Source organism: Galeopterus variegatus, unplaced genomic scaffold (assembly GCF_000696425.1).
Source record: "Galeopterus variegatus unplaced genomic scaffold, G_variegatus-3.0.2 Scaffold10106, whole genome shotgun sequence".
NCBI classification, from domain to species: domain Eukaryota; kingdom Metazoa; phylum Chordata; class Mammalia; order Dermoptera; family Cynocephalidae; genus Galeopterus; species Galeopterus variegatus.
Window position 1 is genome coordinate 11,870 of NW_007736217.1, and position 55,444 is coordinate 67,313.

Here is a 55,444-nt window from a genome sequence, read left to right on the forward strand (position 1 = left end):
GAAGTGTCAGCAAGGCAATTTTGGAAATAGCAACAGAAATGACTTTATGAAACCTGTTCACTATTTGTTTAAAAATTATAAATTTTTACATGTAACATTTGACTTCTCCAATCCTTTTATCATATATGTAAAGAGAGAATAATAAATGTCCTGTCTTTCTGTGTTATGAGCTTTAATATTGAGAAAATACAAATTTCTTTAATTATAGCACTTACTGAACAGCACTGTAATTATTTCTTCTCTTATTTGTCTACCTAATCTAAGTGAGTTTCTTGGGGACAAGGGACTACGGTTCTCTTTAGCTCTCTAATTCTACCATCTAACATAGCGTCTGCCATATACATAGTGTGAGCTTAATAAATATTCATTGAATACAAGAAGGCAGGAGAAAGGGAGGGAGAGAGGGAAGAAGAGAGGAAGGGAGCAGGAAAGGAAAGAGAAAGAAGGGAGAGGAGGAAGCAGGAAAGGAGAGAGAACGAGAGGGAGAGGGAACAAAAGAGCAAGGAAGAAGAGAAGGGACAGAGGAAGGGAGAAAGGATTGATGGAGGAAAGAAGGAAAGCTGGCTTTAATGATCTGAGTAAGAAAGAGGAAGAGGAAGAAAATTCATCGGTATCTTAAAGTCCTAGTCAAAATCCTGTGTCTGGAAGTGATAGGGGACTGTGGTTGAAAGGAGCAAGCATATATAATCGATTATATAAATAAATAAAGCAGAAGAAAAGGGGGCCTTCGAGTGGGTACAGATAACGAGTTGTATTCATGGTGCTTGGTAAGCACGTGTACTTATTTGCCTTAATACTTTTTGGTTCATTTAGCCCATTGTCTTTCAGGTTTTCAGGACAATAGATGGTAACATCCTGTATTCCTATAAAAAGATATAAGCAAATATTTATGTGATTCTCTATTCCAGTAGTTTTTACACCTAATAATGTCATTCTCTGAGCATTATATTTTTAAATAGCATTGTCAAAAAGCATCTTGATTGAATATATTTCTAGCTAAGAATAGCGGTTTAACAGAGGATGAAGCTGACGAAAATCTCTCACCCACGCACACATACACCTTTTCAAATTGTTTATCAAAATAACTAAATTTCTCCAATAGATGATCCTCTGCACACCAAATTTTAGTCTACTCTGTTAGCTACTGATAGTTTATTTATCCAGGTCAGCACCTGCCCTATTATTTTTAACAAAAATCAATATATTATGAGTCTTACACAACTCTATGTTCTTTTCACTCCTGTTGAAATATTTGAATTTTTTCTTATCTTTTTTGCAGATTCTAAAGTTTTATTTGTTTTGCTTTTACTCTGCACTTTCTTTCTTTATGCCCTATTTCTTTTCTCATTTTATTTCTTGCATCCTCCCCTATTCCCTTTCGGAAGGAAGATGATCATCCCCTACTCAAGCACTCCTGACCTACTGGCCCCAACAGCTACAACTGATGTAAGTAGGGCCCCCGCAGCAATGTCACCTCTTTCAGGAGACACAGAGACCCAAGCTACAGCTTAGACCATGAGAGGAATATAAAAATTGAACTGGGGCAACCTGGACTGCTCTCTTCTCTACCCTGATGCAATTCATCACTGCCAGCCTGATTTCAGCAAGGGCAGCAAGAGAGATATGCCTTGGAGTATCCCCTGCTCCAACTGTCTTTATGCTTTTATTTTCAAATACTATAGAAGCCCCTGGCTACATTATAGTTTCTCTGGATCCTTATAAATTTTTTAAAATGGCCTTTTTCCCTTATAAAATGTCTTCGACGAGAAGGTTATGCTTTGTTTATTTTCATTTCTGAAGACTCCTGCTGCCAGCATCAGTGAGTTAGAAGTAAATGTGCCCATACAAAATATCTTATTGGAAGAGCTTTCTAGATTCATGTTCCGTTCCTGTGATAGTGCTGACCTCTAGAGTTCAGAACACTGATATTTTCTTTGACTTTATTCTTATTTATTATTTTCAAATTTTCTTCACGGGGTTGGCTCTTCTATTAGTGGAATCTGTTTTGTTTTTTAAAGTCTCCACTCAGCAGCAAATAAATAATTGCATTTTAACTTAAGAACTGAATATGAGAATTAAGGTTTGGGGACTTTTGAAAATGTGAGTTTTTTAAAGAGGTATAAACATTTTCAATTGTCATCACTGGCATTCCCTATGAAGCATCTCAAACTGAATATAGTCCAAAACCTAAACCCATACTCTGTTTACAGTGGCCAGTCTTCCATTTGTTCAGTCTGACAGTCTTGGCGTTAACCTTGACTTCTCTCACTCTACAAATCCATGAGAAAACCTGTGGGTTCTACTACTAACATGTCAAAATCCACGTTGTTACCGAAACCCCAAAGGTCCATTTGCTCGCTGCTCTATAGCCAATATTCAGGAGAAATGTGTTGGTGTAAGGAAAGGTAGCCTTTCATCAGGAAGCTGGCAGCCTGGGGAAATGGTGGACTTAACGTCTGAAAGACCATCTCCACCTTTCCTAGATTTGCCAGGGTGTTTTATAGGGACAGACAGGAGGAGGCTGATTTATGGTGACCTAAGCAGGGACATGCAGGCATAATCATAAAGTTGCAGATAAACATCAAAGAACTTGGGTGTGAGCTGATTCATGGAGTCACATGAAGTCACATCACAGATTCAGTTCCTGTTAACCTCAAAAAGATCTAGTTAGTAAGCTAGTAAAGAATAGCCATCTGGGTTAATAATTTCTTCTACAATTATTCTGTGTACAATGTGAGCAAAAGTCATTATGTTCTAGCAATCATGTGAACAAGAATTATTGTATTCTAACATCCAGCTGCAAGCTATGTGGTTCAGGTTATAAGAGTAAGAAAAACAAACTTTTTAATTTAGAACTTTAACAAAATGGAGTCACTTCTGTTCAGGCTGTCATGACATGTGTGCCACTTCTCAGCCCCTGTCACCACCACCTTGATCCAAGACACATGTTCTGCCACCAGGATTATGGTGATAGTCTAGCTGGTCTCCCTGAGGCTCCAGCTCTCCACCTACATGGAGTCTATTAGCTTCAGCAGCCACTACAGTCCTTTAGAAAGGGAAAGCAAATTGTGGCATTCTTCTGCTGGGAACCTTCAAATGACCTCCCACAGCCCTCAGAGAAAAGGCTGAAGTCTGGAGATGGCCTACAAATCCCTGTTTGATCTTGCCTCCACATCCCAGCTCTCTAACCTCATCTTTTACAAAAATCCCTCTCTTTCTTTCTAAACAAAAACACTCACCTAGATGGTCTTAAAGTTCCCCACAGCTTGACTAAACGAGATAGATTTCGTCTTCCCCCTGGGCCCCTGACTTCACTTTTCTTAGAGCATTTGCCTTAGAACACTTGTCTTCCTAAATTCTTTCTCTGCCCTTTTGAGATGTAAAATATTTTTATAAGCTTTTGTTGGTTTTAGAATCCAGGAATATCTTTCTTAAGAACCTGGGATTGGTCCCTTTGAAATGTAATCTCCAAGGAAAACAGCCCTTATCTCTCAGCTTTAACTTCTTTCTTGTTCCCCATTGTAACACAACCTCCTGTCCTGAGGATCAAGAGAGTTTACTTCCTTTTGGGTAAGGCCAGTTAACAGACACAGGTGGCCTATGATTTCCCCTTCATCCTAGTTCTTCAAAATCTCCATCCCTTTGTAAATAGCCCTTTATAAATCTCCCTTATTACAATAGTCTAAAATAAAATCTCCTTGCCTCATTTAACTCTGGTGCAGTATTTCTTTGACAATGCCAGGTACACTAATTCCTCAGGGCCTGGGTATTTGCTGTTTCCTCGCTCTTGGGATGTGCTGACCCCCAGGTATGTCTAGGTACCGTACACTAGTAGGTATATCTGCGTGACTTACTCCCTCACTTTCTTCACAGGCCTTTGTTCAACATGTCAGCCTGTCGGTGAGCTCCCCTGCCCTACCTAAAACAGCAAACTTCAAGCCTCTCCTTACCCACTGTCCCCCTTAACCTGCTTCATCCTTCCCTACTGAATTTATCACTGTCTAAACTTATTGTATATTCTATATTCATTGTCTGTCTGTATCCCCCTAACTACAATGGTAACTCCATGGGTGCAGAAAACTTTTTTCTTTTTTGCTATTTTGTTCACTGCTATATCCCTGTCATCTTATTTATTTTTTTAATTGACAAATGAAACATATACATTTATGGAATACAGTGTGATGTTTTGATATATGTATACATTGTGGAATAATCAAATCAAGCTAATTAATATATTTATCACCTCACATCTTTAGCATTTTTGTGATGAGAATACTTAAAATCTATTCTCTTAGCAATTTTCAAGTGTACAATATATTATTATTAACTATAGTCATCATGCTGTACAGTAGATCTTCAGAACTTATTCCTCCTGTCTAACTGAAACTTTGAGCCCTTTAACCAACATCTCCCCATTCCTTGCACCCCACACTCCCTGTCCTAGTAACCACAATATGACTCTCTGCTTCTATGAGTTCAGTATTTTTGGATTCCACATGTAAGTGAGGTTATGCAGTATTTGTCTTTCTACGCTTGGCTTATTTCACTTAGCATAATGTCCTCCAGATCTATCTATGTTGACACAAATCACAGGGCTTCCTTACTTTTAAAGGCTGAATAGTATTCCATTGCATATACAGACCATATATTCTTTATTCATTTATCCACTGATAAACATTTAGGTTGATTCCTTATCTTGGCTATTGTTAATAATGCTGCAATAAACATGGGAGTGCAGATATCTCTTTGACATACTGATTGTATTTGTCTTGAATATATACCCAGAAGAAGAAATACTAGATCATATGGTGTTTTTATTTTTAATTTTTTGAGGGTCCTCCATACTGTTTTACATAGTGGCTATACTGATTTACATTCCCATCAGCAGTCTATGAGAGTTCCCTTTTCTTCACATTCTCATCAATGCTTGTTACCTTTTGTCTTTTTTATAAAATCCATTCTTACTAGTGTGTAGTGATATTTCATTGTGGTTTTAATTCACATTTCCATGATATTAGTGATGTCAAGCACATTTTCAAAGCAGTCTATGAGAGTTCCCTTTTCTTCACATTCTCATCAATGCTTGTTACCTTTTGTCTTTTTTATAAAATCCATTCTTACTAGTGGGTAGCGATATTTCATTGTGGTTTTAATTCACATTTCCATGATATTAGTGATGTCAAGCACATTTTCATATACCTATTGACTTTTTGTATGTCTTCTTTTGAAAAATGTCTACTCAGGTACTTTTCTCCTTTTTAAATTAGGGTACATGTTTTCTTGCTATTGAGTTGTTTGAGCTCCTTATATATTATAGAAATTAGCCCTTTATCAGATGTATGGTTTGCAAATATTTCCTCCCATTCCATAGGTGGTCTCTTAAGTCTGTTGGCTGTTTCCTTTGTTGAACAGAAGCTTTTTAGTTTAATGCGATCCTATTTGTCTGTTTTTGCTTTTGTTGTCTGTGCTTTTGGGGACATATCTAAGAAATCTTCGTTAAGAAATTTTGTCCTTATGTTTTCTTCTAGCATTTTACAGTTTCAGGTCTTATGTTTAAGTCTCTAATCCATTTTGAGTTGATTTTTGTGTACAGGGTGGCATAATGGTGCAATTTTGTTCATCTGCATGGATATTCAGTTTTCCCAACACCACTTATTGAAAAGACCAGCTCTATTAGTCATTTTCTGTTGCTTATAACTAAATACCCAAAATTAGGTAATTTATAAAAAAAAGAAATGTACTCCTTACAGTTTTGGAGGTTGGGAAGTGAAAAGTCCAGGGAACACATCTGGTGAGTGTCTCGGCAGTGGCTGTGTAGTGATGCAGGGTATCACATGACAAAATGGTTCAATTGCTCTCCTTTTAAAGCCATGAGAACCATGCCCATTACTCCATGATTGGATCAATCCGTTCATGAGGACACAGTACTTACAATCTAATCACTTCTTTAAGGCTCACCATAATAGGATATCCTACCATCTTAACACTTTCACAGTGGGGATTATGTTTCAATGAATTTTGGGGGGACATTGAATCCACATCACTATCCTTTCCCCATTTTGTGATCTTCGCACCTTTGTCAAAGATAAGTTGACTGTAAATGTGTGAATTTATTTCTGGGTTCTCTATTTCAGACCAATGGTCTATGTGTCCATTTTTGTGTCAGTACCATACTGTTTTGATTACCAGAGGTTTGCACTACATTTTGGGACCAGATAGTGTGATGCCTTCACCTTTGTTCTCTTTTGCTCAAGATCACTTTGTTTATTTGGGGTCTTTTGTGGTTCCATACAAATTTTGGGGTTTTTTTTCCTATTTCTGTGAAAAATGTGATTGGAATTTTGATAAGGATTGTATTAAATTTGTAGATCACCTTGGGTAGTATGGTCATTTTTACAATATTAATTCTTCCAGTCCATCTACACAGAATATATTTCTATTTTTTTGTGTCTTCAGTTTCTTTTATCAGGCTTTTACAGTTTTAGTGACCAGATCTTTTCCTTCCTCGTTTATTTCTAAGTATTTTATTCCTATCATTTTGATAAAGGTAGAATGTACTCAAATATTTGTTGCATGAAAGAACAAAAATGAATTAAGAAATAAATGGTAATACAGAACCTTTTTGTCTCCATAGAAGCAGAGATTGATTAATAATTGAGTTATCCAAATCTGGATAAGTGCTGACTTAAACAGGCTGAGCACCTTCACTGGTATAATCTATAACATATGTATGTGAATGCATTCCAAATAGGATTTTACCTAGGACTTAGAGAGATATGAGGTAAAACAAGAAAAATCAAAGCTAATAATAAAAAGTATATTCCATTAGAAAAAAACATACACTTGGGTTTATCACTTTTCTTTGCTTCCTCTGAATTTCTGATTCAGCAACTCTGTTGAAGAATCTACTACATGACATTTTAGAGGACATAGCAATGAATAACATGCAGTTCCTATTATAAAAGATGATGTTCAAATAGAAAGAAAATAATTTCAAAATGAAAATTAGGAAGAGAGCTAACTGCTAATAGTAATTGAAAGGAATAGCTGAAGGATTAATGGAGGTGCATTTTATTTTATTTTATTCTATTTTATATTTTATTGGTGGGGGAGTATTTTAAAAGAACTTGTGAACTGCTCGCTAATGGGAAGATTTGGGAGAAGATGTAATTTTGAGGGGAGAAGATGTAATTTTGAGGAGAAAATATTTACTGTGCCTTGTTACAAAGATTATCTCTTTCACCAAACATTAGTAAGGCTCCTCTGGATCCTCTTCCCAACTAGACCTTGACTTTTGGACTTTCATGTCCTTCTTTGCAACCACCAAATTTCAACAAAAACTTGTCAAATCGGTTTAGCTGAATTCACCATCCTTGATATCTGATCACCCCCTTATCTGATTGGGTTCCTCATCCTCCACTATCCCCAAGAAGTCTGATCACCCTGGGCTGTCTTTAGCAAGAATCTTGTTAGGCCAGTTTAGCCAAAATTCTCCCATACTCCTGATGTTTCCTCTTAGTAATTTTTCATCCACTGACTTTCACCCTACTCCTTGGCTATAAATTCCCACTTTTTCTTGCTGTATTTGGAGTTGAGCTCAATCTCTCTTTTCTACTGTGAAGCCCCACCACAGTAGTTCCTATACCTATCCTGATAGTCCTGAATAAAGTCTGCCATATTGTTTTAACAAGTCTCAGAAAAGTTTTTTCTTTCACACTTGACCTACACCCCTACCCCACACCCTATAAAATAATACTATACTTCAGAACAAAATACCATGGTCAGCAACTTGGTAACCAACCTATATAATACTGAAAAATTACTCTCCCTTAACTTAGGTTGCTCCAATATTATTAAAAACAAAAATAATAAAAGCTGGCTTATATAGAGTACTTACCACGTGCTACTTACTATTTAAAACATTTTACATGGATAATCCTATTTACTCTTTTTAATTCTATGAGGCTGTGTTATTAATATCTCTATTTACTTGCCAAAGGTCATGTGGCCACTAAGTGACAGAATCAGAATAGTTCTAGGAATCAGGTTAAGTTATTGGATAAATTATCACTAAAAATTGTATAGGTACTAAATAATAGAATAAGCAATAGTTAACATTAAAACAAATGGATAATTACACTATTTTCTATCATAAGACTCCAAAATAACTGTCTAAAGAGAATTATATCGTTAATATCTCCTCACAGCTTGTCAGTGGATTCCTGAGACCCTCAGGAATGAAGATGGTTCATGACTCCCTCCTTTTAAAACTGAGAGTCAACTCATTCAAAGCCTGTGGACAACTTGCAGCACTTTGTAGAGATCCTGTTGTCAATGGTAGAGTATGCTTTACTTTGAAAAATAATCCTAATTTCTGATCTCACATTTGCACATTGCAAAGCATCTAAATGAAAATGTGAACTTTCCAGGACTTGAAACAATAAAAAGGAGAATTAGTGTTTAGAACACCAACTGAGCTTAAGAACATAAATCCTAGAATAGAAAGACTTAGGTTCAAAATGGAGCCTGGCAATTATCAGCTGTTGACTTGAGCAAGTTACTGAACAATTTGGCCCTGCAGTTTTCTCAGTTATAAAATGAAGAGGTAAAAATAGTCCATATTTAAAAGAATATTATGAGAGTTAAATTCAGTATTACATGTAATTAACTTAGCATATTTCTGTCATGGGGCAAGAACTCCATAAATGTTTGCTATTACTGTTGGTGTTATTGCTGTTCTCTGCAGAATCTCAATCAATGTATAACATATCAACAAAATATAACTTTTGCTGGAGATACAAATTATTATTAATTATAGGATTGTGGAATTTATTACAGTTTAATTTTCAATTTTAGAAAAATACTAAGGCTTGTTAATTATAATATGCTGTAGTTTGTTTCCTTAAAAACTATTTTGTTTAATTTTCTAATAGACTGTAAGCTTGTTGAAGTTTGAGTCTCCAACATATGATTCAACAAATTTTTATTCATTGCCTGCTATGTTTCAGCCATCATTCTAGGTTCAGAGAAATCAATAATGAACTATAAAGAGTTTTTACCTTCATGGGAATATTACTCTTAAAGGTAAAAACTGACAATAAACAAATATACAATATGTATAAGATATATATATATATAGTTGGAGGGATATGCCCAATATCTTGAATAGAAGCTTGTTCATAAAAGGCACTCAATTAATATGAATTAGATTTAGTTTGATCTCTTTAAAGTATGTCATTATAACATGGGGAATATGCAGAGATGTGTTGGAGTAAGCTCTTCCCAATTCAAGTGAGCCGATTGTGTGCATTTCTTCCTAATTTTGAAATCAGTGACTTCATTTTAGTAGCTTTAAATAACCTGCTTTGGGAGTTTTTGCACTGTGGAAATCAGCAAAGCTACAAACAGGGGCTTTTTTTGTTTGCTTTTTGAGAATCAGCTGTTAAGCATTTACTAGCACACCACTGAATAAAGTCTGACAAAGAGTAAAACCTGAATTTTACACACTTCTAAAAATAAATAACCCATAACACCTCATATTAATATATTAACATATATTAATATAATAGTGCAATAAAATACTACATTAATATATTTCAAGGAGCCAAATTTACAAATTATTTAGCACAATGTTAGTCTGAAGATGATTCACAAATACACACATATGTAGATAGAATTATTCTCTTCCAATGATCAACAACCATCTCTTCATTATTTAGGCCCACGGAAGAAGCATAACATGGACAACCCAGACCATCAACCAACTAATAAATGCTTTCTATTTAATTTAAAATATGCCTTTTTGATAAAATAATTTATGTTTCTATTAGAATTTATTCAGTATAATGTTAAGCAATTGTATATGTTTTAAACATAATAACCCACTAGCTATGAAGAGAAAGAGAAATTTCTGAGTTAAAAGGAAGCACATTTGAAATTATTTCCCCATGGAAAAACCACATAAAAATCATTTAGTTGACTATATGCAGAGCTACAATGCCCTGGGCTAGAAATTTCCCAGAACTGAATGTGTGGGGAGTACAAATTATTAAGTCAGAATTTTAAAAAGAGAAATGAAAACACATTTGAAATTCTGCCACAACATGCGTTTTATTGCTTAATTTTTAGTGGTGTAATGTATCAATTTTATATTGTTCTTATGTTTTAAAAATATATTCTCATTCAAATATTAGATATAGATTTGTTTCTGAATCAAAAATGTAAGAAAGGGAAATATTCATGCATCCTGTCTCCAGGGGATCTCATGGACAAGGAGCCAGTGAATGTGAGAATTACATATCTGTTCTCAAAAACATCTTCAAACTGTATTTCTAACCCATGCCACAGCAGAAACATCCAGATTTTATATTTAGTTGCTGTTTAATACCGTGTAAATTAAATACCAGATTAAGTCCTAAGATTGTGGTCACATTATTTCTATTATGTTGATCAGTAAGTGGTGATAACTTGTCAGACATTTTTCAATGACAATAAATGAGCACCGTTTATCAAAAACCACCCCTATCCCAGGCACAACCCTTGACACTTCATATATTATCTCTAATGCTCATAACAACCCTGTCAGGAAGTTATTACTGCAAATGAGGAAATTCATGTTCAGAGAGATTAAGTATTTCCTCCAAGGTCAAACTAATAAATGGCAAATCCAGGAGCCTAAGAAATCTCCTTCTGGCACCAAAGCTCATGTGAGTTTATTGAATTTATTGGCAATTATCCAACATTTCTCCTAATCGCCTTTAATTTGTCCTAAGGCAGTCTTTCCCCTAAGGGAAAAGAATATAAACAACATCCTGGCAATAGAGGCGACTATCTCCACAAACTCAGTGAAGACAACTCAAAGCAGATTGAACCAGAACCCAAAGTTCTCCGTCTCTTACTGTGGATGATCTGTTTTGATTAACTTGCAAACAGTGCAAATTATCCTTTTGAGCTTATGCTGGGAGATAAGTAGAAGTTGTGGTTTTTATTTTTGCTGGGCAGTTTAGACTTCAATTCGTGACAAATAATTATAAGTTAAAAATAAACTCTTTCATTTCCAGGTTAAATGGCAGCCTCTGGTAAAATGACCTAAGAACATTTTCAAAGAAAAGGCTGTCTATAGTAAACTTGCTTAAAGATAATACAGCCATATTCTAAGACTAGAGTTGAAAACAAGCTAGTTGGATTCCTCAAGTTAACCTTAGAGAAGAGAATTAAGGTAAAAATTTATAATAGTTGTATTGTGTAATAGGTTACTTACAACCAGGAGTAACAAATTAAGAAGGGAAATATGAAAACAGCCCCATTAGTGATAAATGCAAGAGGACTAGTGCCTAATTTCTAATAAATATGCCTTTGTTTATTTGGAAAGTTTATTTAAAGGGTTCTATGTGACTAGGAGTTGGACTTGGTGGCCTGCGTCTCTGCCTGCTTTCCTTCCTTCACCCAAATGTTGGCAAGTGTAACAATAAATTAAGGCTTAAACTTTTCATTCACTGGTACATTTCTAAATTGGCTGTGACTCATACATACGTTCACCAAATAGGTCTTGTAAATTTTAAAGTTTTGCCTGTGATATTTAACTCTTCAATTCATCTGAAATTTATATTTTGTGTGAAATTAGGAATTTATTTTTTCCATAATGAATACCCTATTTCATCGACACATTTATTTAATCGTCTCCCTTCCTCAATTTGGCAGCAATATAGTTTCCCTTTTCTTGCAGTTATCCTAGAAATTTTAACATGCATAATTAATTTAACAATGTCTCAGATAATATCGTATTTTATCCCTTCAGGTTTTCTGTGTACATCTGCACAGTAGAGCACTGCGTTCAGGTTATGAACTGCACCCTCTTAGATGTGTACAACACATGCTATGCACCTTACCTGCCTGACAATACAAGGAACTCAAGTTGCCTTAACTCTGGTCACCTATTGTTACAAATTATATGCAATTGTGGTCAAAGATTTTAGTTCTATCTTGATTTTTTTTTAAGCTTACAAATTAGAAAGTGTTGCTATTGCTCTTATATAGTCATTGTTTTCTTAAATTAAACCATGTGTTCATCATGCTCTTTGACAACCATTCTTCATGCCCCTCAGATTATTTTTGTAAATCACTTTCCTTTTTCGAAGAATATTATTCTGAAATAACCAGTAATTTTGGCAAAGATCTCAGTTTTGATTTGTCTAAGAGGTTTTTATTTCTCTAAAACTCTTGAAAAATAACTGGATATTTTTTCTAGATTGATAATTATTTTCTTTCAGTGCATTGATTACTCCATCGTCATCTGGTCTGTTGCTCTTTAGAGTTCAAATACCAACATGATATTTCTTCCTTTGTAGGCAAACAAAACTGTATTTTCTCTCTGACTGCTTTAAGATGATATTTTTGATGTAGTGCAGTTTAATGATAAAAGGTACAAATGTGGAGGATTTTTTGGTCCAGTTTTGGGGTTTTGTTTGTTTGTTTTGTTTTGTTTTTTGTTTGTTGGTTGGTGGTATTGTGTTGTTCTTGATCTAATGGGCTTCCTGAATCTGAGGGTGGTGTTTTTCAACAATTGGAAAATTTCCATCCATTCTCTTTATTATCTCTACCATTTGTGGTTGGTACCCTTGAGGGAAAGTTTGGAATGTCTTAGGGAATGGTTATGGTGGCGAGCAGAATGCTGATAGAAATATGGAGTGTAAAGACCATTCTGAGGAGGTCTCAGATAGAAATAAGGAGTTTATTGGAAACTGAGGCAAAGATCAGCCTTGATGTGAACTGGCATGGAACCTGGCTGCATTGTGTCCACGCTCTAGGACATTGTGGAAGATGGAACTTAAGAGTTGTGAACCAGAGTATTTGGCAGAAGAAATTTCTAGGCAGCAAAGCATTAAGGAAGCTCCATGGCTACTTGTAACAGCCTAAGCTGAGTTATGGCAGCAAAGGAATGACATAAAGTCAGAATTTAAAAGGGAAGCAGAGCATAAAGATTTGGAAAATTTCCAGCCTGGCCATGTGATAGAGAAGAATCATCAGAAGAAAAATTCAATGGTACTAAAAAGGTTAATACAAAAGAACGGGATTATCAAGACAAGGGAAAAAAGGCCCTGAAGGCATTGAAGAAGCCTCTGGGGCCAACCCTTCCATTTCAGGCCCAAAGACCTAGGAAAACAATATGGTCTTTGGGAACAGGCCTGAGGCACCTTCCATGGGTTCACTGTCCAGGGCCACCTTGGGATGCTGCTCCTCACACCAGCACTGTGGCTGCTTTGGCTGCTCCAGCTGTGGCTAAATTGGCCCCAAGTGTGGCTGTACATCAGCTTTGGAAAATACAAACTGGAAGCCCTGGCAGCATCCATGTGGTGTTAGGTCTGTAGGTATGCAGAATACCAGAGCTGTGGAGGCTTGAGAGCCTCCACCCCTATTTCAAAGGATGTATGGAAGAGTCTGGGGGCCCAGGAAGAGATCAGTCACCCCAGACAGCCACGACTAGAGCAATGCCAAGCAGAAATGCCTAGTGGAGCCATGTGAGCAGAACCACCATGGAGACCCCAGACTTGTGGAGCTACCAGAGTGCAACACCAACCTGCGAGAGCTAAAGCGTCACCTGAGACCAGGAAAGTCATAGGAGCGGAGCTGCCAGAGGACTTGGGGACCCAAACCCCATGACAGCATGCAGAGGATGCTAAACACGGAGTCAAAGTACCTGACTCACCAGCTTTGAGATTTAATGCCTGCCCTGCTGGGTTTCAGATTTGTTTGGGACTTGTTACCCCTTTCTTTTGGCCTGGTTCTCCCTTTTGGAATGGGAATATGTACCCTATGCTTGTCCCTCCGTTGTATCTTGGAAGTAGATAACTTGTATTGATTTCACAGATGGGACTCTGAACTTTGGACTCTTGAGTTGAAATAAGTTAAGACTTTGGGGATGAAATGAATGTATCTGCATGTGAAAAGACATGAGTTTTGGGGCACCAGGGGTGGAATGTTGTGGACTGAATTATGACCCTCCAAAACTAATTGAAGCTTGCTTGTGTCCTCCATGTTTTATGTATTAGAAACTTAGCCCCCACTGTGACTGTTAAGAGGGTGGGAAATCCTAGAGCTTGCTTGTGTCCTCCATGTTTTATGTATTAGAAACTTAGCCCCCAAAGAGGGTGGGAAATCCTATTATGGTAATTGAAAGGTGGAGCCTCAAAAAGGTTGGATTGTAGAACCGTGCAGTACTGAATGGACTAAAAAATGTGGTCAGGGGTGTGATTCTGAGGGCTTTGAAAGAAGAGGAAAGTCTGTCTTTCTCTCTCTCTCTTGCTCTCTTTGCTTCCACCAACTTGCAGTGTGAGACCCTGGGTCACTGTCGCCACCACCAGATGGACTTTGGATTTCCCAGCCTCAGAAACTGTAAGCAATAAATTTTTTCTTTATAAATCATCCAATTCCATGTACTTTGTTATAAACAACACAAACGGACTAATACAGTACCCTTACTCTATCCTCCATCTCTCTTTACCTTTCTTTATATTTTCCATGTTTCAATTTCTTTGTGATACACTATGGACAATTTATTCAAATATATCTTTTAGTATGTACTGTCTCCAGCAGTTTCTAATCTTTCTTTGTCCTATCCTTTATTAGACCACCTATATTATTCCAACTATTTTATTTTCACTTTCATATGTTCTATATGGTTCCTTTTCAAATATTTCTGGTCAACATCAATAGCTTCTTATCAATTCTTCATATTTTCAATGTATTCTTTATGCTTTAAGTATTTTTTGCTTGTCTGATTCTGTCATTTATTGCTACTGTTGACTCAATGGCTGTTTCCATTTAATTTTCTATATTATTATTAAAAATCCACTTTAACAATAAATTATTATTTAATAATTATTAACTATTTAAATAGTTATTAAATAATAATTTATTATTATTAAAATGGAATTTTATCTTTGGTTATTCTTCCAGGTCTGCATTTAGAGACCATACACCAGAATGATTTACCTGTGCCTCACCCAGTTGCCTGGGGTCACTACCAATTAGAGAATACTTTATACTAAATTTTTGGCTTAAAGTTTGTTGGAACATTTTAACAATGTGGATTCAAGCCTAAATTCACCTGAAAAAATAACTTTAGAAATTCTAAGAGAAGATATATTTTAACACTATTTCTATCTGCAACGTAAAGTTTCTCTTTCTAGCTTCCTCCTTTTTAGTTCACCCTTAAGGGGTCCTAAATTTTTATAGTTTTCACTCCTACGATGGATGCACCCTGTTTATGACCCAGACTTTGTCTCTTATTCCCCCATTTATGGGCCACCAAAGCTCAAACAAGGCAGGGCTTTGCTTATATCTCAGGGCAGATGCCAGCTCTAATGCTTCCTTGCTTTTCTGGACTCTCTGTCATTTTGGCCTCTGAGGAAATCCCATTATTCCCCATCTGTTCAAACATGTATTAAAATAGATGCTTTCATTTTATATTGTTTTGTTTCTAAACATGGCATATTCCAGGAAGTATTTCTCTAAATATATAGTTTACCATACTGCTGGAAGCTGAAGCCTCATATTTTCACTCTTTACAACCAATTGTTTTCTTCACAGAAGCTTCAATTTATTGGGTAGTTACTATGTGCCAGGCACTAAGTTCTGTCTATCTATCTGTCTGTCTGTCTATCACCTTATTATTAAAACAAATAGTAACGTTACACTGGAGGAAAGTAGCACGGAAATATTTGAGGGAAAAAAAGACCAGTTAAGAGATTCTATTACTGTCCCTAGAAATATACTACAAATATATTCTAGATCTTAGTTTTATTTTGCTTTAGATTTTTTGTATTAGAGATTAGAGGACAGACTAAACACGTTTGACTGACTTGCTTAAATCACTCTTTGGTTAATAGCAATGAACAATGGCATGCATTAGTTTTCAAGGAAGAGTGCACAGACCTATTAATTTTGCCCAAGACTTCCTTAACAACCACATCAGTTCCATATTACAATAATCCTCTAAATTACCGAGGCAGTGTAGTATAAAGGAATGGGAAATTACATAGATATTATACTTTCGTCTGGACCATTCTCCATCAGAAATATTCTATAAATGTAATTAACACTGCTCCTTCCAGTCAGCCTATCCCCTTTATTGTGATGACAAATCCTTGACAAAAGTCCAGACTCCTGTTAAAGCTGGTATCGTCCTTGTTCTGTTCAGTTTGCATAATAAAAGAAACCCCAAAAAAATCTGTGTTAAGATCCCAAGTATTACAGAATTGACAGGAAAAATGAGAACTGGGGAGAAAGTGTTGCTCTTTTGCTTCTGTGTGCTAAATGGACTAGAATCATCCCAAATATTTGCAGAGCCCAGGGCAAGAGTAGAAATGAAGACTTACACACCATATATCTAAATATTTAAAAGTTATAAATCAAGCTGACAAATATACCTGTGAGTTTATATAATGAATATACCTCATACAAAATAACATAAAACACCAGGTTTGTATTTAGAATTCTGGGACAACTCAGAAGCATGAAAACACTCAGGCTCCTGAAATGAAGTGTATCCTGCTTCTCTTCCTATTCCCTGTCATGTCCTAAGGCTCATGAGATACTATGCACATGTATAGACAGGACAGCCCACGTTCTCCACCTTCATCAACATCTTGCAGCTTCCCCATCACCACCTTTCTGATAGCAAGATGCACCCTTTGGAAGATTATCCTGGGGGAGAGGTGCATACAGCCCTGGAAATAGCCTCAGGGTGATTTCAACAGCAAAATTTAGCACCCCAGATCCTAGAGCATGCTCCAGGGCCTAGCATGCACTAGCCTTGTGAAGTCCTTGCCCAGGGCAAATCTCTCAAAACACAAGGTTTGCTGCAATAGTCTTGCATTGCTGGTCTGAGAGTTGTACTGATTGATTCAAGGAAAAGAAAGCTCAGAGATTGGCATTAGACCATTCAACAAATATTAAGTACCAAGTGCAAGGGATATAAGGAAGGAAAGACATTATTGCTTTTTGCTTGAAAACACTCATAACCTAATAGGAGAAGAAATAAGCTAATCATTATGCATAATATAATTGCGTGACAGAATGCTGGTGGGTGTCCAAGTAAAAAAGTTCACTCTAAAACTAGTATTCTCAGTGACACCTCTCTGGGAAACACATGAGCACAATTTTTCTGTTCTGAAGCAGAAGGAAACTGCTCCTCAACATTGAACAATTCATCTTTCATTCCACAGTGGTGCCAGTGTGGGTGCTAGCCACATGCAGTGCTCCGGATTGGCTCTCCTGCTCATAAGGAGGAATGCTAGCAGTAACAAAATGTTTAAGAAATCTTGTGACCACTCAGTGCCAAGCTAGAATGTCAGTTGAAGCATCTGTGAGGGACACAATAGAGGAACGCAATTCAAGCTTCAGTGAGTTTTGGGGGGACATAATTCAATCCACTACAGTCATCTCCTATCTTTTCTTATTTGGGGGTTTGCTCTCCCTCCTCAATTAGTAGTTTACCCCCATTTAAACCAATTGCCTTTTCCCTAAATCACAAATATGAAAACAGGATGAGCTAATGCCATTGTTTACTTAGTCCTTTAAACAAAGCTCATTACCATAAGAAATTTTCATTTATTCAGGAACAACATGTGTACAGTCGCACTCAGGTTTTCCTTCAGATTTTTCTCAATCCTCATTGATTCTTCAGCATTTAACATGCAATAAAGATGCACACTAAGAATCTGTACTTCAAGGAAGATATCTTGGATTGCCTTCTTGGAACCCTTCACTCTTCATCACTAGTTGAATGTTATAAGGACACAGATCTGTTTGTTAAATTAAATTTATATGATGTCTCCTTATCAGCTTCCATTTAGACAGAGCCCAACTCACCTATTTTCTTACTTCCCTCTCAAATCTATCTCACCAAGATATTTTTCTAGCACAGTTTTCATTTTTATCTGCTCTGCTTGTAAAAACAAAATGACTGTATCCCTATGCTCTTAAAAGGGGTGCACAGAGCACCATTAGAAGCCAGAAACTAGAGTTTATTACTCCCAAAATTGGAATCTCATCTTATAAAATATTTTAAAATAAAGTATTCCTAAGAACCCTGATTCCTTCCTCTTCAATAAATATTGAACAAAAGTCTATCAATGACCACAAGATGCATGGAAATATAAATGAGCGTGTCCCAAAGTCTTAGTGAAGTTCAAAGCATTAGTAAACTCAGAAGTATAAATGCCACAAACTTCAAAAACAGCATTTGAAAGGTCACTTATATTGCTTTCATACTTGTATTTAAGTTTGAAGCATAAATTTTTAGCTTTTTGTTTCACTCTGCAGATGGTTAATTTTGACTGAAATCTTAAAAATTAAAAATGTATGATTTAAAATACACAACTCTGAACAAATACAAAGGAGATGGAAATAAGTTTTCAAGCGACGTCTCTCTTACATTTGTCAGCATTTACTTATACTTCTGGAGCTACTAACACCTTAAAACTTCACTAAGATTTTTAGGACACCATTGTATTAATTTACTATTTTCTTAAACATGTCTTTTTCTCGAATATGATCGTAAAATTTTTTATTTTCATGGTAAGAAAATGTCTGTTTTTCAGTTTTGAATGTAGCACGTCTCAGCAGATAGATTTTGGAGTTGCCAATTAAAAGATATTCTTTAGTAACTGCCCTGCATAATAAACCAATCTTTGTCTTTTTCAACCACACATCAAAGTATATTGGGATTTCTCATCATCAAACTGTAACCTTGGGACTTTACTGAATTTGTTTACACTTTATGTGTTATCATTGCTGAGGGCCCAGCTTAAAATCCAGGTGAAGAAAGAAAAAGTGAGGTTTCTTCCATAAAGAATATTGCAAAACAGAGATCAAAGGCACAATTCTACTCCTCAATCTGTGCAATCTAACTTGGTTTACAATTAAAGAACGATTTTAATCGTTAAAGTTTTAAATTTTATTAAATGTTTGTGGTAATGCACCAAATGAATTACAGACCTATATAAATACACAGGCAGCTGTTTGTAATTTGCATTTTTATCAGTTTTGAAAGAGCACAATGTACTTCCTGCATCCTATTTTCAGAATTTGCACTTTTATCATCTTGACTATCCAGTATGTAGTATGGAGGACTTGAATATCTCTTTCTTTGAATTTTCATTTTTGATTGTAAATCAGATGATGTCTGGCACTTTTCTCTTTTCTAATTTTTCTCTTCTCTCAACTCCCATTTCTTTACTTACTCCCATTTCTTCTCGGCTCTAATAATAAAATATACAAAATATTTCAATTATTTTCTATTTCAGACTTCTTTGGCCACCAGAATTTTGTTTTTCTTTTGCTAATTACTTGCCACAAATCTAAAGGCAATACAAAAACGAAGTTTATCATTTAAATTCATATATTTTCAAAATGCCAAACTTAATCCACTTCTTTCTGATGTTTACTGTGTTTTGCATTTGGATGGAGGATTGGAAAGGAATGGAAATGATACTATATATAATGCTGCACTGCAGGACACCCAGAACGAACAAAATGAGCATTTCACTAGATGGGGACAGGCACCTCCATTCACACCAGCTACATCTCTATCAGAAAGGACATGCGGCCTCAAGGGAAAGCCAACAATGAGAATGACCCCTCTAGTCCCTTTAGCGCCTGCCCTCTATTCCCACGGATGCTCGCACTTTCCTCTCCTATTACATTATCTTCAGAGCATCCAACATTTTCCCAAAAGGCTCCTCTCTCCCATTAACACTTCTGTGGCCTTGACTGCCAGAGCCCTCGAGGAACAGACTAGCTGCAGCTCGTGCTTTGGGCCTCCAGCCCTCCAGCAGTCCATTTGCCCACTGGGAAATGGTGAAACTGCTGTTCTGTGCCCGAGCAGAAATATGTGGGCGAGAAAACATGAGCTAATCTTCCTCTTCCTATTCTGGTGATGACAACAACAATTAGGAAGGACAAGAGTTTCGCTTTGGTGTTACAAAGTTTTCAATCAAAAGCTCAGCAAATAAGAAAACACTTTGTTTTATTATAAAATCGATTTAATTTCTTCACTCTAAGTTTCCATTCTTCCTGGCATAGAAAACTCATTTAGTCCTTTGCACATAAATTCAATCCAATTCAGTGATTTCTTAGTCCCTTCACTTTATATTTCAGTCACATTCAGATTTAAAATTCTTTCTCAGTGTTTTCTCCCTACCTTACCTCCCTACTACTGATCCTAAATTTCTAAGGTTGGGACAGGAGAATGGTTGCTGCTGAGTGACAGCTAGGAAGAGAATATAATTACAAGTCTTAACATGTCTGGATCCTGTGTGGGTTTGTATTTCCCTTGAGTGGTGGCCCAGATCACCTAGTCTGTGGTTTCTCAAACTTTAATGTGCATCCTATTCACCAGGGTATGTTGTTAAAATGCAATCTGACTCAGCAGGTCTGAGATGGAGACTCCACATTTCTAACAAGCTCCCAAGTGATGTCATTGCAGCTGGTCCTCAGACCATTCTTTAATTAAAAAAGTTTGGTCAGTGGTTTCAACCTGTCTCTCTGGCAGAGGCAATCTATTGAGATTACAGTTAAGTATCCCCTGATACACAACAGGTATCAACAACAAGAGCATCTTTCTGATGCTTATCCCTTCAGTCCCAACCCGAAGACCCTGTGTCTACCCACTGGTCCTCTCTCCAAGGAACTCTATCCCACTTGAGGTTCACAGGAATGTGTGATACCCACCCATGCAACTTGGCACTTGGAAATCTTAAGAAGCCGTTTCCAGCCCTCCCCTAATAGATATGGCTTGCCTTCTCCCCAACAAAGCTAACACTGACAAATGCTCTCCAAAGTTTCATTGCATCTGGGAAGTGCATTACAGCCATACATGGATGGTACATGCTTTGTGTTCTGGAGTGACCCTTCCTTCCCCAAATCCTTCTGTGATTCATGTTTAGCTATCTGGCACAGAAGAGGAGAAGGCTACTGGAATACAAGAGCAGTCACTGGCACAGGGATGGGGGAAGAACACATCCTTTAATACTCCAAATGTTATCCTGCCCGTAAGGAAACCATAGGAGTAGAAGCTGTAGCTCAACAATTTCTCGTTTCATCCAGGCTTTTTATAAACTCCTTACCTCCTTCTCCCCTAAAGTTAAGTACACATAAAGTTAAGAGGAAATATAGCTGTTGGGAAAATAGAATAATTTAATCAGGCTCTCTCACCTTAGGTCAGGTTGGGGGTGGTTCAGTAAACAAATTGTTTGTGTGTGGGTGGAGTTGGTGCACATGCCCAGTGTCACCACCTTGGCTGGCGTCTATCTTGGGCATCAGCTCCATGCAGCCATGCTTTCCAACTTATGGCTTCCAAGGACCTGTTTGCCAGTTACTTAGCTCATAGACCTGCATGTAAGGGGTCTGGTGACCCAGCCCGGTGTGTGAGGGGTCTGGTGACCCAGCCTGGCATGTGAAGGGTTTGTGACCCAGTCTGTGAATGGGTTTGAGAGGTCTGTGAAAACCAGACCCAGCCCTAGCTTGACAACTGGCCCAGCCATCAGGATTACAGGCAGGTAAAAGTAGCCAGACAACTGGCATGGTTGTGCAGCTTTACAATTGACAATGTCGACAGGATTAAGAGCTCTACAATTGGTGTCACGAACCGGATAAAGTAGTATGACAATAGTCAATTAAATAGTACTGCATCAGAGTTCTCTTGCAGTACAATATGATTTGGGAAAACATGGGGGAAAAAGAAAAACAGTTGTCTCCACTGGGTTCATTCTGGGAAGCTCTGGTTTAAGAGTTCATGGATTTCAGATTATTCTGAAAGTTCTAGGCTACTTATTTAGGTAGGACATTCCTATCTGGAACTTTTTCTGAAAGGTTTAGTTCTCTGAGAAGTAACTGAAACCATTTTATCTTGTGTGGTTTTCCAAACCTACTGAGACAGCCCAGGACACGCAAGGAGAAGACACCAAGCTGTTTAGCAAAAGAACAACTTGAGATCAGGGTTACTGCAAACCTCTTCCCTGAGGAGGTCCCCAGGATCTCCATGCCCTTCCAGAGCACACGGTATAACAGTCACTAGGAACCGCCTGCCTGAGAAACTTCATCTTGGATGCCATGTCAGCCTGCTCCAGCCAATATTTGTCTATGGTAGACATAGTAAGGCTTTAATATTTATGTCAAAATACAGTTTTACATATTTGCATTGTAGTGCAGCAAAGAATGCATCTTAATATATTATACAATGGCTGCAATTACTATGCTTGTTGCTGAGGAGAGAACAATACCAAGAGGTTTTTTGGTAACATAAAAATAGACAAAAAGGAACATAATAAAACAAAGTAAAATTAAATTGCTTGTAGACAGGTATCTACTAAACTCTAATTCAGCGTGCATATATACCTTGAAATTTTTATTTATTTTAATGTTTTCTAAAATATGTTCCTTGAACTAAAAAACTTGTCATTCATTCATTTTCAGAATTGCATGATATATAAAATCACCAGTAAATATTTACCTGTATATATCTTTTCAGTTTTTGAATATGTTTTTGAAAAAGGAATTCTTTTTCGCCAGGCTGAAGGATTATATGATGGGGATGTATATTTGTCTGAGAAAAAAAGAAGACTGGAATTAAATATTTTATAACTTAAAATCATATTCCAAGGGTGTTTCAAAGTTATAAACCTCTCAGGGGTGAAGCTATTCTTTAAGTAATTCATTTTACCATTTCAAAGCTAAGGCATCAAGGATACAAGTGAGTTTATTAAGCCGTTTAACTTATCAGTGAACATGGTTACAGATCTCTTAATTGGCCATCGCATTCCTCAAATAAGGCTCACTCCCATGAGGCCAAGACAGAGGACAGTATGATATCTGAACATAATAAAAATATTTCACTGCCTTGCTTTACTAGGATTTTACGTAGAATTCTGCTAGTATTTGTAGAGCTTTAAAAAGAAAGAAAAAATCCTATGAAGTACAGCCCTAGTCCATTTCCTTCCATAAAGTGACTTTCATGATTACTCTGAAACAGTGAACTCACTGCCCCACGTAACCAAAGCATTTATGTACTGACCTGGTTCTTAAATACTTTTCTCTGACTCCTCTACATTTCAACTATTATCGAACAATATTATACTTGTGTTTTCAATTATTACTATGCAGCTGTGGTTCTCAAGGCATGGTTCATAACAATACCAAGAATTTGCTTTTTTTCCCTGTGTTGACATTTGCACTAAAGTTGTAAAAGCAACATAGGGTATAACTACTGGCACCTTCACACAAATACAGACTTCAGCAAAAACTGTTCTAATACTCATTGTATTCTTCACAGCAATCTACTTGCAGTAAAATAAAAACGTTAACAATAATAAATAAAAGTAATGGTAAGATATAAAATTAAAAGCCTGTTTCACTAAGAATATCTTTATTTACATACATGATACCTATATATCATTCTATTCTAGAACAAATAGAAAAATAATGTAAATAAAGCTAACTTCTATTTAAATCATAAAAGAAAGAAACTAGGAAAGACATAGAGTCTTTACTTATATTTCCCAAAGTACACAACTGGGAAAATACAAACACACTGTGAACTGGGAAGATACAAACACAGAATTATACAGAATTGAGTAGCATTTTGTTAAGTTGAGAGAACTGAAACCCAACTCCGAAAGAGCTAAATTCTGAGAAGGGAAGAAAAAGAGATTTGGTTTCCTTCTCCCCTGTGGCCTTGTATTTCCTGACAATATACTATGACTTTGCCTATTACATGATGAAATGATTTAAGAGCAATCTGTGCATGGTGGGAGAAATGAGAGGTTGACAAAAATATTGCCATTAACCCCCAAACTAACCCTTTCAGACAGTAATCACAAAGGCCTAAAGAAAAGCCACGGCACTAGACTGACAATAATAATTGAACAATGCAGTTCATGGAACAAGAAAATGTCAACCATTTAAAAACAATCCTCCAGAATGAAATAAAGCTATCTGGGGGGAACAGAGTGCAATGCTCTGAGACAGAACCCTGGGGAGGTACAATGTCAAGTCATCTGCACCCGAGTTTTCTTACACATCCTTTAAATCATGTGCACTTCTGTACACAGAAGAAATCCTCTCCCTAGCCTCTAAGATGCTATGGTGGTGATGTCCTAGGAAAAGAAGAAGGGAGTGGATAGCAGTGAAGATTAGTCCAAGCCATTGGGAAACTCCATGGGAATGCAAATCACAGACAGGAGTAAACCACATCAGTAAAGAGCCTCACCTGGACAGAGGTTGAGTTTGGGTTCCTTGTTTACAACAGCTTTATTATAGAATCCATTTGTGGGTCTGCTGCGGGGAGGTGCATTCAATGAGACAGTCCTGACAGCATTTCTCTGAACATGGATATAGGATGCATTTTCAGCATTTCGGTTTTTATTATTGCGATGGTAACTCACTTTATTTTGGGGATTTGAAGACTGTACTGCTGCAAAAGAAAGTGGGGAGAGAGGGAGGGATAAGACAAACGAGTTTCACACCCATAAATAACATATTGCAGTTTAAGTATTTGATAGCACAATGGAAGATAATGTAAGCTAAAAATTAAGTTTGGAGGAGCTGGGTTGACATCTAAAATAACATTTATGCTGCATGACAATGATTTATTTTTCAGGTAAAAAATATTTGCTATTTAATCTCTTTTCAAATTATAATTTAGAAATGTCAAATACAGGGATGCTTTACCTCTCCGCATTCCAGGACCAGGAAAGTTCTTTGGTTCATCATAAATCCATTTTCTTTTCTTCACACCTTTAAAATGAGGCTTCCTCACTGGCTGGACATTGTTCACTTAGAGAAGATATAAATTTTTACAGTTTTTGAAGAAATGCATTCATCTGAAAATTACTGTAGGTGATAATTACATATCTGTGCATTCACATGTCAAACAAGAGAAGAAACTAAATGTACCACTCTGATACTTTATTTTCTAGAACAAAGGGTGATTTATTTTTAAGTGCCAGAAAAAAATCAATCTTGGAAATAGATTGATGAGAAAACCTTCAATAAGTAGCTTTCCTCAGAGAAAAATTCTTTTCTCCAAAGGAATGTGTGGATTCTTTTAAAAGAACATAAAATTGCATTCTAAATATAATTATAAATCTCATTATAATGTTATTATTAAGTAGTTTCAGAATTGTTATCTTCAACATAAATCTTTTTGTACTTATTTTAGGCAAAACTCCTTTTCTTAAGATATTGGATAAAGGTAAAATAGTGAATTTTACTTTATATTTTTAAGGTCTTAGGAAGGTGAGCATACAGATAGTTGGGTCAAACAAGACACAACAATGAGAATTTGTAAGTACTAAGATCATTAAATTTTTTGCTTTTTACTTGCAAATTTTTACATCAAAAATTTTATATGCATTCTCAATTTTCCAGGAATTCTAAGGTACATTTCTCCAGAGAATCTTAAAACAATTTGGTAGAGAAGGGCATTCTGTTATTTATCCATGTGGGGCTCCTGAACATTCACAGTGACTACTGCACAGAGAAAATAAACACCAAGTGCACATTAGCTCTCTACAATGGACTAAGAAATCTGTTTTTACCCTTGCTCCAACCTCAGCTTAAGCTTTAAGCCCTCGATGAAGTGCTAATAATTCACCTCCTCCTCAAACATCATGTGCCACCTCCATTTCCAAGCTCCAAGTTCCAGGATTTGGAAACCGTATTTTTAATAAGCACCACAAAACTGAACTACTTGGGGGCTAGCTGTCATGGTTCCCTTCAGTGCATGGCTGAGATCCAAGAATATTACAGGTGTTCAATAAGTGAATAAGGACTGAAGAAAGGAGGGAAGGAATCAGGAAGATGCACAAGTCTTAATTGTATCGAGAAGTAGCTCAGAATGTCAAGGACAAGCCAAATCAAGAAAAATAATCCAAAACTAATAAAAAGCTGTCAATATGTTCCTCTATGGGTGAAATTTAAAATATTATACTAGTGAACTTTCCAAGAAGGAAGAATATTATTAATTTTAATAACTAAATTAAACTAGTGGGAAAGCATATAATTTACTAGGACCTACATCTCAATTCATTATCAGAGTTAGTAGAAAAATACTGTCTTTAATTCTTAACTCTGAATAATTTTCAAATCATTCTTTTTCCTTTTCTTTTTAAAATTCTATTTTTAATAAGCAAAAGAGATCCATTGATAAGATGAATATACGTAAGGCCAAAAAGTGATAGAGCTAGTGTCTCACTTGAAAAGGAGTCCCCTCTGCACTTCATACTGATATTCTCAGTAGCATTTAATACATGTGTTGCAGATACTAGTCGGGTAGTTAGGGAACACTTTGGATGAGGACTGTCCTTGTTATCTTTTAAAGCAAATTAAGAAAATAAAATGTCAATATTAGAAAAAGAAGCATTTCAGTTGGTATTTCACTATTCAAACATTACATAATGGGCACACCTCTTTAAAATATATATATGCATATTATCTTTTTAAAATCATCATTAAAATTCCCTAGTTGCCACATTGATCCCCAAATTCATCACTAACAAAACTTAAAAATTTAGAACTACAGCCTTTATCTTCAATATGCAAATGATTTAGTCACAGAAATATTTTTAATATCTCTGTACAAAAGAATTAAAAGGTTATCAATTTTATAACAAATGGATCCATGTAAATTGGGGTTCCAAAAATATTTTAAATATATTAACTTTCATTTGTTCTATGCTTTGTAGCAGGAGTATTCAACAAGGGCTTTCCACAATGATGGAAATGTTCTAACTCTGTGCTGTCCAATATGGTAGCCACTGAGCACTTGGAATGTGGCTAGTGCAACTGAACAATGGAATTTTTAATTTTATTTAATTTTAATTAACTTGAATTTAAACAGTCACACATGGCTGGTGGCTACCATCTTAGTATAGCTTTAGAATTTCTCCGATGGAGTAGGCAAAAGTTTTCCATCCCTGAGTGGCAGAGAGAGAGAAAGAGAGATTTATATAGTATTTTACATAAAAATACTTTAATTTGATCATGAGTGCCTTGTCCTATGCTTGAGAATATTTAACAGTGGGGAAAACGATAAAGGAAATGCATGTGTACTTTGATGGAGAGTATGTGAGACCCTCTAATTACAGAACAGCTATACTTTTTTTTTTTTTTGTCTTTTTCCGTGTCCGGCAACGGATCGCAACCCTTAGTGTTGCCCCCGTACCAGACCGGGGACTGGCAACGAGATCGCAACCCTCGGCGTTGCTCCCGCGCCTCGCTCAGCCAGTGAGCGGGAACCGGTCAGAACAGCTATACTTTTAATCTGTGACCGAGATAGGTGCCCACAGAGAGGTACCAGCTGAAGTATTCTCAGCACAGTAAGGGCGTAAGACTATAGAGGAAGGATTTCATCATATCTAGCTCTTGATTATTCATAGATTATATTTAGCAATAATTATAAAATAGGGAAGTCATCACAAGATTAATACTGTTCAATGTGTTCACAATGTTTCTAACAAAATGTAGTCATACTGATATTATTAGTAGAAAATGAGACTGAAAAAGACTTGGTATTACCGTGCAAGAGAGCCAATGACTTTAGAGCTAGAAATACTCCTAGAAATTATGTAGTGCAACAGGATAATTTTCAGATAAGAAAACTAAGGCTAAAAAGATGAAATCCCATGGTCAAACAATAAGGGACAGAGCCAGGACTGGAACCTTAGGGCTCTTAACTCCTTTTCAGCGTATACTCATGTTTTGATTTATCACTGTTCTTCTTATATTGGATTTTACAAGACCTAGCTTCATGTTTAACTTATCTGTCCAAATTAAAAATCGATCAAAACTATAGAAAAATTATTTACCTTTAGTATTCGAACATTTTGACTCGGTGATTTCTTTCTCTTCTTTTAAAGCTTCACTTTCATCTACTCTAAGAAATATGATCCTTCGTGGAATGTAACAGTCACCTCCTATGAAAAAAACCTTACTGTCAGTGGCGGCAATGGCAAAAAGTGCTACAAAACTGCCTTTCAATACAGGAAGATTCTCTACAATATTTCTTTTGTCCCCTTCTGTTTAAACACTTCTCAGTAATACCATTCCCATCTCTCTACATATCATATGTGCTTAGATTAATAAATGTGTATTAATATACATGTATGTCAATACCTAGTATGTAAACTAATTGCAAAAATGTTCACATATTCAGCAAAATTAATTTTCTTTTAACTTCCAACAATCTTCAGTTCCACTCTTTAGAGATACTCAAGGGTAAATGTAACTTATCTGTCATATAACATCTTCAGATTTCTGAAAGTAGTTTTCTTTTTCCTTAAAGATCTTTTTCTCAGGAAAAATCTTCATAGCTGCTTTAAATATTACTTATGTACAAACTCTCCAGATCCTTCATTATACAAGTTACCCTTTTTTAACATAAAATATTTGTTTCAAATAACCTTCTTTAATAATGTGAACTAACTTGTGGAGGAATCAGCGGATCTAGTCTAGTAACAGTTGACATTTATGCAGTATTTTTATATGTGCCAACCCCCTACTGAGTATTTTAATTTTGTTGTTGCTATTGCTGTTGTTGTTTGTTTTTGGTAGCTGGCCAGTAAGGGGATCCAAACCCTTGACGTCGATGTTATTAGCACCACCCTCTAAGTGAGCTAACCAGCCAGCCCTCTACTGAGTATTTTAAATGGCTTATCACTTTTAATTGTCTTCCTATACAACTTATAATTCAATATGAGTTTACCTTAGCTATTTGGTAGTGAAAACGCATTACCGAACTGTTTTGAAACACAGTAGCCAACAAAAAAAACCACTTTTTTTCCTTCACAAACTATATCATGTCAGGCTTTTTCCAGCTTGAAGAAAAGCCACCATTACTGTCTTGAACCTAAATGAAAACTTTATGTTTATCACTGTTTGGCTTTGCCTTGTTATATTTGGCTAGTTGTTCTAGCAAATTAATTCCAGACGTCTGTAAATTTTATAAACGTGTCTCTATTCACCCATTCAACAGATTTAGACATGTAATCATTTATTCTACAGTATTTACTGAGTGCACATCATGTGTCAGACATTTTACTACAGAGAGTTACTTATAGTAATTGATTATATATGGTTCCTGGCCTCAAGGAGCATCCACAAAACCAATGATTAAAATGTCAGAATGAGTTTTGGTTTCAGCCATGACCAAATGGTTTATGTCAGAATAACTTTCCTGCCAAAAACAATTATAAAATACCAAAACAAACTAATAGGAAAATAACCCAATGCATGCATGGTACTGTAATGCTGAGAGCAATGGAGGCACACAAAGTAACTTCCACATTCACATTCACCCTGGCTTTTTCCCTGACTGATTTACACACACTCACTGCAGATTTTTTTCATGAAACATTTCTAATTCATTGTTCAGGGAAATACGTGCATCCCAAGCAGAAAGGGACCAACCAACTAGGCTAAAAGCAACAGCCCAAAGTTTGGGTTGCTTCAGTGGCTTGAACTTGAGGGAAAAATCTGAAAGAGGAAGAAAAAACAAGAAAGTTCTCCTGAGATATGTATAAAATTCCCTTTAAATTGTTGCCTGACTCCCACACTTTTCATGCACAAAGTGGGGCCCTCAGAAACTGGCAAAAAGAGCCTGTCGACACTAAATAACTGATCAGAGATTTCAGCAGCAGCATACTGCTGGGGAGTCAAAATTTGGAGTTCAAGCTTCACCAGGGTAAGGAGATCTTAGCAAAAACATCCCAGGCTTTCAGTTGATAATCTGAAAAGGCAAAGTTTTAGGAGTAAGGGCCTTGTCCTAGAAATACGAAATAGACCTGCAATGAAAGGGCAAAAAGCACATCGTCTACTACATCATCCCTTATAAAGCCTAAAATCAGGCCTTGACAGAAATAAGGTGGCCTGCTGATAGTCTAGCTGCCTGCCAAAATTAAAAGTTTCTTTGTAGGAAAACAACGGCTTTCATACACTATATAATTTTTTATTCATAATGTCCAGCATCTAATAAAAAATTAGAAGGCATACTAGGAAACAGAATAACTGATCAAAAACCAGAGGAAAATGAAAGAGATCCAAGGATTATCAAACATGAATTTAGAAAAAATAATGTGACTAATATCAAAATAAAATACTAATGGGGAATTTAAGAAGGAAATCCATTAAAAGGTCAAATAGAAATTAAGAATTTAATATATGGATTTAAGAGCAGAGAGGAAGAGAATTAGTGAATAGGACAGAGAGTTGGCAGAAAATGTACAGATTTATCCAAACTAACTAACAAAAAGACTATTACAAATGGGCTAGAGACTTAAAAACACACTTGACAAAAATGAAAATATCAAAATAGCCAATAAGTTTATGAAAAGGTGCTCAACATTATCAGTCATCAGGAAAATATAAATTAAATTACAGTGAGATACCACCAACCACCAACCGGAATGGCTAAAAATTTAAAGGACTGAAAATACTAAGTGTTGGTAAAGATACAGAGCAAGCTTACCACAAATAAAATGAATGCATATGCCCTTTAGAAGGCATGTACAAGAATGTTAATTATAGCCCCAAACTGGAAACAACGTCCATCCAACCCCATATCAATGCTCATGGTGTTCACAGTCTTTTGCAAACATATGCAGAGTGGTAAAAAACTTGGGTCACTGGACCCACACATTCCTAGCTGGGGTACAAAAATGTAATATGCTGGGCATTCTTGTTTCAGTTTTCATACAGAGATGACCAGAGAATGGAGACAGTAGGGGAAAGCACAGGATAGTACAGAAACTCTGGCTCTGGGGCCAGGTGGATGAAGTTTGAATCCCAGCTCTGACACCTATAAGTGGAACAGCCACAGGAGAGCCACTTAACACTTCTGAAATTTGTTTTCTCTTTTGTAAAATAAATAAAACCATCAGGATGAGTAATTTCTAGGATTTAAAATTATAATCTATGTGTGATAAGTATGTGTATTACGTGTGTGTGTTTGCGTACATATTTCCCCTAGGAGCAATAGTTCAGTATTTACTAATTCAGTGTTCATGTCAACTTTACAGAACATAACTACTGGGAAAAATGAGAATCAACTGTGTGTAGATGTGTGTGCATCAACTGTGTGCGTGTATATATTTTTTTACATATATAGAAAGAGATGTGTGATATACACACATATACACCATATATCTCTATGTCTCAACATAAAATTATACAGCAGTGTAAAAGAGCTACTGCTACAATCAACAGCATGGATCAGTCTAATGCGGTTAAGTAAAAGAATCCAAACTAAAACAGTTCAAACTGTAAATTTCCACCTATATAAAGGTCAAGAAATGCAAAATTAACCTATGATAACAGATATCAGAGTAGTGTTTACCATTAGGAAGGGTCTATTCACTTGGAGAGGAGGAGCCCTCTGTATTACTATAAGTATGGTTATATTGATGCATATGCATGTAAAATTTTATCGAGCTATATACTTCAGATTTGTGTACTTTATTAAAAGCAAAGCTCAATAAAACATTGAAATATTATTAAGACTAAAAACAATGCCTCAAGTGTTTTCCTTCAAGTTGAATATTGAGTCATTAATTATAATTTTAATTTTTGATCGTCTTCCTTTCAAAAATGTCTTATTAATATAGGGATCTAAATATGTTTATGTTGCTCTCATACACATATATAGGAGATTCTTCTATCCAGTGACTTACAGAATATTACAGTGCCTGGAAAATCAACAAGCCTGACTATGCCAGAAACACAGTATCCCAGATGATGGAAAATTTTAACATTCTTTTGCTATGGTTCTTCAACCAGCTTATTACTCTAACAAAATTATTTAAGTGTAATAACATTCTTACTTTTTCTAAGTCGCAATAAAGTAGGAAATACATTATTGATGTCACAACATGAAGGAAAGTTTGTTTTTTATACAATAGCATCGGTTATTAGTGGTTGAAATAGCCTTTTACTAAACAGAAAAGCAATATGATTTAATGATATTTCACCAAAATGTACAATTAGAACTGACCAAGTGAAGTGTATCACAGTTTTGTTCTCTTCTAGGCTGTACAGACAGTATAAACTCCATTGGGAGAATCTGCCAATGTTTCTGATTTATAGCTCAAACTTACTGCTTCAAGGCAACCAAACAATGACAGCTAGTCTAAAACTGCTGCCGATTTAAGAAAGGAGAGGAAAGAATCAAATTACTTTAGCACCAGAAAAAAAAGAGAAAAGAAAAAAGGTAGACAGAAGAAAATGGCTGAAACTGAATGAAACGGGGATGGCAGAAAGCATCACCGATGAGCCTCAGGCATATTGGAACTTACTGGGACCTGCTGTCAACCTCCTTCTCACACACATTCTTCACATCAGCCACACCCTTTTCCTTCCTCACAAAAATATATTTTTTAAAACAAAGGCTTAGAATCTTCTGTAAAAGGATGAATTTTCCGAAATGCTTATGCCAAAAAGCAGTTTCAAAATGTTTAAGCTATAATACATAATTAGGATGCAATGCCTTGGCATCACTGATACATGTATTTGAACACAACTGCCTTAACGTAGACTTACTCAAAGGATTTACTAAGTGCCTCCTCTGTTTATAGCTCTATAGTATATAACAGCACATTCCTGATACCTGATTTCATTATAGACTGGAATTGAGCCTAAACATACACACACACATACACACACACATCAGATTTCTCATAAAACTATGGGAAATGGAATGTCTCGCACACTGAAAACAATTTTCCACAAGGTGTTTAGTAGAGATACTAGCCTCTGAAAGCATCTGATTTTGTGATGTACCTCCAACCCCCTGAATTAAACATGAAATAGATAAAAAATAATAATGGAACAAAATTAGTTATGAGAGAAAAAATTCAGACTCATTTACTGTATGGTGATATATTCAGGATCAACCTGTAATAAATTAACTCACCTCCATTTTCAAAAGCAGCAATGTCAGTTCTCGGTTTCTTATCCAATGACGTTTTTATCTCACCTTGTCTTTCAAATAGGCTTAATTTTGTTGGAACTGTAAGACCATCCCCTAAAAATGAGAAGAAATAAAAGTCATCCCAGGAATCATTAGATGCATAAATAAGACATTTATGATAGAATTCATGATGAAAGTAAACAACTTAAAAAAAATTAAGGAAAATATTTTTTACACAGTGATCTGAAGAATAATACATTTATAAGTACATGAGGTTTAAGCAAATTTTATAATTTTCAACAAAGCATCAAGCAAGTATGTCATTCTATTTGGATTATTTATCAAATGACAGTTTTTAAAAAATTAAGCAATCTAAAACTATTGTCAGTTCATAACACATTCAGCTTATTTGATGTTTTTCATGTATTGAATTTTATATTTCTTTCGTTTTTATCTATTCAACATGACGAACTTAATAAAAAGTGTTAAGAGTCACCAATGACTAAAAAATGCTGCTTATACTGTGATAATTAAATTATTCTCTCGGTTTTCCTTATACATCTCTGGATAATTTTCTTTTACAACAAACCATTCAAAGCAGAATAAAAAAGTCATAACAGGGAGTTTCCCAATATGGGCAACTAAAGAGGTCTGGCACTAGTCCCCTCCCTATATAAAGAGACCAAAACAACAGATAAATATATTTTTACTGGAACGACTGAGAAAACATGTTGCATAACACCAGGAGAGTGAAGACATCCATGTGAAGTATGGAGGAAGGGAACAGCACCTTAGAGAGCAGAACAGAGCATCCAGGCTTTGCACCAACACAGGGACTGGTCCAGAACCAGGCAGAGAGAAGAATACTTTTACAAGAAAGTCTCCACCTTCAAAAGCCACTCCTAGAATTAAAAGAAGTTACTGAACCACCAAATGCTCAGACATCAAAGCAGAGATATGAGAAGCATGAAAAAAAACAGGGAAACATGGCTCCCCCCGCCAAAAGACTACAGTTTTCTAATACCAGACCCCAAACAATAGGAAACTGATGAATCACCCAAACAGGAATCCCAAATGGCAATACTAAGGAAATTCAAAATGATGGATGAAAAAATAGCTAGAAATCACAATGAAGTCAAAAAGAAATTTTTTTTTTTTTTTTTGTCTTTTTGTCTTTTTCCGTGTCCGGCAACGGATCGCAACCCTCAGTGTTGCCCCCATACCAGACCGAGGACCGGCAACGGGATCGCAACCCTCGGTGTTGCTCCCGCGCCTCGCTCAGCCAGTGAGCGGGAACCAGTCTGTATGTGGGATCCGAACCCTTGGGCGGGAGCGCCGCCACGCTTCCCAAGCGGCGCACTATCCAGTGCGCCACCGGGCCAGCCCAAGTCAAAAAGAAATTTGACGACCTGTATGGGAAATTCAACAAAGAGACACAAACAATAAAAAAAAAGAAAATCAAGCAAAAATCCTGGAATTAAAGAATTCATTGAAAAAAATTTTTTAAAAACACAACTGAGAGCATAAGCAGCAGGCTAGAACAGCAGAAGAATCTCCAAACTAGAAGACAGTCTTTTAGAACTAACACAAAGAAAAAGAAAAAAAAGAATTTTAAAAAATGAGGAAAACCTACGAAATCTTTCTGATAACTTTAAGTGTACGAACATCCATATTATGGGTGTACCAGAAAGGGAAGAGAAAAGAAAATGCATTGAAAGCCTGTTTAATGAAATAATAGCTGAAAACTTCCCAAATATTGAGAGAGATATGGCCTTACAGATCCAAGAAGCTCAAAGATCCCCAAACAAATTCAACCCCAAAAGGGCATTATACATTATAGTCAAATTATCAAAAGTCAAAGACAAAGAAAGAATTCTAAAAACAGCAAAAGAAAAGCATCAAATCATCTGTAAGGGAATCCTTATCAGGCTAACAGCAGACTTCTCAACAGAAACCATATAGGCCAGGAGAGATTGTGATGACATATTCAAAGTACTAAAAGAAAAAAAAACAGCCTACCAAGAATACTATATCCAGCAAAGCTTTCCTTCAGAAATGAAGGAGAAATGATATTTTTCCCAAACAAATAAAAACTACAGGGATTCACTACCACAAGACTGGCCCTTCAACAAATCCTCAAGAGAGTCCTACATCTGGAATCAAGAGATGTATGTCACCATAAATACAGAAGAAAGAATAAAAACCATGAGAATATTAGATAGGCAAATGAGAAAGAGAAAGAAAATATATGTTATAACTATGAAAAAAACAACAGCAAAGATAAAGGGAAAGAAAGTAACAAAAGAAATATAAAACAACCATAAAGAAATAAATAAAATGGCGGGAATAAAGCAATATCTTTCAATAACAACCTAGAATGTAAGTGGTTTAAATTCACCACTTACATGATACGGACTGACTGAATGGATTAAAAAAATAGACCCAATTATATTCTGCCTGCAAGAAACCCACTTCATTAATAAAAGACACACATAGATTAACAGTGAATGAATGGAAAAAGACATTCCATGCAAATGGAAACCAAAAATAAGCAGAGGTTGTTATACTTATGTCAGATTTCAAACCAAGATAAAATAGATTTCAAACCAAGAGCTATAAAAAGAGACAAAGCAGCACACTAAATAATGATAGGAAACAGAGGCAATTCTCCTGAACTCATTCTATGAGGCCAGTATCACCCTGATACCAAAATCAAATACACAACAACAAAAAAAGAAAGCTATAGGCCAATATCCTTGGTGAAGATACATGTAAAAACCCTCAACAAGATATTAGCAATCGTATAACTAGATATTAGCAAACAGAATACAACAGCACATCAAAAAGATTATACGCCATGATTGCGATCAAGTGGGAGTCATCCAAGGGATGCAAGGATGGTTCAACATACACAACTCAATAAATGTGATATACCATATCAACAAAAGCAAGGACAAAACCACATGATTATCTCAATAGACACAGAAAAGGCATTTGACAAAATTCAGCATCCCTTCATGATACAGACCCTCAACAAATTAGGTATAGAAGGAAAGTATCTCAGCACAATTAAAGCCATGTATGACAAACCCACCAATAACATCATCCTGAATGGGGAAAAACTGAAAGCTTTTACTTTAAGAACAGGAACAAGACAGGGATGCCCACTCTCACCAGTCCTATTTAACACAGTATTGGAAGCATTAGCCAGAGCAATCAGGCAAGAGAAAGAAAAAAAGGGCATCCAAATTGGAAAAGATGAAGTCAAACTGTCTCTGTTCACAGAGGACATGGTCCTATATATAGAAAAACCCATAACCTCTACCAAAAGAATTCTTAGAGCTCATATAAGAACTCAGTAAAGTTGCAGGATGCAAAATCAATACACAAAATTCAGTAGCATTCTTATAACCCATCAATGAACAAGCAGAAAAAGAAATCAAGAAAGCAAGCCCATTTACAATAGCTACCAAAAGAATAAAATACCTAGGAATAAATTTAACAGAAGAGGTGAAAGATCTCTATAAACACTCCTGAAAGAAATTATAGAGAACACCAAATGATGGAAAGACATTCCAGGTTTATGGATTGGAAGAATTAATGTTGTGAAAATATCCATATTACTTAAAGTGATCTACAGATTCAATGCAATCCCCATCAAAATACCGAAGATGTTCATAACACAAATAGAAAAAAAAATCCTAAAATTCATATGAAACAACAAAAGACCCTGAATAGCCAAAGAAATCCTGAAGAAAAAAACAAAAAACAAAAAACTGGAGGCATTACACTACCTTATTCCAAATTATACTACAAAACTATAGTAACCAAAACAGCATGGTACTAGAATAAAAACAGATATTTTGGACCAATGGAACAGGATAGAGAACCCAGAAATCAACCCAGGTTCCTACAGCCAACTTATTTTCAACAAGGGCAGCAAGAACATACACTGGAAAAAGAATAGCCTCTTCAGTAAATGGTACTGGGAAAACTGTAAACCCATGGGTAGAAGAATGAGACTAAATGCATACTTCTCACCAAATACCAAAATCAACTCAAAATGGATTAAAGACTTAAATATAAGACCTGAAACTATAAAACTCCTAAATAAAAACATAGGGGAAACACTTTGGAATGTAGGACTGGGCAAAGACTTCATAAATAAGACCCCCAAAACACAAGTAACAAAGAAAAAAATAAATGGGATTATATCAAACTAAAAGCTTCTGTGCAGCAAAGGAAGCAATCAACAGAGTGAAAAGACAACCTACAGAATGGGAGAAAATATTTGCAAACTATATATGTGACAAGGGATTAACAAATGTCTGAAAATATGAGGAACTAAAACAACTTAATGGTAAATAATAATAATAATAATAATAATAATACAGTTAAAAAAAACAGGCATAGAGCTGAACAGGTATTTCTCAAAGGAAGACATACAAATGCCCAACAGGTACTTGAAAAAATGTTCTACACCACTAATTATCAGGAAAATGCAAATCAAAACCACATTGAGAAATCATCTCATCCCAGTTAAACTGGCTGTTATCAAAAAGACAAAATAACAAATACTGGTGAAGATGTGGAGAAAAGGGAACTCTTCTACACTGTTGGTGGGACTGCAAATTAGTACAGCCATTATGGAAAATGATATCAAGGTTCCCCAAACAACTGCAGATAGAACTCCCATACAATCCAGCAATTTCACTTCTGGGTTATACCCAAAGGAATAGAAATCATCCTGTTGAAAGCATACCTATACTCCTATGTTCACTGCAGCTCTATTTACAATAGTTAAGATATGGAACCAACTGAAATGTCCATCAATAGATTACTGGATAAGGAAAATGTGGTATATATATGCAATGGAATACTACTCAGCCATTAAAAAACAATAAGATTCTGCCATTTGCAGCAACATGGATGAACTCAGAGAAAATTAAGTGAAATAAGCCAGGCACAGACAGAAAAATATGACATGTCCTCACTCATAAGTTGAGCTAAGGAAGCAAGGAAGGCAGGAAGGCAGGAAGGACAACCGCAATAATATGCTGAACTTTCAGAAGGAGAGAACAGATCTATGGTCACTTGAGGTGGGAAAGGGGAGCAAAGAAGGGTTATGGAGAAATTGGGCAATGGACACAAAGAAGAATTATGATTTGTAATGATGAATGTGCTAACAAAACTGATTTAATCATCACATATTGTACACAAATACTGACAGTCAACTCTGTACCCCATGAACATGTATAATGAATTAAGTTTCAATTGCAAAATATTTAAAAATTAAAAAATTTTTAAAAAAACATGACAACCTTTTGCAATGTCTGATTCTGGATTGGATCCTAAACCAGGGTAAAAACTCATTTGCTATAATGAACATGAATGGAATTATTGTTGAGGACAGAAAAGGCTGCAAATAATAATATTTTATCATTGTAATTATTTAATTTTGATATTTATACTGTAGTTATGTAAGAGTAAAGGGGCATCATGTCTGCAATTTACTCTCAAACAATTCAAAAAATAATAAAAAATAAAATTTAGAGAGTGTGTGAAAATTCAAATGTGGTAAAACACTAACATTTGGGGGAAATCTGGATGAAGGGAGTAGAGTAATTCACCGAAACTATTTAAAAATTTTAAAAAGCTTTTAAAGCATAATTCAAAGCAAAAAGTACATATAATGATTTTATAATCTGCTATTTTTAACATTCAAGTTTCCTTTTCATGTTTTGTTTTTTCTTGTCTGAGAAGCACAGGCCTGTAATCAGTCCTTCCCTAGATGGCTCCCATTAAGTCTTTCTGATGGTTCTGCTCTCTAATGGTGTGTTGCTGCCACCTACTGCCATATGTTTCAATAGTTTGCCACATGTGCATTTGCATGACAGGCAGTTCAGATACTCTATCCTTTACTTTATCCTGTACTCATCTCGATCTTGGGAGACGTTCCCAACTATTTCTCTCCTTCTTTTCCCCCAAGGGAGCAGGAAAGGATTCAAACCTATCCTACTGCACACTTTGTTTTTAAGCTCATTCTAAGGGCAAGAAAACTATATAAGCTCATGGCATTCATGGATTTTCTCTGAGATCCTGATTTTATATCCAGAATATAATGCTCTTCTTATCTTTGCCTTCAAGGGAAAAATGTTCACCAACAGTAAAATCAGATTCACCAAAGCACAAGTTCTATGACCAGCAGACCTTTGGATTTGTCCATCAGCATCACCCCTGAAATTGCCCGGCTCACAGAAGACACTCATTCAATGAACAAATATGTATATACCTTTGTTCTGCCACTAATGTCATACTTTGATCTCTCTATTGCCCTTCTTGGGCTAGGTTATCTTTTCTATTCATAAAAACAAACAAAAAAACACCTAGACCTATTTCGCAGGGGGATTTATTTCACAAACAAATAAAAAAGTAAAAGCAAATTATTTACAGGATTACTGTATGGGGTGTATAGTGTTGCCATATGTTTATGAAGTCTATTTATTCTGCGTCTCCTCTAGGAAAATGTAATTACATTAACAGTAGCTTTTCATATGAAATTTGGGTCATCCAATAAAAATACTTCCTTCTTACTCTCAATTCTGATGTATTATTTATCATTTAACTCTATTCTAGTATACACTGTACTAAATAGTTCAGTCTATCACACTAAGTGAAATGTTGCCTTCTTATTTCTTACCTTCTTGCAATTCACTGCCATTTTCCAAAGGCTTTTCCAACTCTTTTTCCACTGTAGGAACTATGCCTTTTGATGATGAAATATCCGGAGGAGTATGAAATCTGTAGTATTCACCTAATCTCCCATAAGAAAAGTAATGGTTAGTATATTTATCACATCAAATATTAGAAAATCCACAAATGTTTGATTTCTTACCAGATTTATAACACATCTCCTTTATTGCTCTTTTTTCTTCTATTTCTTCAGGAGTCTTTGTCCATAAACCAGAAGCATCTATAGGATATATTTGTTTTAAATTAAATCCCCCCAAAGCCAAATAATCTGAAAATTTATAAACCAGAAAGAAAAAATTCCCAGATATTGTTTTTATGAATGGACTACTCTTTTTTAAATTTTTAAAATCAGTAATTTTGTGTACTGGTAAATGTTTCTAATTGCTACATTTTAAGTATTAGAATCAGTCAAGAGAAATGAAATGACTAGCTGTCTATTATGTGTGTTCAAATGAGAAGGTGGAGGTATAGACTCAGATATTGGGATGGTGTTTGGAGGAGGACGCAGGCATAAGATTTGTGGAACTACAGCAGACAAAACAAGTAATGACAGTTCTGTGTATTCCTAAGCACAGAAACTATGGTGGCCTGTAGCTCACAGAAGGACGTATTTCAGGGCAAAGGTGGAATGAAAGTTTTTCTGCATGTTTGTCTTGCATGTACACACTTGCGGGCACCACTATGCTGTAACGATATGGGAGGAAAAGGATGCAGAAGACCTAGGTCCTAATCCTGTTCATACTCTTGCAAGGATTGCCTAAGATAATGCAGATGGGACTGCTTTATAAATTATAAATTATAGACCTCTAAAACTTCAAGGATTAAATGTGAGACAGATTAATAGACATGTAGATAAACACACAGAGGCCTATATGTGTCAATGGGTTTTAGAAACAGTTGTTATACATAAACAAGAGAGGTTATTAGTATCTTTACAAGCACATGTACATATCTGAACATGAGATCTGTCTCCCAGCCATCATACAACAAAAACCTTCCAATCTAAATGATCATAAGCATGTGTAGACACAGAACAAATTAGGAATAATGAATTAAGTGTATTTAATAAAATTAAAGCTATTTTCTCAACAAAATCTGTCTTACTTATTACATCAGAAACTTCTAATAGTTAAATAAGCAGAAAATATTGTGAAGTTTTTTAATGTGCACTGTAAATTGGAGAAAAGGTCTACTCACCATTTTGCTCATCTCCTTCCCCCTCTTCTTCCTCAAAGTCTGTTTTTAAAACTAAAGGATGGTGAATAGGTCGTGATATATTCTCCTGGGGTTTCGGAGGTTCCTGACTCTGGGTCGGGGGTGGAATTCCTTCCTGACTTTCTTTCTGCAGTGTGATACCTACAAAGAAAATGCAACATTTTGCCCTTTCAAGATATATAAATAATATGATCTGTATATTCAATGATCAACCATTGCCCTCCTAATTAACTATATATTTTGCTAAAAGGCAAACCTTATTTTTAGAAAGGTTATTAAACCAACTTACAATAAATATCAACATTTTGCTAGAAGACATAGCCATTTGTATATCTCCTTTGAGAAATATTATTCAGAACCCTTAACCATTTTGTAATGAGATTGTCTTTATATTATTGAGTTGTAAGAGCTCTTTACATTTTCTAGATATAGGTCCTTTATCATATACATGATTTACAAATATCTTCTTCCATTCCATGGGTTGTCTTTTCCTTTTCTTGATAATATTATTTGCAACACCAAAGTTTCTAATTTTCAAGTCTAATCTTTTTTTTTTTTTTTGTCCTTTTGGTGTACTACGAAATCTTTGTACAACCTAAGATTTCTTTTAACAGTTTTATAGTTTTAGCTCTTAGATTTCATTCTTTAATGCATTGTGAGTTAATTTTTGTATATGATGTGAGGAAGAAGTCCAACTTAATTCTTTTGCACGTGGCTATTCAGTTGTGTTAACACCATTTCTGGAAAATACTATTCTCTTCCCAAATTAAATGGACTATGCAGACTTGTTAAAAATCAATTGAACACAAATTGATTTTTGTAAGGTTTATTTCTGATCTCTCCATTCTATCTCAATGATTCTCTCTCTCTCTATACACACACACACACACACACACACACACACACACAATGTTAGATAGTCTTGATTACTATAGTTTTGTAGTAATTTGTAGATTTTGAAATCAGGAAGTGTGAGTCTTCCCACTCTGTTCTCCATTTTCAAGATTGTTTTCACTATTCTGGATCCCTTGAATTTCCATATAAATATTAGAATCAGCTTCTCAAAATTTCTGCAAGTCAGTCAGTCGGGATTCTGATAAGCGTCACGCTGAATATGTAGATCAATTTGGAAAGTATTGCCATATTATCAATAAAGTCAATTCGCGTAAAAGAATATCTTTCCATTTTTTAAGGTTTTCATTAATTTCCTTCAACAGTCTTTTGCAGTTTTCAAAGTTTTGAAATTCTTTTGTTAAATTAATGTCTAAATATTTTGTCCTTTTGATGCTGTTGTAAGTGGTATTTTTTTCTTTCATTTTCAGTTTGTGTCCATTGCTAGTATACAGAAATACAATCAATTATTGTAAACTGATCTTGTACCCTACAACTTTGCTGAACCTGCTAGTTCTAATAATTTTTGGTGAGTTTTTAGAATTTTCTGAAGAAAGATCCTATTATATGTAAATAGAGATAATTTACTTCTTCCTTTTCAATCTAGCTACCTTTAATTAGGTATTAATTCACAATTTCCCTGCTTGAATACAAATGGCAAAAATGAACAGCCTGTCTTGCTCCTGATCTTAGAGAGAAAGCTTTCACTACTTCATCATTAAGTACGATGTCAGCTGTGAGTTTTTTCATATATGTCCTTTATCGGGTTGAGGAAGTTCCCTTCTATTTCAAGTTTGTTGAGTATTTTTATCATGAAAGGGTGTTAAACTTTTGTCAACTTCTTTTTCTTCATCCATTCAAATGATTGTGTGTTTTTGCTTTTTATTCCATTGATATAGTGCATCATTAACTGATTTTCTGAAGTTAAACCAGCCTTGCATTTCTGGGTTAATCCCACTTGATCGTGAACTATACTGCTTTTTTAACGCTGTTGGATTTAGTATGCTAGAATTTTGTGTTTATATTCGTAAGTGAAATCACTCTGTAGTTTTCTTTTATTGTAATGTCTTATAATATCTCATAGAGAAGAGGTGGAAAGTGTTTCTTCATCTTCTATTTTTTAGAAGAATTTGTGAAGCATTGATATTAATTGCTCTTTAAATGTTTGTTATAATTCAATAATAAAACCACCTGTGCCTGAGCTATTATTTGTGGGAAGGTTTTTAAGTAATTAATCAATCTCTTTATTACTATAGATCTACTATTAGTTTTGGCAGTTTGTGTCTTTCTAGGAATTGGTCCATTTCATCTAAGCTATCTAATTTGTTGGAATACAGCTGTTCATAGTATTCTCTTATAATCCTTCTTATTTCTATAAGGTCAATAGTGATGTCTTGTCTTTCGTTCCTAATTTTAGTAATTTTAGTCATCTTTTTTTTTTTTTAGTAAAGCTAAAAATTTCAATTTTCTTGATCTTATAAAAGAACCAACTTTTGCTTTTATTTTCTATTTGATTTTCTATATTGGTTTTCTATTCCATCCATTTGAGTTTTAATCTTTATAATTTGCTTCCTCCTGTTTGCTTCAGGTTTACTTTTTTTTCCCCCAGTGTATTAAGGCTTAAGGTTAGATTATTGATTTGAAATCTTTTTTAATATAGGCGTTTACAAGTATAAATATTTCTCTAAGCATTTCTTTACCTTCATGCCATGAGTTTTGGTATGATATGTCTTTATTCTCATTCATCTCAAAGTATTTGCTAGTTGCCCTTATAATTCTCTTGCTATCTGTCGGTTATTTGTAGGTATTCTGTTTAATTTCCATATCTTTGTGAATTTCCCAAATTTTTTAATCTTATTGGTTTTTAATTCCATTGTGTTCAGAGAACACATTCCATCATTTTGAATTTATTTAGGCTTATTTTATGGTCTACTACATGGTCTATTCCGGAAAATGTTCCTTGTGCACTAGAAAAATGTGTGTTCTGCTACTGTCGCATGGAGTGTTCTATTGATGTCTGTTAGGTCTAGTTGTTTTAAGTTACTCAAGTCCTCTATTTCCTTGTCGTTTATAGATGTTGTTTGTATGGTATTTTTTTTTCATACTTTGACTTTCAACTTTGGAATCTAAAGTGTAGATAGCATATAGTTGTATCTTCATTTTTATTCTGAGATTCTTTGCCTTTTGATTAGATTTTGAATCCATATACATTTGATGTTATTATTGGTATCTGTATTTGATTTCTGTATGTCATTTTGCTTTTTGTTTTCTATATGTCTCATGCCTTTTATGTTCTCTTTCTCTACTGCTTTCTTTTGCAGTGAGTGAACATTTTCTAAAGTAACATTTTAATTCCTTTATTTTTTCATTTATTTTGGGGTGTAGAATTTTCTTAGGTGTTGCTCTCTGGCTTATTATATACTTCTTAACTTATCAGAATCCACTTCAGATTTATACTAATTCCAGTGAGATATAAAATGTTACTCCTGTATGGCTCTATTCCCTCTTCCTCCTTTTTGTGCTATTATTATTACATATGTTACATTTATGTTTGCTACAAACCCAAAAAGTACATAGTTATGTTTATTACTTTTATATGATTTTATATCTCTTAAAGGAGCCCAGAGGAAAAAGAACAAGCATACATTTCTAGGGTTTGTTATATTAACCTTCTTATTCATAATTTCTAGTTTTCTACATTTACCATCTGGTGTCATTTCTTTACCATAATTCAATTTTTCTCCCATCTGCTCTTCTGTGCTACTACTGTCAAATATACTACATTTCTAAATACTATAAGCTCAAAAATACAATTATATATATATATTGTATTATAATTTTTTTAATCAGATAAGGGAAGGAGAAGAAATACTCAGTTATACGTGTATAATTACACAAGCACCTTTACCAGCACTCTGCCTCTTCATGTGGATTTGAAATACTGTCTTGGATTATTTGCTTTAAACCTAAAAATTTTCTTTTAGTGTTTCTTTTAAGGTGTGTCTGGCTGGCAACAACTTCTCTCGGCTTTTGTTTTCTGCAAATGTCTTTATTTTTCCTTGATCTTTGAAATAATGGTACTGAAAAACTGTTTTGCTGAATAAAATACTTTCAGCAAAAAAACAATTATCGGTTGACACTTTTTTTTCAGACCCTTGAATACTAACTACGTTGCTTCTGAGAAATTAACTGTTAATTGTATTGAAGTTCCATCATATGTGACAAATCATTTTTATCTTGCTGATTTCCAGAATTTGCCCTTGTCTTTGGTATTTAACATTTTTAGTATAATGTGTCTGGATGCAGAAATATTTGTGTTTATACTCCTTACAGTTTGTTGAGTTTCTTGGACATGTAGATTAATGTTGGTTTTTTAAATCAAATTTGGGGAGTTTTCAGTCATTGTGTCTTTCATTTTGGTACTCCCACTACACACGTCCTATATTTCTCTAAGGCTTTGTTCATTTTTCTTCTTTTTTTTCCCCTCTGTTTCAGACTGAATAATCTCTATTGATCTAACTTCAAGTTTGCTGACTTTTTTCCTCTGCAGTTCTCAAATTTACTGTTGAGCCCCTATAGTAATTTTTTTCATTTCAGTTCTTGTACTGCTCAACTCCAGAATTCCAATTTGGTTCTTTTTTATAGTTTTTATCTATTTATACTTGCTATTTGTTGAGACGTTGTCATCATATCTTCCTTTACTACTTTGAGATTTTCTTTAGGTCTTTGAAATATTATAATAACTTCTTTAGATCCTTGTCTGCTAATCTCACATCTGAGCCCTCTCAAAGGCATTCTGTTTCCTCCTTTTTTCCTCAATATAGATTATACTTTTCTATTTCTTTGCATGTATTATAATCTTTTGTTGAACACTGAATATTTTGGATATATTATAGCAACTCTGGATATTAACTGCTCAACCCTGGGGCTTGTGGCTGTTTGCTTTTAAATTTTTTAGTGACTTTGTTGAACTATTTTATTTCTAATCTTATTTTCTCCCACCATGTGCAGACTCTGATATCACTCCTCAGAAGTTGCAGCCTTGCCATGTTCACAGTTACCCAGGGATGACAATGGTTTTAGCAGGGCTCTCTTTGACTCTTTCCCTGGTTTCTCTTTTAAGCTATTCACTTCTGTTTGTATCACATCCAGATGAAGCCTCCACTAATTGGTGACTGATTGCATTATTGTTTTCATCAATACACTGGGACATATATTGCTCTACAGTTTGATTCAATTAAGGTCTGACCCCTTTGCAAACATCATTCTTTTTTTTTTAAGATTCATCTTTTTTTTAACCTGTAGGTGAAAACATCTATTAATTTTGATTTGAAAACTAATGGTTACAGATACCTATTAAAATTACTTTGAAACACAGTTTTCAGTGTTCCCAGTTTAGAAAACAGTTTAATTCACTGAAATAAATTACTCTCAAACTCTTTTTATTTACTTAATGACACGTATTGATTGTACATATTAATGGGGTATAGAGTTATATTTCAATACATGTATACAATGTGTGATAATAAAATCAGAATAATTAGCATATTTGTTATCACAGAAATTTATTTTTTAATTGAAATGTAATTGATTATACATATGTTGGGGGTACAGTGTTGACTATCATTATTGTGTACAATATGTGATGAACACATCATTATTGCTAGCATATTCATTATTACAAATAGTATGATTCTTTGTGCCCCTTACCCAATTTCTCCCTAACCCCCATCTCCCTCTCCCACCTGTAGTAACCATAGATTTGTTCTTGCCTTTTGATAGTTCAACGTATTATTGTGATCTTTCTTTCTTTCTTTCTCTCTTTCTTGCTTCCTTTCTTTACTTCTTTCCTTCTTTCTTAGCACCCACTTATGAGTGAGGACATGTGGTATTTCTCTTTCTGTGTCTGGATTATTTTACTTAGCACAATTTTCTCCAAGCTTATCCATGTTGCTGCCCATGGCAAAATGTCATTGTTTTTTATGGCTGAGTAGTATTCCATTTTGTATATATACCACATTATCCTTAGCCAGTTGTCTGTCGATGGAAATTTAGGTTGGTTCCATATTTTGACTATTATAAATAGAGCTGAAGTGAACATGGGTGTGGAGGTATCCCTTTGACATGATGATTTCTATTCCTTTGGGTATATACCCACCAGTGGGATTGCTGAATTGTATGGCAGTTCTACCTGCACTTGTTTGAGGAAACTCCATACTGTCATCCATAATAGCTACACTAATTTACAGTCCCACCAACAGTGTAAAAGAGTTATTTTTCTCCACATCCTCACCAGCATGTGTTATTCTCAGTCTTTCTACTAATGACCAGTCTAGCTGGGGTAAGATGATATCACAATGTGGTTTGATTTGCATTTCCCTGATGATTAGTGATGTTGAGCATATTTTCATGTACCTGTTGGCCATTTGTATATCTTCCTTTCAAAAATGTCTATTCAGCTTCTTTGCACATTTTTTAACTGTATTATTTGGGGTTTTTTTTTACTGCATAGTCGTTTCAGGTCCTTGTATATTCTGGATATTAAGCCCTTGGAGGATACGTAATTTGCAAATACTTTCTCCCATTCTGTAGGTTGTCTTTTCACTATGATGATTGTTTCTTTCACTGCACAGAAGGTTTTCAGATTGATATAATCCCATTTTTTTTACTTTTTCTTTTGCTGCTTGTGCTTTTGGGGTCTTATTCAAAGTCTTTGCCCAATCCTACTTCCTGGAGTGTTTCCTCTATGTTTTCTTTCAGGAGTTTTATGGTTTCAGGTCTTAAATTTAAATTTTTAATTCACTTTGAGTTGATTTTGGTATATGTCAAAGAGATACAGGTCGAGTTTCATTCTTCTGCATACATGTGTCCAATTTTCCTAGGTAATCTTTTCCCCAATGTATATTATTGGTTCCTTTGTCAAAGATCAGTTGACTGTAAGTATGTGAGTTGATTTCTGAGATCTTTATTTTGTTCCATTAATCTCAGTGTCTGTTTTTATGACAGTACCATGCTGTTTTGATTACTATTGCTTTGTAGTGTAATTTGAAGTCAGGTAGTGTTAAGTCTCTGGCTTTACTTTTTTTGTGTTCAGCATTGCTTTAGCTATTCAGTATCCTTTGTTGCTCCATATGAATGTTAGGATATTTTTTTTTTCTATTTCTGTGAAGAATGTCATTGGTATTTTGGTGGGGATTGAACTGAATCTGTAGATGGCTTTGGGTAGTATGGACATTTTCCTGATGTTAATTCTTCCAATCCAAGATCATGGAATGTCTTTCCCCCTTTATGTGTCCTCTTTAATTTCTTTCAGCATTGTTTCGTAGTTCTCATTGTAAAGATCTTTCATCTCCTTGGTTAAATTGATTTCACCTCCTTGGTTAAATTAATTATGTTTTGGTGACTATTTTAAATGGGCTTGGTTTTTTGATTTTTCTGTTAGTTCATTATTGGAGTATAAAAATGCTGCTGATTTTTGCATATTGATTTTGTATCCTGCAACAGTACTGAAATTGCTTATCAGCTCTACAGGTTTTTTGGTAGAGTCTAGGGTTTTCTATACATGGATCATGTCATCTGAAAACAGGGACAGTTTGACTTTGTTTTTTTTTAACAGTCTGGATGCCCTTTATTACTTTCACTTGACTGAATTCTCTGGCTAGTACTTACAATACTATGTTTAATAGGAGTGGTGAGAGTGGGCACCCTTGTCTTGCTCGTACTCTTAATGGAAAGTATTTCAGTTTTTCCCTATTTGGGATGATATTGGCAATTGGATAGTTGTATACGAGCCAAGAATAAATAGAAAATCTGAACAGGCCAATAACAAGCAATGAGATTGAAGAAGTATCAACAATCTTCCCCCCCCCCCAAAAAAAACACCCAGGACTAGATGGCTTTACTGCTGAATTCTACCAAACCTTTAAAGAGGAACTAATACCAATTCTCTTCAAACTATTCCAAAAAGTTGAAACAGAGGCCACTTTCTCATACTCATTCTATGAGGCCAACATCACCCTGATACCAAAACCAAACAAAGATAAAACAAAAAAAGAAAACTATAGACCACTATGTCTGATGAACACAGATGCAAAACTCTTCAACAAAATATTAGCAATCAGAATACAAGAACACATGAAAAAATATATACACCATGATTAACTGGGATTCATCCCAGGGATGCAAGGATGGTTCAACATATGCAAGTCAATGAATGTGATACAGCACATCAACAAAATATAGGACAAAAACCACATGATCATCTCAACAGACATAGAAAAAGCATTAAACAAAATTCAACATCCCTTCATCATAAAGGCACTCAGAATCAAGTACAGAAGGAAAGTATCACAATACACTAAATGCAAAGATAATTCTTGAGGCCAAACTTTCATGTTTGTTTCAATTCCAGGAGAGCTCTTCTTAATTGTCTCTTTCCCTGGTTGTTATTGGTAAACTTCTAGCTGGCTTACATTTTAGCTTGTTGCTCTCATAAAGACACCAGCCTCCTCTTAATTGCTTACCCCCAATCACCATTTTTTTCCATAGTGTTCATGATCTTAAACTTCCTCACACTCTGTTCTGTTTCAAATAAATTCAGTTCTCTTTCAGAGAGCTTCAGAGTTCTCTGCTCTTACAGCCTGCCTCTCCCTGTGGGAAAAATCTCAGTACCACTGCTAAAAGTAGGGACAGCCACTTACTTCTCTTGGAGGTACACTCCTGTTTTATAAGTAGGACACTGGGAAAGGGACGTAATAGGTCTTTATGGCTTTCATCTCCATCCAATGCTCAAACTGAGGCAAGGGCAGTTTGTATCCCATTATTCTCAGCCTATTACATCTGGGAGAAAACTTCTGATCTATCAGTGGGTCCGGGTGAAAAAAAGATCCAGACCTCTCTGCCCTCCTTGCCTAATAAATAGAGCTCTGTCAACATGAAGTTGGGAGTCAGGGAGAATGAGGAATGTTAGCAGCCTGCTCCTCCCAGAAAGATACTATAGTCCTTGACTGGGAGCCGAAGGCGGAGAGCTCTATATTCTGTGTGGCATCCACTTAGAGAGGAGTTTCTGTCACACTAAACTGGGAGGTGGTGAAAGGAATGAGTGGTGGCTCAAATACCACAGACTAGCTATTCTTACTGAGGTTTAGTAGATTTTCTTGAATATGCATTACTTCCTTTGCTATATGCCCTTAGGATAATTTCTAGAGATTTAAAGTGTTTTTTAAATATATATAATTTTCACCAACTCTGCTTATTTCACTAGGGAGCACATTCATGGAACTCTTTAAAACACCAGCAAGTGGAATTACTTATAGGCTTGCCAAATTATTCATAATACCTTAAATAAAAATCATGGATAACATTTTGAAATGATTTTCTTCCAACTGAGCATTATTCCATGCTATAGTTAAAATCTATTTTACCAAGTAATATTATTAAATCTTCTAATTAAAGTGAATCCTTATCTTACTTCAGCTTCTACAAATTTACTGTCTTCTGTCTAAGCAAATAAAAGAATAACTTGCCAGTTCTGGACATCAATTTTTAGCAATTGTCTTAGTTTATTTGTGCTGCTATAACAAAATATCTGAGGCTGGGTAATTTACAAACAAAACTTTAAATGAAAAAACATAAAAAGAGACAAAAAAAGGCCACTATATAATGATAAAGAATGGTTCAACATATGCCAGGTCACTAAATGTAATACAGCACATCAACAAAATCAAGGACAAAAACCATATGATTTTCTCAATACACACATTTTAGTATTTGACAAAATTCAACATCCCATCATGATAGAGACTCTCGATAAATTAGGTACAGAAGTATCTCAACACAATAAAAGCCATATATGAGAAACCCACCACCAATATCATCCTGAATGTGGAAAAACTAAAAGCTTTTCCCTTAAGAACAAGACAAGGATGCCCACTCTCACCACTCCTGTCTACCATAGTATTGGAAATACTAGCCAGAGCAAACAGGCAAGAGAAAGAAAGGGCATCCAGATTGGAAAAGACAAAGTCAATTGTCCCTATTTGCAGATGACATGATCCTATATATAGAAAAACCTAAAGACTCCACCAAAAAACTCTTAGAGTTGACAAATGATTTCAGCAAAGTTGTTAAACTTCACTCTAATGTTTTCAGTAAAGTTCAGGATACAAAATCAACACACAATAATCAGTAGCATTTTTGTAGTCCAATAACGAACTAGCAAAAAAAGAAATCAAGAAAGCAAACTCATTTACAATAGTCATCAAAAAAAAAAAAAATAAAATACCTAGAAATAAATTTAACCAAGGAGGCAAAAGACCCCTACCATGAGAACTACAAACCACTGCTGGAAGAGTTACAGAGGACACTAATGGAAAGACATTCCATGCTTTTGGATTGGAAGATTTAACATTGTGAAAATGTACATATTAGTCAGAGATCTATAGGTCCAACTGCAATCCCCATCAAAATACCAATGACATACTTCACAGAAATAGAAAAAACAATCATAATGTTCATACAGAACAACAAAAGATACTAAAGAACCAAAACAATCCTGAGCAATAAATAAATAAATAAATAAATAAATAAATAAATAAATAAAGCCAGACTTCAAATTATACTACAAAACAATAGTAACCAAACAGCATGGTACTAGCTTGAAAACAGACTCTTCAACCAATGGAACAGAATAAGCAACCCAGAATTCAACCCATATTCTTACAGCCAACTGATCTTTGACAAAGGCAACAAGAATACACATTGGGGAAAAAACTGCCTCTTCAATAAATGGTGCTGGGAGAACTAGACATCCACATGTAGAAGAATGAAACTAGACCCATACATCTTGCCATATACCAAAATCAACTTATAATGGATTAAAGATTTAAATATAAGGCCTGAAACTATAAAACTCCTAAAAGAAAACATAGGAGAAACACTTCAGGATGTAGGACTGGGCAAAGACATTATAAATATTACCCCAAAAGCATAGGCAATAAGAGAAAAAATAAGCTAATGGGATTATATCAAAACTAAAAAGCTTCTGCACACCAAAAGAAACAATTAACAGAGAAAAAAGGCACCATAAAGAATGGTAGAAAATATTTTCAAAGTATGCATCCAACAAGGGATTAATATCCAGAATATACAAGGAACTCAAACAGCTTCACAGTAAAAAAAATAATTAACCCAGTTAAAAAATGGGCAAACAAGCTGAATAGATATCCTTCAAAAGAAGATACACAAATGGACAACAGGTACATGAAAAAATGCTCAGCATCACTAACCATGAGGGAAATGCAAATCAAAATCACAATGAGGTATAATTTTACCATAGTTAATTGGGTAATACCAAAAAGACAGAGAATAATAAATGTTGGTGAGAATGAGCAGAAAGGGAAACCCTTCTACGCCGTTGATGGGACTGTAAATTAGTGCACCATTATGGAAAACAGTATTGAGGTTCCTCAGACAACTACAAGTGGAACTGCCATACAATCCAGCAATCCCACTGCTAAGTATATACCCAAAGGAATGGAAATTAAGTATATACCCAAAGGAATGGAATTATCAATTGAAAGGATACCTGCACTCCTATGTTTTTTGCAGCTGTATTTACAGTAGCCAAGAGTTGGAACCAATCTAAATGTCCATCGACAGAGGACTGGCTAAGGAATGAACACATGGATGAACTTAGGAAAAATTATATTAAGTTAAATAAGTCAGGCACAGAAAGGGAAATACTGCATGTCCTCACTCATAAGTGAGAGCTAGAAAAATGAACAAATAAAAAAAGAAAGATACAACAATCACAATAATTCATTGAACTTTCAAAAGGTGAGAGCAGAACTGAGGACACGAGATGGGAAAAAGGGAGGGGGAAGAGGGGTTAGAAGGAAATTGGTAAAGGGCCAGAAAAAAAGATTACATAGTATAATGTTGAATATATTAATTATCCTGATTTGAGCATCACATATTGCAAACAGGTATTGATATTCAATGCTGTATCCCACAGGTATGTACAATCAATTATCTTTTAATAAAAATAAAACAAAAGAAACAAAAAATACAAAAACAGTCATTGGATAAATTTAAAAGTGATTAAATTTTATTTCTAAATGTAAGTGTTGATTAAATATTGGAAATTACATTCTTTGCAATTATTTAAAGTTATAATGACAAAGACTAATCAAAAATATTTTAGGGGCTGCGCCTGATCTCCGCCAACAGGCTGTAGCGCGGTGGCACCGACCTGCTGCTGCCCTCTGGCCGCCTCCGCACCAGACCACGATCACCGAGCACCCTCCGGCTGGAGCCAGCGCAGCCGGGGCATCCAGAGCCCATGGGGGCTGCAGATCGGCTCGTGGGGCAGCTACAGTAGTGCGAGTGGGACCGGACGCGTGCAGCCTGCCTGCCCACCCACACGGCGACCCGCAAGAGACTTGTGGAGAGGAGCGGCCATCTATTCTCTTTCTCTGCCGCGAAAGTGCGGAGCTGCTCCGGCTTGGCCCGCAGGGGAGCACCGGGAGCCACAGGATTTCTCTGTGACATTCATTTTATGCCCTGAAACCAGAGTCTTCCCTTTGCTCAACACTAGAGTGGAGGTCAAGATGGCAGAAGAGGAGAGCTATCTGCCGCTTTTCCGCCATGAGTAGAAGCAGCCTGAGGCCCGTGCCAGATGCAACTGTAGCAGAATCGGAACAAAGGAATGCTTTGAAAGGGTGTCCTTACCCTGCCGAGAACCGGGAATCTTCCCCCAACCCATGCGAGCGACCTGCCGGTGCGCCGCGGCAAACGTCGCAGCCGCAGCAGCAGCCGCAGACGTGGAAACATGGAGGCCTGAGCCAGTGTGTGTCACCCCAGGCTGCAGCGGTGACCGCGGCTTCTGATTCCCCGCCCCAACCGCCCGTCCCTGGAGCTGGAAGTGAATCAAACCACGGTAGAGACAGGGAGACATCCAGCGGGAGAGACAGAAGCTCCGTGGAGTCCACTTGCCCTGTGGGGCAACCACTGAGTGATCCAATAGGTAGGCATCACAGCCGCCACCCGGCTTCATTCCCAGCCCAGCCCAGTACACACAGAGCGGGGAGACCTCCAGCAGGGGGGTGGGAACCCCACAGAGTCCACGCTACTGCCGTGCAATCCAGCAGCCCAGCCCAATGTGTACGGAGCACAGAGTCATCCAACAAGGGAGATAGAAGCTCCGTAGAGTCCACACACCCTGTGGGGGGGGCCGTGATCCTGCAGCAGGTAGGCTTCACTGCCACCACCCAGCTCCATCCCAAACCTGGCCTACCGTGCACAGAGCAGGCAGACATCCTGCAGGGGAAGGGGAAGCTCTGCAGAGACTACAGCTCTGCAGTGCCTCGGCGCATCCCAGCAGCCCGGGCCAGAGCGCACAGAGCAAGGCGTCACTGAGGTAGCCATACCAAATTGGCAACCACAGCAACATCTTACTCAGTCAATATTGTCAAACCTGTGGACTGTGAAACCCCCTGCCACAATGAATAAACATCAAAGAAAAGATACCAGAAATACGAAAAATCAAGAAAGTACACCACCCAAAGATAATAAATCTCAAGCTCTAGATCCTATAGAACAAGAAGCCCTTGAAATGACTGACGAGGAATTTCGAGTGATAATTCTAAGGAAACTGAATGAGATACAAGAAAACTCAGCTAGACATCATGATGAAATCAGGAAAAGTATACAGGACCTGAAAGAGAAAATGTACAAGGAAATCAATGTCCTGAAAAAAAATGGAGCAGAACTTGCCAAACTGAAGAAGTCATTCAGCAAAATAAAAAACACAACGGAGAGTTTAACCAGCAAGCTTGCGGAAGTTGAAGAGAGAACATCTGAATTTGAAGATGGGCTGTTTGAAATAACACAAGCAGACAAAAAAAAAAAAAGAAAGAAAGAAAGAAAAAAGAAAAAAGAATCAAAGGCATTGAAGAAAATCTGAGAGAGATATCAGACAACCTCAAGCGCTCAAATATCCGAGTCATGGGTATTCCAGAAGGGGAGGAAAAAGGAGATTGCATTGAAAACATATTCAACAAAATAGTGGCAGAAAAATTCCCAGATATAGGAAAAATCACAGATCTTCAGATCCAGGAAGCTCAACGATCTCCAAATGTATTCAACCCAAAAAGGTCTTCTCGAAGACATGTTAGAGTCAAATTGGCAAAACTCAAAGACAAAGAGAGAATCTTAAAAGCTGCAAGAGAGAAGCATCAAATCACCTATAAGGGAGCCCCAATCAGGCTAACATCAGACTTCTCATCACAAACCCTAAAAGCCAGAAAGGAATGGGATGATATACTATCCTTCCGAAATTAAGAGCAAATAGTATATTTCTCAGACAAACAAAAACTGTGGGAGTTCACCACCACACAACCACCCTTACAAGAAATTCTCAAGGGAGTACTGGGTTTGGTTCCCGAAAAATAACTACCACTGCCATATAAAACTAAGAAAAATCTAAACCAACTACTATAATAAAAATAGCATACATGATGAGAAAACAAACAAGCAAAAAGGCTATCTACAACCTAAGGAACCAACAAACACAGAAAACAAACAGTAAATCAGAAAGCAAGGAACAAAAGACACTTAAGACGACCA

General features: G+C 35.8%; 1 protein-coding gene across 1 annotated transcript; it reads right to left on the reverse strand.

The window, feature by feature from the left end:
• Positions 1-18,940: 18,940 nt before the first annotated feature.
• LOC103609803 (chromosome unknown open reading frame, human C12orf50) lies at positions 18,941-44,565 on the reverse strand. Its single transcript, XM_008594086.1, has 11 exons — positions 44,523-44,565; positions 40,910-41,068; positions 39,855-39,932; positions 39,660-39,773; positions 32,963-33,073; positions 27,867-27,974; positions 26,255-26,371; positions 24,730-24,834; positions 24,269-24,472; positions 22,514-22,606; positions 18,941-19,262 (listed from the first exon to the last, which is right to left on the reverse strand). Exons 1-11 carry the CDS (start codon positions 44,563-44,565, stop codon positions 19,237-19,239), a joined length of 1,158 nt encoding a protein of 385 aa, XP_008592308.1. The 3' UTR covers positions 18,941-19,236.
• Positions 44,566-55,444: the final 10,879 nt, after the last annotated feature.

Bases quoted from the DNA above. Each gene is read 5' to 3' on its own strand.
- LOC103609803 (XM_008594086.1), bottom strand. From the start codon at position 44,565: ATGGGAGAAAAATTGAATTATGGTAAAGAAATGACACCAGATG. The intron at 39,933-40,909 runs GTGAGTAGACCT...TATATCCTATAG, and splicing joins GGAAGGAGATGAGCAAAATG to ATGCTTCTGGTTTATGGACA. The intron at 22,607-24,268 runs GTGAGGCTCTTT...TTTTTTTCTCAG, and splicing joins CAAACTCAACCTCTGTCCAG to ACAAATATACATCCCCATCA.